The sequence below is a fragment of the Ylistrum balloti genome, unplaced genomic scaffold, assembly GCF_031769215.1.
Source record: "Ylistrum balloti isolate Yb309-2 unplaced genomic scaffold, AGI_CSIRO_Ybal_v1 Utg370726, whole genome shotgun sequence".
NCBI classification, from domain to species: domain Eukaryota; kingdom Metazoa; phylum Mollusca; class Bivalvia; order Pectinida; family Pectinidae; genus Ylistrum; species Ylistrum balloti.
The window spans coordinates 78,195-128,873 of record NW_026782430.1 but is presented as its reverse complement, the minus strand read 5'-3'; the positions used below and the strand labels follow the sequence as shown (position 1 = coordinate 128,873).

The 50,679-nt window shown below is 37.1% G+C and overlaps 2 protein-coding genes across 2 annotated transcripts; one reads left to right on the top strand and one right to left on the bottom strand.

The window, feature by feature from the left end:
- Window positions 1-5,553: 5,553 nt before the first annotated feature.
- LOC132557796 (uncharacterized) lies at window positions 5,554-28,028 on the bottom strand (the record flags this gene model as incomplete). Its single annotated transcript, XM_060222325.1, has 11 exons — window positions 27,942-28,028; window positions 26,547-26,649; window positions 25,795-25,941; window positions 25,071-25,178; window positions 21,613-21,738; window positions 20,267-20,361; window positions 18,592-18,652; window positions 15,185-15,209; window positions 7,206-8,512; window positions 6,690-6,764; window positions 5,554-5,611 (listed from the first exon to the last, which is right to left on the bottom strand). Coding segments are annotated over exons 1-11 (2,125 nt in total), but the record flags the coding sequence as incomplete, so codon positions are not given.
- Window positions 28,029-36,133: 8,105 nt separating this feature from the next.
- LOC132557795 (spermidine synthase-like) lies at window positions 36,134-50,357 on the top strand. The gene is given in 8 exon segments (XM_060222322.1): window positions 36,134-36,264; window positions 43,455-43,575; window positions 44,193-44,282; window positions 45,518-45,671; window positions 47,954-48,037; window positions 48,371-48,516; window positions 49,706-49,828; window positions 50,310-50,357. Coding segments are annotated over 8 exon segments (897 nt in total).
- Window positions 50,358-50,679: the final 322 nt, after the last annotated feature.

Here is a 50,679-nt window from a genome sequence, read left to right as displayed (position 1 = left end):
TGTGTTCAGTTGGTCAGGACAGTGTAATTCAGTGTAGTGTGAGTGTTGTGTAGGTGTGTTTAGTTGGCCAGGACAGTGTAATTCGGTGTAGTGTGAGTGTTGTCTAGGTGTGTTCAGTTGGTCAGGACAGTGTAATTCAGTGTAGTGTGAGTGTTGTCTGTAAGTGTTGTCTAGGTGTGTTTAGTTGGCCAGGACAGTGTAATTCAGTGTAGTGTGAGTGTTGTGTAGGGGTGTTTAGTTGGCCAGGACAGTGTAATTCAGTGTAGTGTGAGTGTTCTCTAGGTGTGTTCAGTTGGTCAGGACAGTGTAATTCAATGTAGTGTGAGTGTTGTCTAGGTGTGTTTAATTGGTTTGGACAGTGTAATTCAGTGTAGTGTGAGTGTTGTCTAGGTGTGTTCAGGTGGTGAGGACAGTGTAATTCAGTGTAGTGTGAGTGTTGTCTTCCAGCATGTAATTACTGTGACAGTGTAATTCAGTGTAGTGTAAGTGTTGTCTAGGTGTGTTTAGTTGGCCAGGACAGTGTAATTCAGTGTAGTGTGAGTGTTGTCTAGGTGTGTTCAGGTGGTGAGGACAGTGTAATTCAGTGTAGTGTGAGTGTTGTCTAGGTGTGTTCAGTTGGTCAGGACAGTGTAATTCAGTATAGTGTGAGTGTTGCCTCACAGTGTTCAGTTGTCAGGACAGTGTAAGTCAGTGTAGTGTGAGTGTTGTGTAGGTGTGTTTAGTTGGCCAGGACAGTGTAAGTCAGTGTAGTGTGAGTGTTGTCTAGGTGTGTTTAGTTGGCCAGGACAGTGTAATTCAGTGTAGTGTGAGTGTTGTCTAGGTGTGTTTAGTTGGCCAGGACAGTGTAATTCGGTGTAGTGTGAGTGTTGTCTAGGTGTGTTTAGTTGGTCAGGACAGTGTAATTCGGTGTAGTGTGAGTGTTGTCTAGGTGTGTTTAGTTGGTCAGGACAGTGTAATTCGGTGTAGTGTGAGTGTTGTCTAGGTGTGTTTAGTTGGCCAGGACAGTGTAATTCAGTGTAGTGTGAGTGTTGTCTAGGTGTGTTTAGTTGGCCAGGACAGTGTAATTCAGTGTAGTGTGAGTGTTGTCTAGGTGTGTTTAGTTGGTCAGGACAGTGTAATTCAGTGTAGTGTGAGTGTTGTCTAGGTGTGTTTAGTTGGTCAGGACAGTGTAATTCAGTGTAGTGTGAGTGTTGTCTAGGTGTGTTCAGTTGGTCAGGACAGTGTAATTCAGTGTAGTGTGAGTGTTGTCTAGGTGTGTTTAGTTGGCCAGGACAGTGTAATTCAGTGTAGTGTGAGTGTTGTCTAGGTGTGTTTAGTGGGTCAGGAAAGTGTAATTCAGTGGAGTGTGAGCATTGTGTTCCAGCATGTAATCACTGTGACAGTGTAATTCAGTGTAGTGTAAGTGTTGTGTTCCAGCATGTAATAACTGTGACAGTGTAATTCAGTGTAGTGTGAGTGTTGTCTAGGTGTGTTCAGTTGGTCAGGACAGTGTAATTCAGTGTAGTGTGAGTGTTGTCTAGGTGTGTTCAGTTGGTCAGGAAAGTGTAATTCAGTGTAGTGTGAGTGTTGTCTAGGTGTGTTTACTTTGCCAGGATAGTGTAATTCAGTGTAGTGTGAGTGTTATCTTCCAGCATGTAATTACTGTGACAGTGTAATTCAGTGGAGTGTAAGTGTTGTCTAGGTGTGTTTAGTTGGTCAGGACAGTGTAATTCAGTGTAGTGTGAGTGTTATCTAGGTGTGTTTAGTTGGCCAGGACAGTGTAATTCAGTGTAGTGTGAGTGTTGTCTAGGTGTGTTTAGTTTGTCAGGACAGTGTAATTCAGTGTATTGTGAGTGTTATCTAGGTGTGTTTAGTTTCCCAGGACAGTGTAATTCAGTGTAGTGTGAGTGTTGTCTAGGTGTGTTCAGGTGGTGAGGACAGTGTAATTCAGTGTAGTGTGAGTGTTGTCTAGGTGTGTTTAGTTGGCCAGGACAGTGTAATTCAGTGTAGTGTGAGTGTTGTCTAGGTGTGTTTAGTTGGTCAGGACAGTGTAATTCAGTGTAGTGTGAGTGTTGTCTTTCAGCATGAAATAACTGTGACAGTGTAATTCAGTGTAGTGTGAGTGTTGTCTAGGTGTTTTTAGTTGATCAGGACAGTGTAATTCAGTGTAGTGTAAGTGTTGTCTAGGTGTGTTTAGTTGGCCAGGACAGTGTAATTCAGTGTAGTGTGAGTGTTGTCTAGGTGTGTTTAGTGGGTCAGGACAGTGTAATTCAGTGTAGTGTGAGTGTTGTCTTCCAGCATGTAATCACTGTGACAGTGTAATTCAGTGTAGTGTAAGTGTTGTCTAGGTGTGTTTAGTTGGCCAGGACAGTGTAATTCAGTGTAGTGTGAGTGTTGTCTAGGTGTGTTTAGTTGGCCAGGACAGTGTAATTCAGTGTAGTGTGAGTGTTGTCTAGGTGTGTTTAGTTGGCCATGACAGTGTAATTCAGTGTAGTGTGAGTGTTGTCTGGGTGTGTTGAGTTGGTCAGGACAGTGTAATTCAGTGTAGTGTGAGTGTTGTGTAGGTGTGTTTAGTTGGCCAGGACAGTGTAAGTCAGTGTAGTGTGAGTGTTGTCTCGGTGTGTTGAGTTGGCCATGACAGTGTAATTCAGTGTAGTGTGAGTGTTGTCTGGGTGTGTTGAGTTGGTCAGGACAGTGTAATTCAGTGTAGTGTGAGTGTTATCGAGGTGTGTTTAGTTGGCCAGGACAGTGTAATTCAGTGTAGTGTGAGTGTTGTCTAGGTGTGTTTAGTTTGTCAGGACAGTGTAATTCAGTGTAGTGTGAGTGTTGTCTTCCAGTGTTTAGTTTGACAGTGTAATTCAGTGTAGTGTGAGTGTTGTCTAGGTGTGTTTAGTTGGCCAGGACAGTGTAATTCAGTGTAGTGTGAGTGTTGTCTAGGTGTGTTTAGTTTCCCAGGACAGTGTAATTCAGTGTAGTGTGAGTGTTGTCTCGGTGTGTTTAGTTGGCCATGACAGTGTAATTCAGTGTAGTGTGAGTGTTGTCTAGGTGTGTTTAGTTGGCCAGGACAGTGTAATTCAGTGTAGTGTGAGTGTTGTCTAGGTGTGTTTAGTTGGTCAGGACAGTGTAATTCAGTGTAGTGTGAGTGTTGTCTAGGTGTGTTTAGTTGGCCAGGACAGTGTAATTCAGTGTAGTGTGAGTGTTGTCTAGGTGTGTTCAGTTGGTGAGGACAGTGTAAGTCAGTGTAGTGTGAGTGTTGTCTAGGTGTGTTCAGTTGGCGAGGAGAGTGTAGTTCAGTGTAGTGTGTGTTGTCTAGGTGTGTTCAGTTGGTCAGGACAGTGTAATTCAGTGTAGTGTGAGCGTTGTGTAGGGGTGTTTATTTGGCCAGGACAGTGTAATTCAGTGTAGTGTGAGTGTTGTCTAGGTGTGTTCAGTTGGTGAGGACAGTGTAATTCAGTGTAGTGTGAGTGTTGTCTAGGTGTGTTCAGTTGGTGAGGAGAGTGTAATTCAGTGTAGTGTGAGTGTTGTGTAGGTGTGTTTAGTTGGCCAGGACAGTGTAATTCAGTGTAGTTTGAGTGTTGTCTTTCAGCATGAAATAACTGTGACAGTGTAATTCAGTGTAGTGTGAGTGTTGTCTAGGTGTGTTCAGTTGGTCAGGACAGTGTAATTCAGTGTATTGTGAGTGTTATCTAGGTGTGTTTAGTTTCCCAGGACAGTGTAATTCAGTGTAGTGTGAGTGTTGTCTAGGTGTGTTCAGTTGGTGAGGAGAGTGTAATTCAGTGTAGTGTGAGTGTTGTGTAGATGTGTTTAGTTGGCCAGGACAGTGTAATTCAGTGTAGTGTGAGTGTTGTCTAGGTGTGTTTAGTTGGCCAGGACAGTGTAATTCAGTGTAGTGTGAGTGTTGTCTAGGTGTGTTTAGTTGGTCAGGACAGTGTAATTCAGTGTAGTGTGAGTGTTGTCTAGGTGTGTTCAGTTGGTCAGGACAGTGTAATTCAGTGTATTGAGTGTTGTCTTGGTGTGTTGTTGGTAGGTGTGTTAGTGTGAGTGTTGTGTAGTGTGTTGGCCAGGACAGTGTAATTCAGTGTAGTGTGAGTGTTGTCTAGGTGTGTTTAGTTGATCAGGACAGTGTAATTCAGTGTAGTGTGAGTGTTGTCTAGGTGTGTTCAGTTGGTGAGGACAGTGTAATTCAGTGTAGTGTGAGTGTTGTCTAGGTGTGTTTAGTTGATCAGGACAGTGTAATTCAGTGTAGTGTGAGTGTTGTCTAGGTGTGTTTAGTTTGTCAGGACAGTGTAATTCAGTGTAGTGTGAGTGTTGTCTAGGTGTGTTCAGTTGGTCAGGACAGTGTAATTCAGTGTAGTGTGAGTGTTGTCTAGGTGTGTTTGTTGGTCAGGACAGTGTAATTCAGTGTAATGTGAGTGTTGTCTAGGTGTGTTTAGTTGGCCAGGACAGTGTAATTCAGTGTAGTGTGAGTGTTGTCTAGGTGTGTTCAGTTGGTGAGGAGAGTGTAATTCAGTGTATAGTGAGTGTTGTGTAGGTGTGTTTAGTTGGCCAGGACAGTGTAATTCAGTGTAGTGTGAGTGTTGTCTAGGTGTGTTTAGTTGGTCAGGACAGTGTAATTCAGTGTAGTGTGAGTGTTGTCTAGGTGTGTTTAGTTGATCAGGACAGTGTAATTCATTGTAGTGTGAGTGTTATCTAGGTGTGTTTAGTTGATCAGGACAGTGTAATTCAGTGTAGTGTGAGTGTTGTCTAGGTGTGTTCAGTTGGTCAGGACAGTGTAATTCAGTGTAGTGTGAGTGTTGTCTAGGTGTGTTTAGTTGGTCAGGACAGTGTAATTCAGTGTAGTGTGAGTGTTGTGTAGGTGTGTTTAGTTGGTCAGGACAGTGTAATTCAGTGTAGTGTGAGTGTTGTGTAGGTGTTGTGTAGGTGTGTTAAGTTGGCAAGGACAGTGTAATTCAGTGTAGTGTGAGTGTTGTCTAGGTGTGTTTAGTTGATCAGGACAGTGTAATTCAGTGTAGTGTGAGTGTTGTCTAGGTGTGTTTAGTTGATCAGGACAGTGTAATTCAGTGTAGTGTGAGTGTTGTCTAGGTGTGCTTAGTTGGTCAGGACAGGACAGTGTAATTCAGTGTAGTGTGAGTGTTGTCTAGGTGTGTTTAGTTGGCCAGGACAGTGTAATTCAGTGTAGTGTGAGTGTTGTCTATGTGTGTTTAGTTGGCCAGGACAGTGTAATTCATTGTAGTGTGAGTGTTATCTAGGTGTGTTTAGTTGATCAGGACAGTGTAATTCAGTGTAGTGTGAGTGTTGTCTAGGTGTGTTTAGTTGGTCAGGACAGTGTAATTCAGTGTAGTGTGAGTGTTGTCTTCCAGCATGTAATCTGTGTGACAGTGTAATTCAGCATTGTCAGTTTGACAGAGGGAGAATTTTGATCTGGGCATTACAACACTAAGAAGAACCTCTTTTGTTAAAATTGAAGGTAACTTGACCAGTGAGTGCTACTGTCAAAAATTATACTTCGTCATGTTTTTTCCATTAATCCATATATAATATTGAAAGATTTCTAATTTGTGTACGATGACAAACCTTTCACTGTCTGGAAAAAGGAATCGTATCTCAGATAATTATAGTTGTCCATAAAACCCTGAAAAATAAACGGTTTGTAGTTGGTATTTTTTTCAAATCAAATAGCACAAATCTTAAAATTAACATACAGATAGAGATTATAACATACAGTATTACTGGTAAGTCTACACAACTGCAATATAACAATGCTGATATTGCCAGGAATTCTAAATTGTTTTGGACTTTTTAAGATTTCACATACCTTCATGTCATTTCAAGGAAATAATATATTTATTTTATCAAACTTTTAAACATTTAAAGAATTTTTGTTAAAATTCTTGAAACATCCCTTTTCACAGTTCCCTTATGTAGTGTATTTACATTTTAAATTCAGTATTTGTTTCCTAGAATTATAAGTTTCTAACGTTTTGTAAAATTTCATACTATTTATACTAACACTGAAACATTTTTGTAGTATATACCTTTGTTCCCATTTCAAGTCCCTACTATGGCATTTAACAATTTCACACACTTTCAATCATAATTCCATCACCTTCAAGTTTAACTAATTATTGTATCTTGTATTTATACAAGGTACTCCAATGACACATGTCAATAATATTGTCCTGTAAGTAAGCCAGCCTCCCCACATTTATGTCAGAGAGGTGTGTTTCAAGGTCATTGTAGAGGTCTTGTAATAAGCCCAGCACCCTGATGTAAGTCAGAGAGGATGTGTTTGAAGGTCACTGTAGAGGTCATGTAATAAGCCCAGCTTTCTAATGTAAGTCAGAGAGGATGTTTTTGAAGGTCACTGTAGAGGTCTTGTAATAAGCCCAGCTTTCTAATGTAAGTCAGAGAGGATGTGTTTGAAGGTCACTGTAGAGGATATGTAATAAGTCCAGCACCCTAATGTAAGTCAGAGAGGATGTGTTTGAAGGTCACTGTAGAGGATATGTAATAAGTCCAGCACCCTAATGTAAGTCAGAGAGGATGTGTTTGAAGGTCACTGTTGAGGTCATGTAATAAGCCCAGCAACCTAATGTAAGTCAGAGAGGATATTTTTGCATGTCCCTGGGGTCCTGTTCTAAACTCAGCTCTTGACTAAGTGTTTGTCCTCTGGGAATATTACAAGTACTGTTTATTCCAAAAACACAAACCTCGTTAGTGGATTGAGCTATACACTCCTTTACATAGTAATCCAATTCAGCCATACCGGTAAGGGAACTTTTATACTGAAACAAGATATATATAAAGAAAAGATCCACATGGAAACTGTACACCATTAAATAACAAATTATATATAGAAAAAGATCAACATATATATATATATATGAGGACGATACCATTCTATAACCAAATATGAATCATACTGCACATGTATTTAGAAAAGGAACAGAATGAAATCCACAGAATCAACTTCGCTCATAATAAATTGTTTCAAACAGAAATTTTGCATCGATGATATTTTCTTTGATGTCACGTTACAATAAAGTATTAGTATAGATGTCAGTATTTTCCAAATCAAAAGAGCAAATCTTTAATCTAGAAAAAAATCAAATGGCTGTTTTCTTTAGAAAAGATAACACAAAAACTTTTTCATTTGTACAGCATATATTTAACAGAAAGTCAACATAATCATAAAACTGAAATGCATGAACTTGACACTGACTTACCAGAGCACTCAAAACATTTTCATTGGACGCCGATTCCTCCTCCATCAGTAACATGAGACAAACATCAGAGTGACTTTGGATATAAAGTGTCAATTCATGCAGACCATGTTCCTCTGGTAACCAATCAGAAGATAAACCATCATTACTTTCCACAGCTGATTGTGTGATCTGACTTTCAAATGATCCAGAATTATGCAAAGTTTCAATGGAAGTATCTGGTGTGTCTAAAGTCACATGACCAGGAACACTTTGCATGTCCCTGTTTTCCACTACACCTCCCTCGACACTAGATTCCTCTCCACCTGTCGTCTCATACATACCTCCCCTGAAAACCATTGTCTCTTTATTTTCCTCATTTTCTGGAGAAGACAAATAGCTCATAAAAGATTCATCTCCGCTGAAAACGGAAGTTCCAAAGACACTTTCTGTGCCCGTTTCTTCAGACTCGGACACAAACTCTGTGGACGGCTGCCTCACATTTCTGGGAGAGTTGTGTCCCTTTGAATGTGGCATAAGTGACACATCAGTCTGTTTCATAATCTCATTTTCATCATTTCCTGGTCCGTCACTGTTTTGTTTTGCTGATAAATTGTTCGTGAGGTGTTGGTCATTTTCCACATCACCAACTAATGAACTATCGTGATCTGTGACAATTTTTGGCAGTTTTTCGCTGTTGTTTCCAACAATTTTCTCGACAATTTCATCCTGACAATGGTGAACAATGATGTCAGCAGTCAATGTTCTAGAAATACTATTATCAGAAGTCTTTCCTTCAGCCTGAGAGTTTTTTGTCTCATTATCCTCTAAATCACTAATAGTTTCATCATCTTCTCCAGAAACTGTAACTATAATTCTCCGTCGAGTTGATTCTGAATAACTTTTTTCCCTGATAAAATCTTTCCTTTGTTCTGCTCGCTCAGTTTCTTTCCATTCTTCTAATGTTTTTGCCTCACTGGATTTCCCCGCTATTTCCAACCTATCTTTACATTCCATGTAAGTAGTGTCAGACAGCACAACAGAAGGAATTTCCGGAATAATTTCCATATTGGAATTTCTTCCGCTGTAGGTCCTATCATTTCTTGAGCTGGGCCTTCTTGTATTTGACTCATCTTTTGTAAAACGTCTAGGAGACTCAGATTTTCTGACAGTGCTGCCACCTGGTGCAGTTTTACTCCAGACAAACTTTGAGTTTTCACTGTGTCGGTAATGTCCCTGTGAATTCAGACTGTGCTGTGGTCTAATAGCGGAATACTCTACATCTGTTAGGTAAACCGTGGTTAGTCTAACACCTCCAGGGAGTGGAAAGTCTGTAGGAACATACAATCAACAGGTGGAGAGTTTAGAGGAACTCAGAAATATCTTCACCTTCAACAAGGAAATTTAATGTCTTTTTCTCATTAAATCATTTCTAACTGTCACAATTATTTTGTCTCTGTTTATCACAAGCTAAAAACTCTTATGTGATTATTACCATATTCGTATAAATTACCATATATATAATTATGATAAACTTTATTCATTGACAACAATTAGGAAACAAGTTTTTCCAAATCACTCTTGTTGCCCCAGATGGAAGCATGCGAGGGGTCTTATTGTGGTAGGAAATCTGATTACCCGGGGGAAAACCCGCGTGGTCAGGCATGTGACCCCATTCTTTTTCACCTCTTTTCCCAGGAATCGCATCCAGCACATCTAGGTGAAATGTGAATGCATTACAACTGCACCATCCCAAAGAAATGTGTCTTGTTGTAATGCAGTAAAGTGAAACATATTCTAACTTTTGTCCTATGGGGCAAAAACGACCGAAGAAGAATGAAGAAACAAGAGGCCCATGGGCCTTAAAGGTCATCTGACAAAAAGCAAGCCAAACTCTAACAACAGTGAGTCTGCCGTTAAAACAGTGGGCTTTATTCATTTGAATAAACTTGGTAGCCCTTCCTCCCAGCATCCTACAGGCCCAATATCAGCACTCTGAGCCTTTTGGTTACTGAGAAGAAGATTTTAAACATATTTAACACCTGTGACCTTGAAAGTGGGTCAAGGTCATTCATTTGAACAAATTTAGTAGCATGTCATCCCAGCATCCTACAGGTCCATTATCAGCACTCTTGGACTTTTGCTTATTGAGAAGAAGCCGTTTGTATATTTTAACATATTTGACCCCTGTGACTTTGAAAATGGGTCAAGGTCATTCATTTGAACAAATTTAGTAGCATGTCATCCCAGCATCCTACAGGTCCATTATCAGCACTCTTGGACTTTTGCTTATTGAGAAGAAGTCGTTTGTATATTCTAACATATTTGACCCCTGTGACTTTGAAAATGGGTCAAGGTCATTCATTTGAACAAATTTAGTAGCATGTCATCCCAGCATCCTACAGGTCCATTATCAGCACTCTTGGACTTTTGCTTATTGAGAGGAAGTTGTTTGTATATTTTAATATATTTGACCCCTATGACCTTGAAAGTGGGTCAAGGTCATTCATTTGAACAAACTTTGTAGCCCTTCATCCCAGCATCCTACAGACCCAATATCAGCATTCTGAGCCTTTTTGTTGTTGAGAAGAAGTTGTTTAAAAATTTCAACATATTTGATCCCTGTGACCTTGAAAGTGGATCAAGGTCATTCATTTGAACAAACTTGGTAGCCTTTCCTCCAAGCATCCTACAGGCCCAATATCAGCACTCTTGGACTTTTGCTTATTGAGAAGAAGTCGTTTGTATATTTTAACATATTTGACCCCTGTGACTTTGAAAATGGGTCAAGGTCATTCATTTGAACAAACTTGGTAGCCCTTCATCCCAGCATCCTACAGACCCAATATCAGCATTCTGAGCCTTTTAATTGTTGAGAAGAAGTTGTTTAAAAATTTCAACATATTTGATCCCTGTGACCTTGAAAGTGGATCAAGGTCATTCATTTGAACAAACTTGGTAGCCTTTCCTCCAAGCATCCTACAGGCCCAATATCAGCACTCTTGGACTTTTGCTTATTGAGAAGAAGTCGTTTGTATATTTTAACATATTTGACCCCTGTGACTTTGAAAATGGGTGAAGGTCATTCATTTGAACAGACTTGGTAGCCCTTCATCCCAGCATGCAACAGGCCCAATATCAGCACTCATGGACTTTTGCTTATTGAGAAGAAGTTGTTTGTATATTTTAACATATTTGACCCCTGTGACCTTGAAAGTGGGTCAAGGTCATTCATTGGAACAAGCTTTGTAGGGCTCCATGCCAGCATGCTATGGGCCAAGTATTAGCCCCCTAAGCCTTCTAGTATTTGAGAAGAAGTTTTTTGAATGAAAAGTTTACGGACGACGCACGGTGCAGGGCAGACAACGACGGACGAAGCATGATGGCTATAGGTCATCTGACCCAAAGGGTCCAGAAAAAAAACTCACAGTGAAACGCTTTACCCTTCACAGTATAACAGTACATGTTTAAGTATAACAAGAGATCCCAGAGGGATCTTGGCGCCCACCATTTGAGAATCTGTTTTCAGTTATTGAAGATTTGTTTATTTTTTTTTTTGTTTGTTACAGGTGTTGTAAATGTTCATTAACTGGTCTTCATTGAATGCACTCAATGATGGCACAAGATATTTTTATTAAGCACCTATTAGCAAATATCATTTGAAAAAGACCCCAAAGTATTATTAGATAGCAGTCAGTTACAGGTGGATAATGGACAATATGCTTGTGCTGTATTACTGTCGACATCCAAGATGGCGGCCTGTGGGCCACCTTGATTTCAAATCAGTCCAAAAAAGGTACAATGCACAACTAGTGACCAAGGGAAACCAATATCTATGAAATATCAGAAAGATCCATCCAGTACTTTCCAAGAAATAGCAGTAACAAACTTTTACTTCCAAAATCCAAGATGGCCACCTGTGGGCCTTCTTGAATTCGAATCAGTCCAAAACAGGTACAATGCACAACTAGGGACTAAGGGGAAACTGCATATGAAATTTGAGAAAGATCCATCCAGTACTTTCCAAGAAATAGCAGTAACAAACTTTTAAATCCAAAATTCGAATTAGTCCAAAAAAGGTACAATGCACAACTAGGGACAAAGGGGAAACTGCATATGAAATTTGAGGAAGATCCATCCAGTACTTTCCAAGAAATAGCAGTAACAAACTTTTACTTCAAAAATCCAAGATGGCTGCCTGTCGGCCATCTTGAATTCGAATTAGTCCAAAAAAGGTATAATGCACAACTAGGGACCAAGGGGAAACTGCATATGAAATTTAAGGAAGATCCATCCAGCACTTTCCAAGAAATAGCAGTAACAAACTTTTACTTCCAAAATCCAAGATGGCCACCTGTCGGCTATCTTGAATTCGAATCAGGCCAAAAAAGGTACAATGCACAACTCATGACCAAGGGGAAACTGCATATGAAATTTGAGAAAGATCCATCCAATACTTTTCCAGAAATAGCGGTAACAAACTTTTACTTCCAAAATCCAAGATGGCCACCTGTCGGCCATCTTGAATGCGAATCAGTTCAAAAAAGGTACAATGCACAACTAGGGACCAAAGGGAACCTGCATATGAAATTTGAGGAAGATCCATCCATTACTTTTCCAGAAATAGCGGTAACAAGAATTGTTTACGGACGGACGGACGGACCACGGACGCAGGGCGATTTGAATAACCCAACATCTATTAGATGGTGGGCTAAAAATATACCAAATCTATTGTATATTGGTAAAACAATACTAATAACAATACCAACAGCCTACATGATTATCTTTAAACCCATCAAATCTTCACAAGAAACAAGGCTTAAAACACACATCTCACACTTTCACCTGAAGCAGGGATCAAACCACATGTTTTAGATTTTCATTTGTAGCACAAATGGAACAACACATCTGAAACTTTCATCTGTACGAAAGTTTGAACAGCAAATCAGACCTTCAACAAGAGCAGGAATCAAACTACACATCTCAGATCTTACACTGGAGCAGGGATCAAACCAAACATCTCAGATCTTACACTGAAGCAAGGATCAAACCACACATCTCAGATCTTACACTGGAGCAGGGATCAAACCTCACATCTCAGATCTTACACTGGAGCAGGAATCAAACCACACATCTCAGATCTTACACTGGAGCAGGAATCAAACCACACATCTCAGATCTTACACTGGAGCAGGGATCAAACCACACATCTCAGATCTTACACTGGAGCAGGGATCAAACCACACATCTCAGATCTTACACTGGAGCAGGGATCAAACCACACATCTCAGATCTTACACTGAAGAAAGGATCAAACCACAAATCTCAGATCTTACACTGGAGCAGGGATCAAATCACACATCTCAGATCTTACACTAGAGCAGAGATCAAACCACACATCTCAGATCTTACACTAGAGCAGGGATCAAACCACACATCTCAGATCTTACACTGAAGCAAGGATCAAACCACACATCTCAGATCTTACACTGGAGCAGAGATCAAACCACACATCTCAGATCTTACACTAGAGCAGGAATCAAACCACACATCTCAGATCTTACACTAGAGCAGGGATCAAACCACACATCTCAGATCTTACACTAGAGCAGGGATCAAATCACACATCTCAGATCTTACACTGAAGCAAGGATCAAACCACGCATCTCAGATCTTACAATGGGGCAGAGATCAAATCACACATCTCAGATCTTACATTGGAGCAGAGATCAAACCACACATCTCAGATCTTACACTAGAGCAGGGATCAAACCACACATCTCAGATCTTACACTAGAGCAGGGATCAAATCACACATCTCAGATCTTACACTGGGGCAGAGATCAAACCACACATCTCAGATCTTACACTGAAGCAAGGATCAAACCACACATCTCAGATCTTACACTGAAGCAAGGATCAAACCACACATCTAAGATCTTAACTAAGAACAAAGATAACCTCACGTCTTCAACTTTCACCTCTAACAGTAATTGAGCCGCTCAACTGAAACACAAATTTCAAGCTTTCATCTGTGCAGGGACCAAAGCACACACCTCAAACTTCATATATAGTATGAAACCACTTTCACCTGAAGCATGAAATCACTTTCACCTGAGGTATGAAATCACATTCACCTGAAGCATGAAATCACTTTCACCTGAAGCATGAAATCACTTTCACCTCTAGCATGAAATCACTTTCACCTGAGGTATGAAATCACATTCACCTGAGGTATGAAATCACATTCACCTGAAGCATGAAATCACTTTCACCTGAGGCATGAAATCAATTTCAACTGAAGCATGAAATCACTTTCACCTGAGGTATGAAATCACTTTCACCTGAGGTATGAAATCACTTTCACCTATAGTATGAAATCACTTTCACCTGAAGCATGAAATCACTTTCACCTGAGGTATGAAATCACATTCACCTGAAGCATGAAATCACTTTCACCTGAAGCATGAAATCACTTTCACCTGAAGCATTAAATCACTTTCACCTATAGCATGAAATCACTTCCACCTGAAGCATTAAATCACTTTCACCTGAGGTATGAAATCACTTTCACCTATAGTATGAAATCACTTTCACCTGAAGCATGAAATCACTTTCACCTGAAGCATGAAATCACTTTCACCTATAGCATGAAATCACTTTCACCTGAAGCATAAAATCACTTTCACCTGAAGCATGAAATCACATTCACCTATAGCATGAAATCACTTTCACCTGAAGCATGAAATCACTTTCACCTGAAGCATGAAATCACTTTCACCTGAAGCATGAAATCACTTTCACCTGAAGCATGAAATCACATTCACCTACAGCATGAAATCACTTTCACCTGAAGCATGAAATCACTTTCACCTGAAGCATGAAATCACTTTCACCTGAGGTATGAAATCACTTTCACCTGAGGTATGAAATCACTTTCACCTATAGCATGAAATCACTTTCACCTGAAGCATGAAATCACTTTCACCTAAGGTATGAAATCACTTTCACCTGAAGCATGAAATCACTTTCACCTCTAGCATGAAATCACTTTCACCTGAGGTATGAAATCACATTCACCTATAGCATGAAATCACTTTCACCTGAAGCATGAAATCACTTTCACCTGAAGCATGAAATCACTTTCACCTGAAGCATTAAATCACTTTCACCTCTAGCATGAAATCACTTTCACCTGAAGCATGAAATCACTTTCACCTGAGGTATGAAATCACTTTCACCTGAGGTATGAAATCACTTTCACCTATAGCATGAAATCACTTTCACCTGAAGCATGAAATCACTTTCACCTGAAGCATGAAATCACTTTCACCTGAGGTATGAAATCACTTTCACCTGAAGCATGAAATCACTTTCACCTCTAGCATGAAATCACTTTCACCTGAGGTATGAAATCACATTCACCTGAAGCATGAAATCACTTTCACCTGAAGCATGAAATCACTTTCACCTGAAGCATTAAATCACTTTCACCTCTAGCATGAAATCACTTTCACCTGAAGCATGAAATCACTTTCACCTGAGGTATGAAATCACTTTCACCTATAGCATGAAATCACTTTCACCTGAAGCATGAAATCACTTTCACCTGAGGTATGAAATCACTTTTACCTATAGTATGAAATCACTTTCACCTGAGGTATGAAATCACTTTCACCTATAGCATGAAATCACTTTCACCTGAAGCATGTAATCACTTTCACCTGAAGCATGAAATCACTTTCGCCTCTAGCATGAAATCATTTTCATATGTAGCATGAAATCACTTTCATATGTAGCATGAAATCAAGTGGTAATTAAAATGTATGTTTTTCGGGATAACCACAAAATTTGGGCATTAAATAATTAATTATTACTGACCTCAATTAATTAATTAATTAGACAATGCTAAAATAATTTCCAGATCTAGTGATTTTAACTTAGAAATCAGAACTTTTCTAAAATCTGAAAATATGATGATATTTTATCCATGATACACTCACCTGTTTTTATTTCAGCACAGGGTAGCTGTAATAAAATGTTAAACTGTTACAAAAGGATACAAAACTATGACAGGAATATACATCCAGATCTATGTATTTATTAATCCTCCTAAATTGTACCTCTATGGTGAATTTTACTGTAAAAATTGTTTTTGTGGTAAAATGACCAAGTAAAGACTACAATAAAATCTTGATAGATAACAATATTAATACCTTTAACAAAACATCTCATAAAACTAATCTGGAGTGTATAATTAACATCATCAATCATATCACTAATGAAACCATACACAGTCCTCAAGAAAGATTAAACAAGATGCCTAGCGGCCTTATCAGTCACTACGCAATATAGAATACAAAGAGGATAGTTATCAAGTGTCATGAAACAGAAATTGTGACACTGAATATAGACAGTGTCAATACATGCATTCCATCAAAACTGTCATCTTATACTGATTATTCTTATAGTGTTATTTCCAGTGGGAAATGACCAATGTTTTGCTCAAAAATACTATTTTTCTATGAAAATTACAGTAAAGTTTAAAAAAAATATTCCTCCCAGGAAGAAATGTGAGACTCATTTTGATAATTAAAGCACCTTAAGATGCTTCCATTCATGAAGAGCATTTGATTATACCATACCTGGGTGTTGAGAAGATTTTTGAAATTTAAGTCAATTTGACCCATTTTGACCCCACCCATTAGCCCCTGGAGGTCAGTCAGGATCAAAATGGGCATACCATCAAGATGTCACCCTTCACTCATAATTCTAATTAAATTTGAAATATTTCCAATGGAAATTAAACAAATGATGCTCAAAATCTAGTTTTCCTATATAAAATATAATAAAACTTTACCCAATCCCCAAGGGCACATGTGAGACCCTGGGGCCATGAAATTCACAATTTTGGTAAAGCACCTTAAGATGCTTCCACTCATGAAGAGTATATGATTCTGCCATATCTGGAACTTAAAAAGAAGATCTTTGAAATCTGAGTCAATTTAACCTCTTTTGGCCTCAACCCTCAGGTCCCTGTGGGGTTGGCTCTGTATAATTCACAATTTTGGTTCATCTTAGACCAGGGAAGCTTTCTGCAAAATTTCATTGAAATTGGATCAAGGGTTTTTGAGAAGAAGTCGAAAGTGTTAAATTATTTACAGATGCACTCTGCACAATGCCGGATGAAGGTTATTAGAATAGGTCACCATGAGACTTTGTCTCAGGTGACCTAACAAGAGATTGCAGAGGGATCTTGGCATCCAACATTGTTTGATCTTTATTGCTCTTTGAAAGTTGGACATTTTCCCTTCTTTTCTCTTCTCTTAATCTTAATAAGAAATTTGAATATTCCTTTGCAGAAATAGCGATGATAATCTTTACCTGCCAGATCCAATATGGTCGCCTGGAAGCAATTTTGTTTTTTTGATCAGTCCAAAACTCAAACGAGTACAAGTAGCAATCAAAGGGAACATACATATGAAAGTTGAGAGAGATCAATTCAGTGCTTCTTAAGAAATAGGGATAACAATCTTTACTTGGAGAAAACAAAGCTGGCTGCCTGTCAGCCATTTTGTTTTCCTGACCAGTCCCAAACTCAAACAGGCACATCAGGATCAATGGAAACATACATATGAAATTTGAGAAAAATCTATGCCATATTTCTCAAGAAATAGCAATGACAAATTTTCTGTATCAAAATCCAAGATGACTGCCTGTCCAAAATCAAATGGGAGCAATCAGGGATCACTAAACTTGCAATTTCAGAAAGGTCTATGCATTAATTCTCTAGAAATAGTGATAACAATCTTTCACAGCAAAAATCCAAGATGGCTACCTATCAGCCATTTTGTTTTTCTGATTAGTCCTAAAAAGAGATGGGCACAACAAGGGACAAAAAGCAACCTTCATATGAAATTTGAGAAAGATCTAAAGAGTAGTTCTCAAGAAATAGCGATAACAACTGTGCAAAGTCAAAATCGAAGATGGCCGTCTGTCAGCCATTCTTATTTTTTGATCAGTCCAAAAATCAAACTGGTACAACTAAGGACCAAGGGGAATTCCAATTTGGGAAAGATCCATCCAATACCTCTCAAGATGATGGTGGGCTAAAAATGTAATGTGAAACACTGGTCATTGAAGTGCAGCACACACCTGTATACTCCATAAATACATACTGATGAACATTCTACATCGATATATGGGCACTGAAAAAATAAACAGGTGAATTCTGCGACGTCACTGAAGCATAACTTTAAATTCACATGTAGAGCTCCTTAAAAGCATAATCATAAAATAGAATAAAATAAAACTTATCCTTTGTATATGTACATGTATATCAGTGGAAGTATTTATAATCAGAAACAAATGTGCTAATGACACACTAGTATCAATCTGCTGCAGCCTGATGGTTATCACTTTCCATTGGTTTCAGCCAGTTATGCGCATAATAAAATAGATTTATGGTTAACAGTCTACAGTGTATTTTGTTTTAAGTTTGGTTTCCTAATTCTGTATAAATTCGAACTTTCACCTGTGCACTTGTGTAAACACAGGGATTAATGTTCGATCAAAAATAACAAAAGGGCTCATTAACACATATACGGCTGACTTAACACACTCAGTCATTTGGACTAAAGTCGGGTTCATTTTTACCTGCATCAAGGTGAATATATAACAACAAAATGTAAATCTTGTTTGAATTTAGAAGTAATGGACCAAAAATATCCTTGATACTCACAATTCAACAGTGTTCGAATTATCTGTGCTTGATTTACTAAGATAAAGAACAGAAAAAAATGGGTCCAAACAAAACATTTGACTTATCGGATGTATTTGATTTAAATGTGTTTGCCACGAGCCAGATTTACTGTATACCAAATGCCTGCCTGTAAATGTCACTGAAGTTGGATCCTAAATAGTGATTTTTTATTTCATTGTTATTTTACATGTCTCTAGAGGTCACTTTCTCCCGTGAGTGGTCTTTAAAGAAAGTTTTGACTGTCTAAGGAACTAACTACATACTTTATTAAAAAAAACATGCTGTTTAAACATCACAATTACTTCTTAAATATACATCACACCACATGCAATATAACATGAGATGTTTCTGAAATCTGTCTTTTGTGTTTTAAACAGAAGACATCTGGGTAAAAACATTTTGTGGACACTGAAATTGTTTTCTCATTTCAAATTTTATTCACTGCTTTTGAATTTGAAATTTGTTCTTAGCCAAGAAGTCAATTTCTAGTTAACACAACAAATATATCATATTATAGCGTATACTGCCATATTTTCCATTGAACTGCACCAGCTTACTTAGAACTTTATGTGAGGTAAATGGTATCACAGAATAATATGTTTGGATCTCAATGAGCTGACTCAAGTATTTTATGTAATGTATATATACCTCTGGACGGATAAGAATGAGCTTCCTTGTCAGCTCTGGGGACATCTGTGTACATAAAACTCTGTCAACAAAAACACAAATATCAGATTATAACCAGCAATATTGTGTACATAAAACTCTGTCAACAAAAACACAAATATCAGATTATAACCAGCAATATTGTGTACATAAAACTCTGTCAACAAAAACACAAATATCAGATTATAACCAGCAATATTGTGTACATAAAACTCTGTCAACAAAAACACAAATATCAGATTATAACCAGCAATATTGTGTACATAAAACTCTGCCAACAAAACCACAAATATCAGATTATAACCAGCAATATTGTGTACATAAAACTCTGTCAACAAAAACACAAATATCAGATTATAACCAGCAATATTGTGTACATAAAACTCTGTCAACAAAACCACAAATATCAGATTATAACCAGCAATATTGTGTACATAAAACTCTGTCAACAAAACCACAAATATCAGATTATAACCAGCAATATTGTGTACATAAAACTCTGTCAACAAAACCACAAATATCAGATTATAACCAGCAATATTGTGTACATAAAACTCTGTCAACAAAACCACAAATATCAGATTATAACCAGCAATATTGTGTACATAAAACTCTGTCAACAAAAACACAAATATCAGATTATAACCAGCAATATTGTGTACATAAAACTCTGTCAACAAAACCACAAATATCAGATTATAACCAGCAATATTGTGTTTTCAACATACAAGAGATTAGATCATGAATTTTGCTTAAAGTATAAGACCAAGTCTAGTCTTGTATTTGCGTAAGAACAAATGAGTTTTAAATATAATATCCCCATTCTAAAACAATTTGAGTCTAAAATTGATGTAATTATTGCAATATTAACTAAATTCCACAAAAACTAAGAACTGTGAAATGTTGTTCTCTCACATGTTCAAATCACAACTTTCAACCATTGATGGCAAAGAAGCTCCACTCACTTTCCGGTCAAGTTGATGATGAATTTGGGTGTATGATGTATGTCAAGGCATTTGAAAAATTTTGATTTTTAAAAATGGGTTCTGCTTGGATTATCTGTCTAGATTGTTCCTAATGTACCTACAATATAACCAAGTTGTCAGTCTGTTTCATTCAAATGGATAATGCAATTTAAGTAATCATTCTCTATATTTCTATAGAAATAAGGAAGGAGACAATACCATTTAAGATTTAGCTGTGATGACATTAACTGAAGTTGATCCCAAAATATTGTAACAATCATCATCTCTATCAACATTTTAAATTACATTTAAAATTTGACATTTGACCTTGTGAAATCTCAGTGACATTTGACCTTGTGAAACCTTAATGAATTATATCTGACCTCATGAAACCTAAGTGACATTTAACCCCATGAAACCACAATGACATTGAACCTTTTGAAACCTCAATGAATGACATTTGGCCTTGTGACCTGATTGCTGCTTGTGAGCTTTGCTGACTGTTCTCTGTCCATGGGATTCTTTGCTAACAATATACTCCAGACATTCTTGAAATTATATCTATATACATTTGTTGGCCCCTGACCCTTTAAATTCAGCAAGTAGGACATCTAAGGTGACTCATAATCTTGACCTTTGATTTTTCACCAAATGTAGTTTCCATTTTTTAGATGTGTTGATCTTTGACATACCTTTGTTTGTACAGTACAGCACCAAGTATGACACCAGGCCTTCGCTGGCTGGACTGAAGAATGTTAGAGGCCTGAAGAAACAGGTCACTATATACCTAAACAATAAAAACGATCATTATAATATGTACCATGACCATATGTATCTCACAAACCTGAAATAAACTTTTGAATCTGAAGTCCTTATTACATACTTATGATAATGTATTGGGTGTATAAAACAAAACTTAACAGACTACTGAAATAAAAATTTCTTGAAAATGCAATATTTTCCAAACAGTATTTGTCTTTTATAAATGAAAAGCTTCCTCAGGAAAACTTATTCAAATGAAAATATTTCCATGCTTTTAATTTTTCCTGAAAATTATTTTCTCTGTTGAAGAGGGATGTTTTTAAGTACCTGTACCAATATTTGAAATCATCTCTGAACATGAGACTCATGAGGAATCTTGGTACCCAGATGTCATGTGATCTTCATTTGTTCTTAATCAAATAGCAATAATAATCTTCAACTGTGAAAAGATGGCTGCCTGTCAGTATTTTTTCTGACAGTTCTGAAATCAAATTTGCACAAAATGGGACCAAAGTTCTGGAAATATCAAACTGATGTAGGTAAAATCCAAGATGGCTACCTATCACCATGTTGTTTTTGCATATCAGTCTGAAAATTGAATAAAAATTAATGACTAAGGAGTCCCTACATATGGAATTTGAGACATATTTATGCAGTTCTTCAAAATGAATTGTGATAACAAACTTTCATTGTCAAAATTCAAGATGGCTGCCATTTTATTTTTTCAAGCAGACTAAAAATTGAAAGAGCAAAATGAGATACCAAAAGACAAGTACATATGATATTTGAAAAAGATTGACCCAAAACTTCTTCAGAAAACACAATAACAAAAATATTACTGTCAAATCTAAGACAGCCATCTGTCAGCCATTTTTTTATCAGTCTGAAAGTAGGATAATGAACAACTAGGGATCATGGGGTCTCTAAATATGAAATTTGAGACAGATCTGTTCAAAACTTTCCAAGAAATAGTGGGAACAAAGTACTACTGACTAAATTCAAATGGCCACTTGTCAGCCAGGTTATTTTTCTGGTCAGTCTGAAAATGAAACAATGCATAACTAGGGAGCAAGGGGACTCTACATATGAAATTTTAAAAAGATCCATAAAGAAATAGCCTGAACAAGAATTGTTACCATCTTATATTGGCAACCAACAATTAATATTCTTATTGACTTACAATTCACCAATTAAACAAACAATATTTTTATGCTGAAATTTAGTTCAATACAATGTACAAATGGATGGTGTGTCCATCAGTTTAGATGAAATTTACCTCGACAGAAGGAAGCACCTGGAACACTCTCTCTATGTGGCTGACACTGAGACAACTGCTGGAGGGGAACAACATGTCCCATAAAGCCTTCATCTCTGCCAGAAATCCCAAATGATTATGGAATTGCTGTAAAAGTGAGTGTTACATCTGTTGTACAAACACTGACACCATTAAAAGTTCTCTCTAAATACAACAGGCCCAATGGGTGTGTGTCTCTCAACTGTTTTGCAGCTTAAAAGGTGTTGGTCACAATTTTTCTCAATTCCATAATTCAGTATGAAATAATACTTTAATGAAAATAGTCTGCAGTGTCATGTCTCTCTCGGTTGACTGATGACTGCGAAAGCCAATCAAGACATCTTTAGCTTAGTTTGGCAAGTATGTGTATTTTGAATACAGAACGAGATCATGGGATGCACAACGCCAAAGTAGTACTTCGGGAATAGTGTGAATATATTTACTTATTAAAACATGCCTCCACCCGTCGCACCAATATCTATTTATGTATATGTTCAAAATTGTTTTAAAAAGAAATCTATCATTGTATAAAGTGTATAATCTACATAATGATATCTATCGATGACAGCAGTTTTATTTTCCTATTTGTACACCCTGATCTCATGTAAAAATGTGACATTACTTACTTGGATTGACCAAGATTTACAATTACAAGACCAGAGATGAAGATGAAGCAGACAACTCTTACTCTTCTGGAACACCTGGTCTTATTCTCCTTGTACTTTTTCACGAGTCTCCATGTTAATCTTTAGTTAATTTCTTTTTTTTTATTGAAGTTGAGATTGGATAATGGTAATATTTACATGTTGGTATTTTTTTGTTGCTTTTATTTGAAAGGGAAGAAAGAACAGGACACAACTACATGCATTTATGTCAGAGGTCTCAAAAAACTACAGTCAACTGTTACTTACAATGAAAAGTTTTCATTGTGTGCTGTGATAAATGCCACAACTTATTGATGCATATCTTAAATATTTAGAGTACATTAATAAGTCCAGGTATTCTGCACACAGATATATACACCTCACAACTTTTACTTGTGTGTAGATAATGTATACTTACCTATGTATTTTTACATTTCATATGTGTAGTTAATGTATATCTAGCTATGTATTTTTACATTTTATTTGTGTGTAGATAATGTATACCTAGCTATGTATTTTTACATTTTATTTGTGTAGATAATGTATACCTACCTATGTAATTTTACATTTTATTTGTGTGTAGATAATGTATACCTAGCTATGTATTTTCACATTTTATATGTGTAGATAATGTATACCTAGCTATGTATTTTTACATTTTATTTGTGTAGATAAAATGTACCTAGCTATGTATTTTTACATTTTATTTGTGTGTAGATAATGTATACCTAGCTATGTATTTTTACATTTTATTTGTGTGTAGATAATGTATACCTAGCTATGCATTTTTACATTTTATTTGTGTAGATAATGTATACCTAGCTATGTATTTTTACATTGTACTTGTGTAGATAATGTATACCTAGCTATGTATTTTAACATTTTACTTGTGTGTAGATAATGTATACCTATATGTATTTTTACATTGTACCTACCTAGCTATGTATTTTTACATTGTATTTGTGTGTAGGTAATGTATACCTAACTATGTATTTTTACATTGTACTTGTGTAGATAATGTATACCTAGCTATGTATTTTTACATTTTATTTGTGTGTAGATAATGTATACCTAGCTATGTATTTTTACATTGTACTTGTGTGTAGATAATGTATACCTAGCTATGTATTTTTACATTTTACTTGTGTAGATAATGTATACCTAGCTATGTATTTTTACATTTTATTTGTGTAGATAATGTATACCTAGCTATGTATTTTTACATTTTACTTGTGTGTAGATAATGTATACCTAGCTATGTATTTTTACATTTTATTTGTGTAGATAATGTATACCTACCTATGTATTTTTACATAGTACTTGTGTAGATAATGTATACCTAGCTATGTATTTTTACATTTTATTTGTGTAGATAATGTATACCTAGCTATGTATTTTTACATTTTATTTGTGTGTAGATAATGTATACCTAGCTATGTATGTGTGTAGATAATGTATACCTACATTTTACATTTGTGTGTAGATAATGTATACCTAGCTATGTATTTTTACATTTTACTTGTGTAGATAATGTATACCTAGCTATGTATTTTTACATTTTATTTGTGTAGATAATGTATACCTAGCTATGTATTTTTACATTGTACTTGTGTGTAGATAATGCATACCTAGCTATGTATTTTTACATTGTATTTGTGTGTAGATAATGTATACCTAACTATGTATTTTTACATTTTATTTGTGTGTAGATAATGTATACCTAGCTATGTATTTTTACATTGTACTTGTGTAGATAATGTATACCTAGCTATGTATTTTTACATTGTACTTGTGTGTAGATAATGCATACCTAGCTATGCATTTTTACATTTTATTTGTGTAGATAATGTATACCTAGCTATGTATTTTTACATTGTACTTGTGTAGATAATGTATACCTAGCTAGCTATGTATTTTTACATTTTACTTGTGTAGATTTTTACATTTTATGTAGATAATGTATACCTTGTGTGTAGTGTAGATAATGTATACCTAGCTATGTATTTTTACATTGTACTTGTGTAGATAATGTATACCTAGCTATGTATTTTTACATTGTATACTTGTGTGTAGATAATGTATACCTAGCTATGTATTTTTACATTACTTGTGTAGATAATGTATACCTACATTATTTTTACATTTGTGTGATAATGTATACCTAGCTATGTATTTTTACATTTTATTTGTGTGTAGATAATGTATACCTAGCTATGTATTTTTACATTTTATTTGTGTGTAGATAATGTATACCTAGCTATGTATTTTTACATTTTATTTGTGTGTAGATAATGTATACCTAGCTATGTATTTTTACATTTTATTTGTGTGTAGATAATGTTATTTGTGTGTAGATAATGTATACCTAGCTATGTATTTTTACATTGTACTTGTGTAGATAATGTATACCTAGCTATGTATTTTTACATTTTATTTGTGTGTAGATAATGTATACCTAGCTATGTATTTTTACATTTTATTTGTGTGTAGATAATGTATACCTAGCTATGTATTTTTACATTGTACTTGTGTGTAGATAATGTATACCTAGCTATGTATTTTTACATTTTATTTGTGTGTAGATAATGTATACCTAGCTATGTATTTTTACATTTTATTTGTGTGTAGATAATGTATACCTAGCTATGTATTTTTGCATTTTATTTGTGTGTAGATAATGTATACCTAGCTATGTATTTTTGCTTTGTACTTGTGTGTAGATCAGTTTTATTTGGGTGTAATTACTTTTCCCTGTCATTCACATGAGTTTGACTGTAATGTGTTGTAGTGATTTACCTGTCTGATGTTGTCGATGTCCCCATAGACAAAGACAAAACCTGCGTAGAGATGACCAAGTTGTCTTTTCAGCAATTCGTTACTGTCTGTGGGGTGACCTTCTAAAGCCTGAAGTTCAGCAAATCATACAATATCTTTAACTTACTGAAATATATTATGATTTCATTTTTTTATATGTCATTTCATAATATGCAAAAGGATGTCTTATCCATGTTGACAGTACTCCATTTAAATTTGATAATTAATAAATAGGCTTTGCTGCTATTTACTTATCAGTAATTCAAACATAGAGTTCAGTAAACATTGGCCATAACTCTATATAAAGTAACTTTGGGATCCTTTTTTTCGTATGGAAGACAGAGAAATCTGATGCACAGCACTTGATGCCAGATTTACCTTTACATGATATTGGTGCCAAACGATATCACAACTAAAACAGCATCCAAATGTCTTTCAAATGTTTAACCAAAAAGGGAAGTAATCTAACCATAAAACCTATACAATGGTCTAGGATGGGAACTTGTGTTTAGCCTCAGTGTATAATATACACTGAAAAATAAATGTATTTAGAGGGACACAACACTGTTCTAATCTGGCAATTCTAAATGATAGATTATGCACTGTGATATGTCCTGTTAAAGGGCCACAACAGGCAGGTTTCAAGGATTTGAGACTCAACTTCAGACATTAAATAAAACAATATTCACACGATTGTTTTACTTACAAATGTGTAGTTTCTCACGCGCTTGAGACAATATTTCTCCTGATGTAGTTTGAAAATTGACGGTGCAGACCTACTGATAGCTGAACGTAGGAATTCAGCCACACCCATCAGCTGACCACATACAGAACACTGGTCATCTATAGGAATCTATAACAATCACAAGTCTGAATTCGCATTCAAAACACTTCTATGAAAATATCAGATATAATTATCTCTTCTGTAAAATTGTATCAATTTTGATTTATTTTGGCCTTTTCCTGAAGTAATACAAATATATATAGATATCTTACTGTCAAGGGAAACAACAGTATACCAGCAAACAGGGGAGCCTACTCTGCCACCAAAGATAATGCTTAAACATTGACAGGGAATAGTTCTGGATGGTTCCTTGTGGCAGTGATAATGATAAATTATTAGGGTGATATTTGACTAAGTAGAGATAGGAATGCATTTACTTGGATTGGATTCAAACCCAGTGCCTATGAGGTACTCGTTGCTTAACCAATCAAGCTAAAGAGACACAGAAAATTGCAATACCTAAAAAAATATGTTTGGTCTCCATTAGTCTAGTCAAATAAATATATCAAATAAATGAAAGATGAAAGTTTCAACATCCTCAATTTATACACTACATTCCAGTTAAGTTGTCAAAGAAATAAATTTTAGTTGTGAACATGTTCCACTGTGATTTTATGTACATACATACAAACATAGTTTTAAGATGTATAACATTCCACAGAAACTACACTTACATATGGAGGATAAAAGTAGAGGATAGCATCCTTCATGTCATCTTCCTCTCGCTTCAAGACATCATGGTCATAGATAAAGAACACACCTACCTCACCAGTAGTTCTGACAATGATAACAGTAGTGTGATTAGTCAGTGATGATCAAGTTATAATATGTACCACGTCACATGTCATAATCTTCCTTCTTATAATTACAGTGAATTGTTGACTCCCATACAAATCAAAACATATAGAAAGAGTTCAGAGGAGAGCAGCAAAACCTATCCCATGGTTGAGCCATCTGACATATGAGCAATGTTTAAGGCAATTAAAACTAATCACATTAAAATATCACCAGGGAGAAATGATTGAAGTTTTCAAAAATGGAAGTTACGACACTTAAGCTGAGACTTCTTCAAAATGAAGAATGGCAATGTGATAAGACTGCTAGAGAGAGGGAACTCTAGGAATAAGTATATGCCAAGCCCGAGACTAAATGCCAGGAAATACAGTTTCACTGAGAGAGTTTCCAAACTTGGAATGGAACAGCTGACCTGACAAGGTGGTATGTATAAAGAACACCAATACTTTCAACACAGTCTAGATAATTTCTGGAAGAATCAGAAAGTTCATTTTAAACTATAAAGTAAAGTTCGTCAGGAATGAGAGATATTTTATACAATGATAGAATGAAAAAATTTAACCTTCCATCTTTGAAATATAGACATGATCGTGGTGATATGATTGAGGTTTTTAAGATTGTGAGAGGATTTCATGACAATCAGGCATCAGCAAATTTGATCATCAGAAATCATAAGAAAAGGACAAGGGGACACACATACAGCTTGGAGAAAGCAAGATCAAGATTGGACATCAGAAACTTCTCTCAAAAGGTTGTAAATGAATGGAACTCGCTACCAGGGGATATTGTACAGGCACCAACACTCAACACCTTTGAGAACAGGTTGGATAAACACTGGAGAGACAGGGTTCATAATATCAGTATAAATAAATCCTACGGCGTACCGACCAGAAGCGACCAATATAAACTAACAATTAAGACGAATGATTTTGATATGAACATAGAGGCCTAAATGGCTGTGTTCAGTAACGACTAAGTAAGACTAAGTAAGACTAAGGAAGACTAAGTAAGTACGTAAACCATAGGCCGCCATAACTATAACAAAAGAAGAGTCAAATGCCGTTGGCTATGAGAGAATCTCTGGCATCTGTGTCGGATAACCGCCACGTATAAGTAAGTTTAAATATCATAATTATTATCAGTAATATTTTGTACCGACTTTGAAATAAGTGACAGACTAAACAACGTCTAACTAAATAAGATTATGGATATATCAAAATGTCAGCACCTAAATCCGTGAATTCACTAATTATATCGGTGTTGTACCGTGTTACCTGAGTCTGTGGCTGGCCATAACATCTATAGCAGGTCTTCCACAACATACAACTCTTGTCACACTTGCGAACGTCTGCTAAACCGGTTTTTGTTAGCACGTACTACGATCTCATACATTTTCACTGTTAGTAGCCATTTTTTATGTCACATGATTCAGGGTCACGTGATCTGGGCTATGATATGAGCGGCGGTAAATACGTATGCAATCGTTCGTCCGCTGAAAGCACGAAAGGTGTGATTTAGCAGACATAAAAACCCAAAAAGATTTAGAATACAAACCTCGCTTGTCAATTATACAACAATACTGGTAATATTGGAAAATGACATCGGCCTAGCGACACGATTCCAATAGTGATACATATAAATGCATATTAAATAAAATAATGATTACGTTAAGAATGATTAGTATAACAAAAATGTGTAGTATACATTTCAAACACAATTCATCTTTAAGCACATATAATTATGGTAAAGATTGGTATAAGTTATGTCTGTTATAGTATTTAAACGACTGGCTTTGGAAAAGTGGAATATCCCTTCATCTATGCTGAAACTATGTCAGAATTTCATTTGCATGTCTAACAAGGCCGTCCGATTACAACGAGTATTCTTAGATTACCACTGACCATACATAAATATGGAAATATATGGATATGTATGGATATGGAAATATAGAAAGTCAGGGAAACAATAAGACTCCTTCCCGCTGAAATATGTGCTGTCACACTAGTTGCTTGCACCATACAACTTAAAGGGTTGGTTCGAAATTCTGGTTTTTTCTTTTCTTATCTTTTAAGGATTTCAATTGATGGCGATATATAACGTCAGGAAGGTCCCTAGAGAGATACATGCGCGATCGAATTGTCTTATCCAATTAAATCTTCAGTCGATGGAGAGAGATATCTCCATGAGGCTTCTTAGAGAGATAAAAGTGCGTTCGAATTGTCTTAGTTAATTAAATTCCGATCTGTTGATGGCGATATATAACGTCAGGAAGGTCCCTAGAGAGATACATGCGCGATCGAATTGTCTTATCCAATTAAATCTTCAGTCGATGGAGAGAGATATCTCCATGAGGCTTCTTAGAGAGATAAAAGTGCGTTCGAATTGTCTTAGTTAATTAAATTCCGATCTGTTGATGGAGATATATAGCGCCAGGAAGGTCCCTAGAGAGATACATGCGCGATCGAATTGTCTTAGCCAATTAAATCTTCAGTCGATGGAGAGAGATATCTCCATGAGGCTTCTTAGAGAGATACAAGTGCGTTCGAATTGTCTTAGTTAATTAAATTCCGATCTGTTGATGGGGATATATATCGCCAGGAAAGCTCCTATAGTGATACAGGTGCGTTCGAGTTGTCTCGGCTAATTAAATCCTCAGTAGTTGGATATAAATATATGCACACCGGAAGGTTCCTAGAGAGATACGGGTACGTTCGGGCTATCTGAACCAATTAAATTCTCAAAGTAATAAATCGGTATGCCAACAATATTTTACTCTGGTGAAGTGAAGGTAAAAAGAAATTAGGCAACCTTCATTTAGAGTTTAGCAGATCTATGAAACAAATGCTGTTTGTCACAAAAGTTTTAAAAGCATTTCGAAATAATCTTCTTTCCATTTGTGCGACTCTATAAAAATAGGAACAGGAAGTAAAAAAGTAAATATAATCCTACGTGTAGCCGTAAGGCTTTGTATGTTATGGGTGTTATTATACATGTGTTACGTGTGACTGATCAGACACATGGATAGCGCTCTTAGTGAAAATGTTACTAAGTTGTATACCTGAGCGAGTGCACAGGGATTTGGCACGAGTTCTCGACCTAGTGTCCATATATAAGTGTTACAGTGACACAGGGATTTGGCACGAGTTCTCGACCTAGTGTCCATATATAGGTGTTACAGTGACACAGGGATTTGGCACGAGTTCTCGACCTAGTGTCCATATATAGGTGTTACAGTGACACAGGGATTTGGCACGAGTTCTCGACCTAGTGTCCATATATAGGTGTTACAGTGACACAGGGATTTGGCACGAGTTCTCGACCTAGTGTCCATATATAGGTGTTACAGTGACACAGGGATTTGGCACGAGTTCTCGACCTAGTGTCCATATATAGGTGTTACAGTGACACAGGGATTTGGCACGAGTTCTCGAACTAGTGTCCATATATTATTCTCTTTATTGCCTCCAGAGATGAAGATTACAGAAGAATGTTGAACATATATACAAAGCATACGATACATACATAAATGATTACAGAATATGAATAACAGATACACACTTAATGCTTTAGGAGTAGGCATATCAAGTGCAAATTAAGCGAAAGGGGGTATTTTAAGGTATACCCAAAGAGTTTCAAAATACAATTTTCTGACACAAATCAGGTAAATTATAATGAATTGTTAAGTCACATGACTCCTACAAAATGTACATGGACTATTTGTTATCCTTATCATTATATATATTAATTATAATATAGTTTACACATCTTGAACACACACATACAGGATTTTATCCTGAATTCATTTAGCTCTTCTGCACTAATTTGATAGTTTACATTTCCTCCAATCAATATATGTAATAACTGAAGGTCTGGGAGAGAGTGTAAATAAACACTAAACAGTATATCTGTGGTATTAATTATACACCACCACATTTGGTCCCGCAACTCGGAAGTATAAATACACTGTAGCACTAGATGTGTCATAGGGTCTTGATATAGAAACCCACATTTGTGACATAATTCCATGGTAGTCAAGCTACGAATGTATATATTTTCTGTATTGAGGAAATCGAAGTGCTAACTTCCATAAAATACTAGGTTTGGGTTGGTTATGTATTTCTCTAAACCTTGTAAAATCATCATCAAACTTCATACGTTCCTTTAGATTGTACTCTTCATATTTCATTACAGCATTATATACTGTTGATTTCCAATGGCTTTTCTTTCGAAAAATTCCAGTTTCTACAAAAGTATCTAGATTTTGAAGCAGTGAATACTTTTTTTAATATTTTGACTACGTCTGGGATGAAACCGATCTGGTATGGTCTACCTAGTCGAAACAAAAATAGTCTGGTAATGAAAACTTTATAAACAAAAGACATTGTTTTCAATCTACACAATCTTCCAAAAAATAACAACTTTCTAATGTCTATATATGCTTCGATAGAGGTCCAACCAAGTAAAGATGTACACATATCTGCTCTGGTTCTCTTTTCAAACCCTTGAATAGATTTAACAATAAAATGTTGCGCCCTTTCTAGCATTATTATTTCGGTTTTTGTCAATTGCCAAAGCTCACATCCGTATAAGGCTGATAGATAAACTTTAATTTTGATAAGCTTCGCCACTGTTAAAGGGTTTAGAACACAAGGATGTGCACCAGAACGAACAAGGGACATCGTACCCGATCTTAACTTATTACATGCACGTGCTGTTGTCTCGAATGAGTTCTGTTTACAGTTTAATAAGATACCAACATGTGTAATGCCATCAGTCTGTGGTATAATACAATTGTACAGATAAAGCTCATTATACCCAGTGCAAGTTCTACTATTTGGGTTTGTGAAGGTAACAATTTTGCTTTTTACAGCAGAGAATGAAAAACGCCATCTTTTACTATAATTTTCACTTATTGATATCATTTTCTGAAGACTTCTAAGACTCGTATTGACCAAACAGATGTCGTCTGCTTGAGTAGGAACATTAACATTTAAATCAACAATTACTGCTCCTAGGCCAGAATTCTCTATTTCATTTAGTAAATCGTTAATAAATACTAGGTATATTTTGGCAGACAATGCCCCTCCCTGTAATATTCCACGTTCCATTTTGAGCATGGAGGATTTTAACCCATTGAATAAAACACAACTTTCAACATTTGTATACATACATTTTAGTAAAATCCACGTCTTCGCATTTAATCCTAATTCATAAATTTTGTACAATAGTCCAGCGTGCCACACAGTGTCGAACGCTTTGTTACTATCTAAGAAAGCAACATGGACGTTGGAACCATATTCAATATTGTGACTTGCACATTCTTGAAGACTGAATGATGTGCATAGACTGCACAAATCTATATCTATCACAAATAGGCAGACTGTTGTCTATTTGGAAATACACGGGAATTTAAAACTCGTTGGATTCTTTGTGCTAAAACCATTTCAAACATTTTAAAAAATACAGGTAATAATGTGATCCCCCTGTAGCTGTTGGGGTCTTCTTTCTTTTTACCTTGACCTTTATACAATGTTATAATAATGCCTTTTTTCCAGTTTTTTGGAATGTATTCGTTTTTTATGACATTATTAAATAAGGTGGCGATATATTCAAAAAGTACTGTTCCACCATGTTTAATGTGTTCGTATACTACACCGTCCCACCCTCCTGCTTTTTTAGATTTGAGACCTCTAGACACCAAGGCAATTTCTGAAGTGGTAATGCATTCGTTCAGGTATATGTCTACCTCATTATGAACTTTCTTTTCAATTTCGTTCACGCGGTTTATGATTTCTCTTTGGAACGTGTTGTCCAATTCTTCATTCGGTTTATCATGGAACAAATTTTCGAAATGTGTCGCCCACGCTTCGACGATATTTTTGGGGTCTCGTAAAATTACACTGTTGTATTTCATTTCAGTCTGAAGTGTTTTGCTTTTACAAGATTTACCTTTGTATAAATGCCAGAATAAATTCTGGTCAAGTTCACTGGATTTTTCTATTTCATTAAATTGTTCAGACATATACCTATTAAATGCATCACGAAGTTTTCTTCTGAAAGACGTTTTGCTCTCTTTATACTGCAGAAAACTATGAGAGAAATTTCTAGGTTTTCCTTCATTTAGCCATTTATGCCTTTTAATTTGCACCGAAGTGTGCATTTCTGACAATTCTTTAGACCAATATGGTTTTAAATAGCTTTTGTACTTTGTTATAGGCAAGGTAGAGTTGGAGGATTGCAATATAGCTGAAACAATATCTTTGGAGAACTGGTCTATGCATTCGTTAGACATTTGTCCGGCAGGCAATTCTATTAACTTTAAATTATTTCCCAACTCCAGCATATAATTATTAATATTACCGTTATGCAGGACTTTTTCCCAGTTATATTTCACAAAATTTGATGTATTTGATGCATTACACCGATATAGCAACGGTGAGATCTTTATAGAACATAAAATAGGGCTGTGCTCAGATACATTCATAGCTTCATCATCTAGTACTTCACATGAATCAACTAAGTCAATCTTATTTGACTGGACAAGAACATGGTCAATACAAGTACAGTTACCCGTCTAAGGCCAAAATGTATAAACAGGTCCCTTGCAGTCTGATTGTACGTTGGCAGACAGTAGGTTCATTCTATCTAAAAATGATCGGAAAATTGTGGATCTCTTGTCATCTTTAAATTGGTACCGGGGACCCTTAATTTTAACATTTAAGTCACCTATAACTATCACTAGTCCTTGTTCCGAATAAACAGAGACAAGCGATTCTAATAGGTCTATGTGGTCAGTGAACATTTCAATAGGTCTCGAGGAGGCTGGCATATAAGCCAGAAAACAATATATATGCTCCCCATTCTGAGTTTGAATCTCACTTCCAATAACTCTCGGACTATCCACGGGGATTTCTTGAACAATTAGCGATTTGTCTTTGTACAGAATACCAACACCACCTCTAATACTACATCTGTAACGTAGTGGATTTGGCACGAGTTCTCGTCCTACGACCCATATACATATATTACAATGACACAGGGATTTGGCGAAAGTTCTAGAACCTACGGTCCATATATAGGTGTTACAGTGACACAGGGATTTGGCACGAGTTCTCGTCCTACGACCCATATATAGATATTACAATGACACAGGGATTTGGCGAAAATTCTAGAACCTATGGTCCATATAGGTGTTACAGTGACACAGGGATTTGGCACGAGTTCTCGTCCTACGACCCATATATAGATATTACAATGACACAGGGATTTGGCGAAAATTCTAGAACCTATGGTCCATATAGGTGTTACAGTGACACAGGGATTTGGCACGAGTTCTCGTCCTACGACCCATATGTAGATATTACAATGACACAGGGATTTGGCGAAAATTCTCGACCTACGGTCCATATATAGATATTACAGTGACACAGGGATTTGGCACGAGTTCTCGTCCTACAGGCCATATATAGGTGTTACAGTGACACAGTGATTTGGCACGAGTTCTCGTCCTACGACCCATATATAGATATTACAATGACACAGGGAATTGGTGCGATTTTTCGACATACGGGCCATATATAGGTACAACAGTGACACAGGGATTTGGCACCAGTTTTCGACCTACGGTCCATATAAAGGTACCACAGTGACACAGGGATTTGTCACGAGTTCTCGTCCTACGACCCATATATAGATATCACAATGACACAGGGAATTGGTGCGAGTTTTCCACATACGGGCCATATATAGGTACTACAGTGACACAGATATTTGGGACGAGTTCACGTCCTACGGGCCATATATAGGTGTTACAGTGACACAGGGATTTGGCACGAGTTCTCGACCTACGGTCCACAAGGATGTATTATAGTGACATATATATATCGGGAATTCGTGTCGAATCCCTGTGAGCGAGAGATATTTATAGTGTTTGTACATCATGTACAGCTACCTGGGGACAAAAGACTGCCCGTACAGTGAGCTTTATCAAACTGGTTTTACGTTCACTATTTCAATCTTTCGGCTTACAAAGAATGTCATATAGCAAGATTTGTCCGCTGAAAGGCTGTAATAGTGGACGTCGTCGTTTGGGAAGCAGGTTTCATGCATATGAATGTACACAACTGGGCGTAGCGCTATGTATGTTTGTACAGATGATATTATCAAGTAAGTATACATGTATATCACAGCTGTTACCTGTGTGAGTGATCAGCCACGTGTAGCGTTTTATAATATATATCATTACATTGATCTAGATCGTCGAACAATAATTTAGGGAGAGGTATATATTAATATGTATACAGGTAACACTATAAAGGTATATATTAGTATGTATACAGGTAACTCTATAAAGGTTACATTTATTAATATGTATACAGGTAATTCTATAAAGGGATATATTAATATGTATACAGGTAATTCTACAAAGGTATATATTAATATGTATACAGGTAACTCTATAAAGGGATATATATATATAAATATGTATACAGGTAACACTATAAAGGTATATATTAATATGTATACAGGTAACTTTATAAAGGTTTATATTAATATGTATACAGGTAATTCTATAAAGGTATATATTAATATGTATACAGGTAAGTCTATAAAGGGTATATATATATATATATAAATATGTATACAGATAACTCTATAAAGGTATATATTCAAATGTATACAGGTAATTCTATACAGGGTATATATATAAATATGTATACAGGTAATTCTATAAAGGTTGTATTTATTAATATGTATACAGGTAAGTCTATAAAGAGTATATATTAATATGTATACAGGTATTTCTATAAAGGGATATATATTAATATGTATACAGGTTACTTTATAAAGAACATTCTCAGAGTTGCTTGAAGAAAAGATTTTGTGAAAAAAAAAACGAACGCGGCATGCTATTTGGGAAAGATTTATCGAACTTTAATTTTTGCCTATAATAATTTCATTGATCCGAGTGTGTTTGGTCAATTTTGGTCAGAGTATGTAACGGTGTAAAACAGGTGTTAATGATAGATACACGAGGAGTTACTCCTGAATCACCAACGACAGGTGGGGTGTTCATTGCTGTCAAAATCCTTGGAAACTATTGAATTATACAAAGACAAGAAAAAAACATTTTGAAAGTTTCGGTGTCATCTGTATATGACCTAAAAACTCGAAGTAAACAAGATATAAAACCTAATAAGCATCATAAATTGTTATTGTATATGATAAATTATTGAAGTGGATATGGACTGTCTCTTTTATCTACCATCTCGAGCCGCGGATCGTTGCACACAGTTCCCTTGCATGGTTCTATGATTCTGAGCGGCACTGAAAGGATCACACGTGTAGTTTTCACAGGTAACAATACTTTCTTTTTATTGTTGTTAATTGGACGCTGTATTGTACTTAGCTGTCTACTTAACCTGTTTCAAACGGCATTACAACTGATAGCCGTTCTGTTGTAAAGATGGCACGCATTGACGGCAAATGGTTTCGCGAGGAGAACGATTTGTGGCCCGGATACTCTCAGTCTTATGACATTTAAGAAGTTTTACACAAATCTAAATCCAGATATCATGAAATCTTCGTATTTAAGAGGTAAGAATGTAATTATTGTCACTCGGAGTCTGGCTGTTTAATTTTTTTTTATTTTGAAGGATTTTGAATTTTCAGCTGGTCGATTTTGAAGTAGAATCGTTATAAATGAAATGTCTTATGTCAATTATAAAATCATTTCAAATTTTAGATGACCAAACATTGTAAATTGTGATAAAAAAAAAAGTATGATGTTTTGAGGTAAAGCACCTGCCTTTTCATTTTCTGTGAAACAGGTACACACTTAACCTTCACGAAAATAAGATTCTAGGGGACCAACTACAACGGTATAATGAGGAAATGTGTATTTCCTTTATCTTGGCCAATGTTCTAATTTATAACTGTGTTGTCGAGATCGACCCTGTCATCCACAGGCCTGGCATTGGGGCTTGCAGTTTGGAATATTTTATGAATGTTCTGTGCCATCCGAAGTGTAACCACGCTTACCATTGAAAAATGAATTAACATAAGTTCAAACAAAATCTCTCATTATGTCCTTTCGATATTTAATTATTTTAACAAGAGTTTAACATGTAAGTATGATAAACGAGTTAACACACGTCTCCATTTGTCTATCATACCAGGGTTCTGTGTATTTCTCAGTCTGACTCATAATGCATAAGTTATCCTGTACCTGTTTTACTATAAACCTGCGGAAGACTCTATGCATGGCTTAACTTGGTGACATCCTTCACAATGGCTTTACCCTTAGTCTTTTATGAAAGCTGAACCGGAAAGCCACTTTAGATATAATTAAAGTAATTATAGTATTAATGAAGTCATAGATCGCTGTACAATTGTCACAAGACAAAAACTGACGCCAAGATAGCAATACTGACGTAATTCTTTTTATGTGAATTTGGTGTTAAAAAAAAATACAAAGACGCATAAATACCTCGAGGCGAGGGTTTTTGTCGGTTACTTAAGAATGAAGACAATCAGTATCGTAATGTTGTCCTCCTGGTTATGAGAGAATGTTTAGAATGATAGAGAAATGGTATCTTAAATTTATTGCATGTAGGTATTTGATATATGTTTTCTTTGTCATGCACGGATGAGGGTCTTAATGGTTTGTTTTTCTTTTTATTTGATGTTGTTGAGGTGTTTTGGAACTGTATACCACAGTTAAGTAGGTAAAACGATGTAAACACATGACTTAAACCTCTGTCGTCAGACAACCAAATTTATATACACATGACTAAAACCTCTGTCGTCTGACAACCAAATTTATATACACATGACTAAAACCTCTGTCATCTGACAACCAAAATTATATACACATGACTTAAACCTCTGTCGTCCGACAAACAAATTTATATACACATGACTTAAACCTCTGTCGTCTGACAACCAAAATTATATACACATGACTTAAACCTCTGTCGTCAGACAACCAAACACATGACTTAAACCTCTGTCGTCAGACAACCAAAATTATATACACATGACTTAAACCTCTGTCGTCAGACAACCAAAATTATACATGTAATATATCAGCTGTAACCAGAAAAAACGATACAAATACTATTCTTATCATATGTGACATAATCCCCCCTCATCCAAGTATCACGATGGATGAGAGGGATTCTCTGTAATGAAGCCCGGAGGCTGGAGAGTTAAATAATATGCACTTGTCAACCTGTTGGGTGCGCGACACTGAAGTTCAAAGTTGAAAATTATCTTATCGATATTGCATTGCACGTGCCTGACCCATGTGAGAGGTCACCATATAAAAAGACATAACCAAGCCTAGACACACGCTTATTTCAAAGAGAAATGTTGGCAGATTGTGTGCAACTATAGGGTGGGAGATCCAAAACTAAACAGCAGAAATAGAAACCCAGAGACTTGGGAGGGTATTCCAGCCTCCGGGCTTCATTACAGAGAATCCCTCTCATCCATCGTGATACATGGATGAGGGGGGATTCTCTTCCATTCAGCCCTACGGCTTACTAGTTAAATAATATGCACCTTCAAAGAATCCGCCAACATTCCAGATAACCATGAAAAAGAAAACCAAACTGCAACTCAAGTTCACTCATTCATTAGTATTTCAAAATTACACCACATTTCACAAAGTCTATATCATTGACATCTTATCACTGCCCTGTCTGCAGAACACTGGTTGAAAATGAACCCGGGTCATCAATATCTCTTAAGTAGAACCTCCTAAAGCTCTCGGCTGATGCCCAGTTTGCCGTTTTCAGTATGTCCCTCAAGGATGTCCCCGCCGTGTATGCTGCCGACACAGACGCTCCTCTAACTGAATGAGGTTTAAACTGTCGATCAATTCCAGCCGCCATCATCACTTCTCTCATCCATCTTGCCACTGTGGAAGTGGACACTTGCAAACCTCTTCTGAAAGAAACTAAAAGTTTATTACTCTTCCGTATGTTTACTGTCTGTGACACATAATATCTTAAGGTTGAAACTACACATAATCTTTCCTGAGAATATTTGTACAATGTTACTTTATAAAATGGCTTTGATGGCTTGGATGTTTTCATAAGTTCTGGGACTGTAAAAACAATATAGTGTCCAAAATCCTGCATATGTTCAAGGTCTAAATTAACCAATGTTTGTGCTCTTTGTGCTGTTGTAAGTGCTATCAAACAAACTAATTTCCTGGTCAATGAATCCACCTCCAGGGCTGTCAAAGGGAACATATCACCCAAATACTTCAGCAAAGGTGCCACATCCCATGTCGATGAATACCTGGGCTTAGGAGGATTAGTGTTGAATACCCCCTTCATAAACCTAGAAATAATGGGCATTGTTCATCAATACTGTATGGCCTAGTAATGGCAAAGTCTGGGACAACATACACTTATGTGTATTTATAACACTGTAAGATTTCCCTACATTAAACAATTGAGTGAGGTAGGAAATCACTTCCTTGATAGTGGGATGATTGGCACCAACCTGTCGTTCACCACACCAAGAGACCCAGTTATTCCATGCCAAGTCATACTGCTTGGACGTGGACTGTTTCCAGGAGGAGAAGACAAGTGTGGCAGCCTGTCGTGAAAAGCCCTGCTTCTGGAGAGATCTCCTGACACGCAACATGCGATCAGTCTCAGGCTGTTTCTTAAGGGATGCGGCTCCCCCTGTGGGGACAATAGCAAGTCTCGCCACCTCGGCAGGCGTGCGGGCGCATCCACAACAATATTTAATAGAGTAGGTAGCCACGCTTGACTTCTCCATAAGGGAACGATTACTATTGCCATACTTACTTTGTCTTCCTTCACTTTGTGCAGTACACGGCTGATCAGACTGAAAGGAGCAAAAATATACGGTAAGTAGTCTGACTATGACATAGAAAAGGCATCATAAAACCAAGCATCTGGATCAGGATACCATGAGACAAACTTGGTAACCTTAAAATTCAACCTACTTGCAAATAGGTCAACATCTGGATTGAGGAAATGACCACATATCCTGTCAAATATCAGAGGGTGTAATGACCACTCTCCCGAAGACTGCATTGACCGTGATTAGTAATCAGCATCAACATTCAAAACACCCGGTATGTGGCAGGCAGAAATGAAAATATTTCTTTCCGTACACCACAGCCATATCTCTTTTGCTAACTCATTCAGCTCTGTTACATTTCCACCAGGCTTATTAACATATGAAATTGTACAGACGTTATCCGTCACAACCCTGACATGAGTATCAGACATGTCTGAACAAAAACATCGTAATGCCAACCAGACAGCTTTTAATTCCAAAAAAAATATGTGATGTTCACGTTCTGCTTTTGACCAAAGACCTTTTGTTATCTGAGAGCCAAACTTTGCTCCCCATCCATCACCAGATGCATCAGTTTCTATAATCACATCTGGATCACTTGGTCTTATCGCCCGACCATTCATACTGTTCACCTTATCTCTCCACCATACTATCTCCGTTTGTGCCAACCTAGACAAACTGACCTTGCCGTCATAAGAAAAACCATTATGTAGGGCTGCTGTCTTTTCCTTGTCTACCAATCTGTAAAATAGCCCTGACAGCCGAACTGCTCTAAGAGATGACGTAAACAAGCCAATGAGACTAGCAAGTTCCCTTAGAGAAATAGACTTTTGACCTAAGACATGGGAACATGCATCTATGATTTTCTTCACCTTTTGTTCTGGTAACGAAACGGTAAATGTGATAGAATCTATCAAGTACCCAAGGTGAATGACCATTTGACTAGCAGAAAACAAAGATTTTTCGGAACTAATCTGGAACCCTGCAGATTCCAAAACTCCAGCTAACACCCTACAGTTCCTTTCACAAACCTCTCTGTCAGCAGCCTTGACCAAAGAGTCATCTATGTAATAGAAAGCATGGATACCCAAGCTGCGAACTTTAGCCATAATTGGCTTCAGTACTTTGGTAAATATCCGAGGGGCACTTGTCAAACCGAAAGGCATAGCCATAAACTCATATAGTATACCTCTCCATTTGAATTTCAAGTATTTCCTATGATGTTTGTTCACTGGTATACTGAAATATGCATCCTTTAGATCAATAGAAGTGAAGAAATCACCTCTCTCTACAGATTCTAGTACAACATCTAAGGTCTCCTGCTTAAAATGGTGGTACACCACAAACGCGTTCAACTTCCCCAAATTAATGACTGGCCTAAATTTACTATTTTTCTTTTGGACCAGGAACAAATTAGAAACAAATTCACCTTTCTCATGAATAGACTGAGTTATTGCTCCTTTGGATACTAAATCATTCACCTCAGAATCAACAATCTCCATCTCTTCCTTACTAAAAGCTACTGGTCCTGGCAATTTATGTTGCACAGGGATTTCTACAAACTCAAGTGTAAGGCCACGCACAGTATCCAAAATCCATTCATCATCAGTCAATGATTTCCAAAATTCTAAACGCTCTCCGATTCTACCAGATGGAACACTCACCTTAGGGGCTATTCTTTTTTCTGTGTCTGGCTCTGGCTTTGACTTCGCTGCATGTTTGCGGGTCGCCGTTTTCCCCGGCCCCGCTGGCCCGACCGTAAAAAAGGCCTTGCTAAGCCTCTGTACTGGCTATAGCCCCCTCGCCCTCTCTGGCCGCCACTCCAACCTCCTCGCTGTACCTGTTTTCGTGAAGACAAAACATTGAAAGCCTTATTAGCCTCAGAAATGTCTCTCACCTTCCTTGCAAGATCATCCCCAAATAGATTTGAAGTTATTGGCATGTCTTTCCCACATAAGGCATGATATGATGGCGGGAGGGTTTGTCTCATAAGAAACCTACGTTTCACAGACAATGTATGTACTGCATTCCCTAGCATGGACAGAGCATCAATACACAGAGGCCTGAACTTCTCTCGAAAGTCTGGATGACTCATAAGAGCCTCAGTCAGCCTCATCACAGGTACCATACCGTCAGACACCGACTTCTGGGCCTCTTTAAGTTGAAAATCTCTTGCCTGTAAAGGCTTACCAAGTTTACCCCAAATTTCAGGGTTACATCGTAGGACGGCACAATTTGCCGGTACAGGGTATTTTTTCTGCCATTTTAGAAACGTCCGACGTTTTCCTACAAGCAGTATTTACAAGTTTGGCAAGTCCCTCGTGAACACTAGGGCCCAACTTTACATCACCATATACATAGTCAGGGATGGCGAACAAGTCCTCCATATGATCTTCCTCTGTGGGTAAAATATCAGAATATATATCATCTAACTCAATGGAAGATTGTTCTGTATCTTGAAGACCCAACGGGTCCGTCATACTAAAAAAATCTGAGTCAAAACTGTCAACAACATAATCATTGCCTAACCCACCAGCCGTTTGGTTTCCTGTACGGGAACTCGCCCGGTCCCGCTTAACGTCTGCTAACTGCTCCTCCAGAGCCCTCATACGTTTCGCCATGAGTTGAAACTCGCTACCAGCGGCAGCCTCAGTGCAGACGGGACGTTTCCTACCCCCACGGGGCAAAGGAACAGTCGGGGCATCGCCTCCGACGCCGCCATATTTGTCATTCCGAACAACGTTCGGTGACTGCGGCTGTGCAGAGTCCTTATCACTTGCACAAGCGACAGAGTCGCTTAGACCCGAACTCAAATCGGGAAGGGGTCCCGGAAAGAAATCATCACACCCCTCTGCCTCCGTCTCTCCGGGATGGAGAGAGAGGTCATCGTCAGACTCACAATTATCGAAAGTCACCGACAAAGGCAACCGTTTACCGCGAGCCTGCTTACGACGCATAACCGTACAGCTGATAACCAAATGTAAACAAATGAAATTCGCGGAGCGAAGGAAAGGAATCAATAAAATAAGTTCAAATGGCTGAAACTTTACCAAGCAAATGCAAATCGCGGACGCGAGACCCGCAAGATATCCTTCCCGTCTGGCTCAATGTCTGTCACGCGCCCTGACTGACAAAACAGCGTGTGTCTAGGCTTGGTTATGTCTTTTTATATGGTGACCTCTCACATGGGTCAGGCACGTGCAATGCAATACCGATAAGATAATTTTCAATTTTGAACTTCAGTGTCGCGCACCCAACAGGTTGACAAGTGCATATTATTTAACTAGTAAGCCGTCGGGCTGAATGGGAAAGAATCATGATTGTGTAGCATCTGTTTGGGTTTTAGCTTTTTTGTTTGTTGCCAGAGATAAAGGGATCTTCCTGAAATTTAATGGCGAGGTTCATAAGGGGCCCAAGCTCTGAATAAATTCACTTGAGGTGTCATTTGATCACCAGTGGTCATTTAAAGTTTAAACAGCGGAGGAGTGTTTCTCATAACCAGACCAGTGTTTCTCAGAAAGTTCTTGACAAAATCGTTGAAGTTATATATATATATATATAATGTACTAGTGTTGTTTGTTTAACACCAAAATATAATCACTTTAGTAAAATAAGCGCGGTGATAAGTCATTCACTCATAGCTACACGTAATGTAATAGAAAAGTCAGATCCTATGAGGAGTAAATGATCTCCCAGATTTAATGCCCCAGATTTAATGCCCCTGATTGCACTCTGCCAGATGGTATGACAATAAGGTTGACAGTCGATGTCGGCCGAGAATGATGGGGAAGGTGTAGACTAGTGAAATCGTAAACAGATAAAGGAGGTACAAGAGTGATAAGGAAGACAACGCAATGATAGGATTGTAAGTAAATGATTATAATATTACATTATTAAAAAATAAATTATGGATTTTAATCGTACAAGGAATTCTTTTTCAGCAAATCTTTCGGAAATGTTCTGGTCCTCGACGGAATAGTACAATGTTCGGAGCGGGACGAATTCGCCTACCAAGAAATGATAGCACATTTACCACTCAGCTGTCATCACAATCCCAAAAAGGTCATATTAAAGATAGAACACTTCAATTTCCCGCATTGTGATCAAGTCGGAAAGTTATATTTATTAGAATCAAGCTGGGATGCTATATTAATTGTGATCAAGCCAGGATGTTATATTTTTTGTCATCAAGCCAGGATGTGATATTTTTTATGAAATACTCCTTTGCTTTCAATTGCACTATATATTTTTATTCCTTGAAATTAGATATCAGTATATGTGCATTGTTTACAGTTTTTATTAACCAGTTAAAAATCTACAGATCTATCTCATAGTTTACAACCTTGCATTGTGTAAAATTTGCCTTTGCATATTGTCTTTATTGCGTTTTTTCTATTTAAATGGTTACCTCTACCGTAACATATCTTAGCGGGTACTCTTATGTTAGCGCTTTTTGTTCTGAAAGTAAACCGTTAAAATATTATCACGACAATTACAGTTTCTGTATTTAATTTGAATACATTTGTATTAACAATCGGAACGTCATCTCATCTTTGCGCTAATTTTTCACCATCGATATTGCGCTAACATTTGATAGCGCCAAATGATTTGTCTTACAGTATATGCTTTTTACCAGTGAGATTTTCACCTTTATTGGACCTTATTTGTCATTGTCACAGGTCCTGGTTGCAGGAGGCGGTGATGGTGGCGTAGTTCGTGAAGTCCCGAAACATTACGTCCAAAGTGTGGTTCTGTGTGAGATAGATGAGGTATTAAACATACAGAGTGGGAAATGAAAAGTTATCTTTTCTAAAATATTTAACGTTTTCAAAATATTAAGACATACTCGTCCAAGGATCCATGTTTTAATGTTGGACCTCTTGTAGACAGAATTGTCTTTGATATACAAAGGGGATACATGGGTAATGCAATATTCCGCTTGAGCACAAAGTCTTTTGCTTTTACTCTACAGTATGTATCCGCGATGTACAGAACAAACGCAGCAAACACATATTACTGTGCCTAGACGGGCGAAACAGCAGGAAGGTGTCATCCCCACTTCTTTCCGATCTTTATGCGAAAACATTTGAGCATCGTGCTAAGTATACACTAAAGAATTAATAAGTTCGGATGAGATATGTTCTAGGGAGAAAGTTATTTACAGCTTTAAAATGTATTGAGCGTCTGTCGTTTTCCTGTTTTCAGACTTTCGCGACACGTGTTTGTAACTCGTCAAAATTGTTTTGAGCTTCTGTCTCTTCATACTGTATTGGTTTCATACATGTTAAGGCTCGATGACTGCAAGGAAAAAGTAATGGCTAATGCTTCTTCAGTGAATTCAAAGTCTCCTATTAATTTCAATAAGACGTGAGCCCTCACCACCCATGATACAGTATATCGGTATTGGATATCTTTGATATGTAATTTGTAGATACGCTAAAATTGGACAGCTACGGAGGGTGTGATTGCAGACAAAAACCAATATCACAGTCCACAGTTGGACGTTTAACGAAGTATCTAACAGCTACTTATCGTTTCGTTTTGTCACCATAGTTATTTCCCGTCAGGAAAACCCCACATGCTAACTCATCTCCAGTATTTACTCGTCTGTCTGCAACTTTTCATCTCTCAGCTTTGGCGAAATATGTCTCCGTCCCCTTGATTTAAAGCAAATCGTATCCCTTTACTTTAACCAACAGTAACTCAAAGGGGAAATAATAGGGAAAAATTGAAATAAAAAACTGAATGATTTCTTTGCAATTTTTACAGATAGTTTGATAGCTATATACTCTATTATTTGGTTGTAATCAATAAGTGTTTATCTCGGTTTCGGGCTGACATTATGTTATTTTTAACGCCCAGGTTCACCTACAATGTGATAGCATTAAAAACCTTTAGCCGACTGAGATATATATAGCAGGAACCGAAGAAATGATGAAGAGGGTCAACATCATGTGAAAATTGGGGAAAAGGGTGATAACAACAAAATATGTTTTCTTTACAGAAAGTTATTGCGGTTAGTAAGAAGTACCTCCCTGAAATGTCCAAGTGTTTTGGAGACCCAAGACTGTGTGTGTTAATCGGTGATGGCGTAGAGTTCATGAAACAGAATAAGGGAGAGTTTGATGTGATTATTACAGATGCCCCGGACCCTGTAGGTCAGTAAAGATCATACAAACCCTAAACAATGACAATAAACAAGATATTGTGAGAAATACTCCAGGATTGCCTGCTTTGTTGCTGGAATGAACTGATGATGGAGGTGAACCTCGAGCAAGTTGCAGTCCGTGTACCATTTACAGAATATTCTCTCCCCTTTATCAGACATGCAAGCAACAAATCAGAAAACTAATCCTTAAATTTACATTAACCATTTTAAAGATCCCACCATCCGTATGCACATTCAGCTGCCCTTACAACACGAAATGGGGGCGCCTTAAGTTGGTTTCCAGTTCCTACTTCCATTTAAGACATATGTGTGATCTTACGTGCATTCGGGACAGGAATCGAACCGACAGCCTTTCAAACAGAAATTTAGACTACCTAAGCTTTCATAAAGGAATTGATCTTATACGGAACTCGCATTCAAACTCCAGTTCCGTTTAACTTTAATCGGAGCTGAGAATCAGATCATAATTCTTTTAAGAAAAACAAATGCATTGGCAAATTTCAATATGGATTATCTGATTTTAATTCGGTACAGAAACCGAACCGATAACCATTAAGATAGATATCAAGAATTCCACAGTGTCATCACAAACCTTAGAAGGGGTTATAGGTTAAAGATTATAACATTGTCGTTCTTGGAGTTTGCGTGCAAGTTACGTAGAAAACCAATTCCCCCTTTAAAAGTTATGGGAGGCATTACTTCTATCTGAAAGGTTGTGGGTTCGATTCCTATACCATATTAAATTTATATCATGCGTTTGGAACTTTTGTTTTATAAATATATCCGTTTTCCTTAAACAGATCTAGGATCTGGTTCCGAGTTCCGTTTAAAGTTAGGTAGAACTAGGATCTGGTTCCCAGTTCCGTTTAAAGTTAAGTGGAACTAGGATCTGGTTCCCAGTTCCGTTTAAGGTTAAGTGGAACTATGATCTGGTTCCCAGTTCCGTTTAAGGTTACGTGGAACAAGGATCTGGTTCCCAGTTCCGTTTAAGGTTACGTGGAACTAGGATCTGGTTCCCAGTTCCGTTTAAGGTTAGGTGTAACAAGGATCTGGTTCCCAGTTCCGTTTAAGATTAAGCGGAACTAGGATCTGGTTCCCAGTTCCGTTTAAGGTTACGTGGAACTAGGATCTGGTTCCCAGTTCCATTTAAAGTTACGTGGAACTAGGATCTGGTTCCCAGTGCCGTTTAAAGTTACGTGGAACTAGGATCTGGTTCCCAGTGCCGTTTAAGATTAAGTGGAACTAGGATCTGGTTCCCAGTGCCGTTTAAGGTTAAGTGGAACTAGGATCTGGTTCCCAGTTCCGTTTAAGGTTACGTGAAACTAGGATCTGGTTCCCAGTTCCATTTAAAGTTACGTGGAACTAGGATCTGGTTCCCAGTTCCGTTTAAGGTTACGTGGAACTAGGATCTGGTTCCCAGTTCCATTTAAAGTTACGTGGAACTAGGATCTGGTTCCCAGTTCCGTTTAAGGTTAAGTGGAACAAAGATCTGGTTCCCAGTTCCGTTTAAGGTTAAGTGGAACTAGGATCTGGTTCCCAGTTCCATTTAAAGTTACGTGGAACTAGGATCTGGTTCCCAGTTCCGTTTAAGGTTAAGTGGAACTAGGATCTGGTTCCCAGTTCCGTTTTACTTAAACAGAACTAGGATCTGGGAATCAACTTCAGACTCTCGTAATATAGTGCCATTTTGTAATCTTCTTGTTATGCTAAAATAAGATATTTTAAAATGGAACAACATTTCTAAATTTCATTATATATTGGGAATAACACAAGCAACAAAACACTTCAAAAAGAATTTAAGAATCCTTTTACGTTCAGATTCATTCAAACATTGTGTTTTCTTCAGACAATATCCAATATTAATAATTGCGATGTGATTTTCAGACCAAAGATTAATGGACGAAACTCATATAATAATGTAGTATCCTTTCATGAATATGACGTTATGCTTTCTTTGATCAATACATATTTCAATTCTAGATAGGACGTACACAACAAACACATGCATATCGTGTTTAGAAGATGCATTCATAATTGTGTTCTGATAATTTGAAGATTATAGAGGATGTTTGGTGAACAATCAAGGGAGAAATGATTTTTTATAACAAAAATATATTTGGTATATACTCTAATTGATAAGTAATTTTTAATACTTATGTACAACACCAATCGATTCATCTGATGAGATGATTAATGTCTAAAATGTGTTTAATGTATAAAATGTGTTATATATCCACTTGTATACACTGGTGCCGTATTTGTTTTACAAAGGTGTCGCTGTTGGTTTGTTTGAGATAGATTATTTCAATAGTATGCGGACTGCCCTGGCCCCCAGGGGTGTGACGTGCTCACAAGGTAGGATATCAAAAATTCACAACATTTGTTAATATGGCCTAGGGTTTCAGCCGAATTCAGTTGTATACTATTGTTTCCTTGCAATATCGATATCATATTTAAGTAGGAAAAAAATCCTACAAGTTTTGTGATGTGATGTTTACCTTCAGCGTTACCAGAGACGTATAGACGTGGCGATTCTAATCATCTCAACAAACGATGATAATGTTTATAATTACACACGGACACTTTACCTTTACCTCATCAATCGAGTTACCATGTAATTAATGAGAATGCACGTGGTAAATCTTATCATCACACAAATAGGGAGCACGTCACTTTGATTTTCTACAGGTGATAGTTTTTACATGGGCCTACCGTTTGTCCAAAAGTTCCTGACTATTGCACGCTCAGCTTTTCCAAATGTAGGGTTTGCCTACACCCTAATACCAAGCTATACGGGCGGCCATATTGGATTTGTCATGTGTTGCGCAAGTTCGGTAAGTATTTGGAATTTTTATTATATATATAATCTTACAGTTTTTATGATAGTAAAAACTTTGATTAATATATAATATTAAATTTTACGATAAAAGTCAGAGATTAATGATTGCTTAATGCAGAGATCCCAGAATTTATCAAGGCAATGGTTTGTATAACATATGTAGTATAGCTTAATTAAGAAATAGTGGTATATACGCTGTAGTTGTAGCCACCATTTATCTTTTATGTATCCCAACTGTAGTCACTATTAATCTTAATTTAGCCTGGCTATAGCCATAATTTATTCTTAACAAAAAAGAAAAGCACAATCAAATTATGCGATCAACAGCCTATGATATTGAGGAAATTTGTACAAAATTTTATATCAATGTGAAGGGACAAGTTTACTCTTTATAATAATGTAGAAGAAAAGTCTGTGTCGTCACTGGTGTCGTCAGTAGTTGCTCAACTCGTGTCGCCAGTAGTTACTCAAAGTGTGATATCCGCGAAAAACAAAAAGACACTTCAGTACCTGGTGTGGGCACTTTTTGCACGAATCCCTGCACAGATTCTCCTACATGTATGCATTGAACTCATGAGAACATTAATTTGTCTTAAGGGAATGTTGTTCCATTCTTGCGTTAATGCTGCCATCAACTGGGCGCGGTAGTTGGGGTTTTTTATGTTCCCTAACACTCCTGTCCAGTTCATCCCACAGATGCTCAATGGGAGACATGTCGGGGCTATATCGGGGTCATTCAGGAGGTTGAACATTGCTTACTGTGCGAAAATCAGGACAGAATCTTGCAACATGCGGTCGAGCATTATCTTGCTGGAAAATTAGGTTATGACGTCTGAGAAGCGGAAGGTCATGTGGTTGAAGGATCTGGTCTCTGTATCGAACGGCATTGAGGTTTGGATCTAGGACCACTAAGGGGGATTGTAATCCATGGGAGATGCCTCACCGTGTCTGCTATATACAATTTTCCTTCCGTCTGAGCGATACAGACAGGGGGTGTTAGCGCTTAAAGCAAATTTAGAGGGGTTTTGATAGGTTTTGTCGTCTTGTGTTGTATTTTTCTTCCTAGCATATACTAAAGTTTCAACATTTAGTGATATTTACACGCAAGGGGTAGACGTATCTTAAAGTAGATTAATTTAGTATGAACTCCACAATAATGCTTTGATATAATGTATGGTTTCCAGGATGTGGTGTTTGAGGAGCCAGTTAAATGTTACACAGATGAAGAAATTTGTCAGATGGATTTCCGCTATTACAACACAGCTATACATCGTGCAGCCTTTGTCTTACCACAGTTTGTTAAAAAGGTAGGCTTCACAGGTTCAAGTTTACTCTATGTCTCGAGGTATATCTGTAGCAGAAAGAAACAGAAGGTAGAAAAAGTTAGTTTTACGCTAATGTTGGAAATGACTCCCTTTTTTAGAATCGTGTGTGGATAAAAACAGCAAAGAAAATACAGATATGTCGACAGAATTGAAGAAATACTGTTATATCAGTAAGATGGGAAAACGATGCATGCATGTCAACAGATAGGAAATACCATAAAGCTAGACGAATTCAGCTGTTTTACATAAGCGTCCTATTTCACGTGACAACACAACTAAGACAGTGTGTTTCAGTTGATGTGACGTCATGGGCTGGCTGTTATAACAAGTGGGTTGAATAAAGCTGTGTAAAGGATGAAATGGTAGGAGTAAATCGTATGTCACATAATATTTGTTGTTTGATAAATGTTCTAAACTATACTGACGTGTAAATAGTTTATAGATGATATTACATTTATTTCAGGCACTGGAGCAAACATCAGACAGAGCTAAGGGCCAGACCGACACATGACACCGGGGGATCATTATATATCATATTAGCTGTTAATATTCAGAATTCAATAATTTTATGATATCTCATTTGATACCTATCTTATGAATGCTCTGGTTGTGCTGAGTTTTCAGTCTCTTTGATCCTTGAATTTAACTTTGTATTAACATCATAACCTATTTGCCTGTACTTTCGCTGCAACTTAACCTAAGTCAAACACATAGCAGCTTGGAGTAGGTGTTTGTTGACAAAAGGTTCTTAAAGCTGACAAATGCAGATTAACACAATATATCAAACAAAGTGGCAGTTGTTTAGATGTTGCCTGAGACAATGCTAATTTAAC